Source organism: Gadus morhua, chromosome 6 (assembly GCF_902167405.1).
Source record: "Gadus morhua chromosome 6, gadMor3.0, whole genome shotgun sequence".
Lineage (NCBI taxonomy): Eukaryota > Metazoa > Chordata > Actinopteri > Gadiformes > Gadidae > Gadus > Gadus morhua.
The window spans coordinates 7,523,044-7,582,072 of NC_044053.1; the positions used below are offsets into that span (position 1 = coordinate 7,523,044).

General features: G+C 43.1%; 3 protein-coding genes and 1 pseudogene across 11 annotated transcripts in view; 3 read left to right on the top strand and 1 right to left on the bottom strand.

Annotated features, from left to right (window-relative positions):
* The window catches only part of niban2b (niban apoptosis regulator 2b), a 30,425-nt gene extending 18,452 nt beyond the window's left edge, over positions 1-11,973 (bottom strand). The window contains exons 1-4 of the mRNA XM_030359663.1: positions 11,635-11,973; positions 2,740-2,870; positions 1,164-1,292; positions 196-301 (exon numbers count right to left, since the gene is read on the bottom strand). Coding sequence (XP_030215523.1) covers positions 196-301; positions 1,164-1,292; positions 2,740-2,870; positions 11,635-11,689 — 421 coding nt within the window. The 5' untranslated portion in view covers positions 11,690-11,973. The remainder of the gene's footprint in view (positions 1-195; positions 302-1,163; positions 1,293-2,739; positions 2,871-11,634) is intronic.
* An 8,344-nt stretch (positions 11,974-20,317) lies between these two features.
* On the top strand, positions 20,318-22,154 carry LOC115546050 (zinc finger protein 160-like; annotated as a pseudogene).
* Positions 22,155-23,842: 1,688 nt separating this feature from the next.
* On the top strand, positions 23,843-36,764 carry LOC115546039 (uncharacterized). 7 transcript variants are annotated; one of them, XM_030359650.1, is made up of 8 exons: positions 23,846-24,225; positions 25,025-25,157; positions 25,747-26,007; positions 27,099-27,382; positions 28,495-28,569; positions 29,727-31,704; positions 32,075-32,233; positions 34,894-36,764. In XM_030359650.1, exons 1-8 carry the CDS (start codon positions 23,956-23,958, stop codon positions 34,914-34,916), a joined length of 3,183 nt encoding a protein of 1,060 aa, XP_030215510.1. In that variant the 5' UTR covers positions 23,846-23,955; the 3' UTR covers positions 34,917-36,764. The 7 variants fall into 7 exon arrangements, with proteins under 7 accessions (XP_030215512.1, XP_030215510.1, XP_030215513.1 ...); XM_030359649.1 differs by lacking the exon at positions 34,894-36,764 and adding an exon at positions 32,938-33,568 and having other exon boundaries at positions 23,848-24,225; positions 25,750-26,007; XM_030359647.1 differs by lacking the exon at positions 34,894-36,764 and adding an exon at positions 32,938-33,568 and having other exon boundaries at positions 23,849-24,225.
* A 514-nt stretch (positions 36,765-37,278) lies between these two features.
* On the top strand, positions 37,279-55,584 carry stxbp1b (syntaxin binding protein 1b). Of its 3 annotated transcripts, none has more exons than XM_030359681.1 (20): positions 37,279-37,442; positions 39,837-39,886; positions 40,013-40,094; positions 40,584-40,660; positions 41,283-41,361; positions 41,837-41,940; positions 43,125-43,273; positions 43,803-43,887; positions 44,369-44,499; positions 44,991-45,098; positions 45,303-45,363; positions 45,567-45,632; positions 46,200-46,280; positions 47,786-47,924; positions 48,236-48,345; positions 48,902-49,003; positions 50,544-50,629; positions 51,902-52,059; positions 53,332-53,460; positions 54,165-55,584. In XM_030359681.1, exons 1-19 carry the CDS (start codon positions 37,406-37,408, stop codon positions 53,448-53,450), a joined length of 1,824 nt encoding a protein of 607 aa, XP_030215541.1. In that variant the 5' UTR covers positions 37,279-37,405; the 3' UTR covers positions 53,451-53,460; positions 54,165-55,584. The 3 variants fall into 3 exon arrangements, with proteins under 3 accessions (XP_030215541.1, XP_030215543.1, XP_030215542.1); XM_030359682.1 differs by having other exon boundaries at positions 37,320-37,442; positions 53,332-53,451; XM_030359683.1 differs by lacking the exon at positions 53,332-53,460 and having other exon boundaries at positions 37,318-37,442.
* The last annotated feature ends 3,445 nt before the right edge of the window (positions 55,585-59,029 follow it).

Consider the following 59,029-nt stretch of genomic DNA (forward strand, 5'->3'; position numbering starts at 1 on the left):
TCCGCTCAAGAAGTGAAGAAAAGTTTTTTTGCTAATAATATTACTGCTTCCATTATTTGTAGACCTGCATGATACTGTACTCAAGCACACCTGAAGTGCCCCCCCAACCCAACCCAGGGACACCCATCTCGCCCGCCTTCTCTCAAAGGTCTCAGCATGTAGGCCGTTTCCCCCCCGCCCCTCCCAGGGTCTCACCTGGTAGGCTGTTGGCCACCAGCTCCAGGTACTGCTCCATGGAGGTCAGCACTTTGTATCCCGCACAGCTCAGGGTCCCCTTGGGTTGCAGGCCTCGGTCATGGGACTGGAAGAGAACAGAGACACAGCTAAACCAATCAGATAGAGAGGAGGGGAGAGGTCAGCCAATAAGAACATAGAGAGATGAGGGGAGAGTTCAGCCAATAAGAACAGAGAGATGTGAGGGGGGAGGTCAGCCAATAAGAACAGAGAGATGAGTGGAGAGTTCACCCAATCAGAATAGAGAGACAAGAGTCTGGACAGAGATTAACAAATCAGAAACAAGGATTCAGAGTTTTTAGTATACAGCTGTTTGGTGGGTCTTTGAGTAACCTACATTCTCAGACTTTAACTTTAAAAGAAAAGCCTCTTTTACAGCTTCATGACGTTGGATTTGAAATATGGATGGGAAATCATATTTATGACACATTAAGAGACAAACCATTAGAGACACGCTAAAGAGCTTCATACATGGTACTTTTCTGACCATCTAGTATGATTATAGACTTTTGTCACCTAGCGACCATATTGCTTAGCTGGGTTGGTAAACCTTTTAGAATCTGTGAGAACACCATGACAACTCAATGGGAATGTGTTCTATATGCTGGGAAAACGGAATGCAGAACTAAAAATAAACCATTAACCTGTCCTGGTTTCAAAAGATTCTAGAATGTGTACCCGCCCAACCAACCGAAATGCCCGCTAGGTGCATAAGGGCCAATGAATCTCAAATCACTATAACTTTGTTGAGACCGTACGGCTCTGTTGGGTATGCTTGCAAATGGTGGTCCCTTTATTGGCTGACTTTGGAAACATTTTACCACAAACAGGAATTTTTCACTCAGACAGCCGAAAAGCGGTCAAACAAGCCACATTGTGTTGATCCCATATGGAACACACTAAAAACACATGTTGTTGCGCTTCCTCACCGCCTTGCTGTCATAGTAGTTGATGCTGTAGGAGTCTGGGATGAAGAGGAAACGGTTCCTCCACTTCCTGTTCTCCTCCAGGTACTGGAACAATGCCCCAGAGAAGATACACCGGTTCTCCAGAGGAACCTGCACATGCAAAAGCACAGACATACACACACACACAATTAGAAAATAGTAGAGTGAGAAGTAAAAAAAATCTGGATTCACAACCAGTGGGTAAACCAAATACCTGAACCAACCCACCAGAACACTAGCTGCTAACATGCTATCCTGCTAGCATAGCTGTGACCTGGCAGGCTGTGTCCCTACACCCCTCTTAAAACATGATCATTATAAACAGCCCGTTGCTCCTCTGCACTGGGTGCAGCATTTTACGACACGGGGAGAGGGGTTGTGAATATCAGCAGAACCATTTCACATTTAAAGCCAACTGGGGAAAACCTGGAACCACATAAACACACCCAATAGAAGAATAAGTAAATAGAGAGGTAATTTCACCCTTTTCTACCCTCAACTGGTGTGCTTTTTTAGGGTTATGTGTAACCATGGCAGCAGGCAGCAGCTCTAGGGAAGACGGAGGGATGTTGTCCTAAAAGGCTAGGTTAGAATGGCGAAGGTGGGTTTAGCATATATTTTGCAGAAAATAAGATTGGGAATGTTAGGGGCATAATGCAGCTGCGGAAATATACCTCAGCAAACATTTTTTTTGTGAACTTCTTGCATCTCAAAGATTTTGGAACGAACTACAAGATGGGAGTGATTTGCTCAGTTTAATTTCTGCGATCTGAATTCAGATTTTCAGTTTCTATGGAGACCCCGCTGGCACAGACTAACGGAGCGTTCAGTGACCAAAGCGAAACTGCGTTGAGTATAAAACAAGTTTGTCCCTAAAGAAGATCTTCGGCTGAAAAATAGAATCTCCAGGAACTATTTTCTTTGTTAGATATGATATTCTGTAATATTTATTTCTGTTTGTGATATTACTTGGTCCTTCAAATTATTACTTTTATTACTTCCCTAAAGCAACTTGTGCTGCAGATTCAACATGAAAGGTGCTCTTTAATTACTTACAGCTTATAATTACAATGATAATAATAATCCTCATAATAATAATTAGTATAATTATAAATATTATGTCAGTAGCTGGCAAGAATCCTGCTTTGCTCCATCTAGGAGAGATCAAGCCAGGAATCTGTCTGTTTTTGGTCGAGGATGGAACAGTTTTGGAGTGAAGACCATCCACTAAGCCACGGTCCAAGTTCTTTCCCAGGGTTTCAAGGGTTAAGGGTTTCAAGGGATCTGTCAACATAGGTCATGACAGCCAACTATTCATTTGAACCCACGAGTTGATAAAATACTGTGTCGGTTTGGATTAAACTGAAACTTTCCCTTCTGTTGTTTCGTGCTATCTGGAATGTCAACCATTTGATTCCGTGGACACGGTCCAAACCGACTTAGCCTTTGGGACGATAAAGCAAACCTTATCTTACTGCTGGAGGAATGTAAAAGCGGCTGACGTGGTGCTCTCTCGAATCACATGACACAGACCAGAAGAAGAAAGCGGAGTGTTTACCTTGCGGTGGAGCAGCTGAGGCTGAGGTCCGCCCCCTCCCTCGACGTCGAAGCGCACCTTGTTGAAGAGCGCCACGCTGTACTGCTGTTCATAGAGAGCGTTGAACTGGCCCATCACCTCCCCTGTACGGGCTGGCCCAGAAACACACACACCACAACATCACAGTGAGAGCCGGTCTATATACACAACAAGGCGGCACTTTAGTCATGGTCTTAGACAGGGGATAGTCTAGCACAGTTGTTCTCTATTCATGTTCATTATTTATGTAAATTGTATTGTATTTGTATTTTTCTCCCAAAAATGTATTCTGCCGGTTTAGGGGGTACCCATCTGAAAAAAATGTCTTAGTGGGTATATACACTAGTAGAAAAAGTTTGAGAACCAGTTGGCTAGCGGTTAGGGTGGACAAGTGAACGCGATAAAGGTACTGGGGTGGAACTCTGAGAAGTATTCCCTAGCCCGACCGGCTCAACATGAATTATGGAGACACGCAGATCCATTTGGATTATAGTGTCCTCAAAATGAACAGAGCAAATACATCTACACTGGGAGGAAAAGTGAGTCATTGTCTTGAGCACTGACCAAAGTGTTGTTTCGCAAGCATTTCAGATTTGACTAAAAAAAACAACACAAAGCCTTTATTGTTGGAGCACATGCGCACCATTATAGAAGGAAACATCCATTGAGCTTAGATTGAGTTGAGTTTTGTTGGGTGGAGAAAATGTTTCCTGGTGGAAAGTCAAACATAACCCTTATTGAATGAGGAATTTCACACGCTTCTGTTAGAACCTTTTTTGTCCCTTCCCACCCCCTTACCTGTTTGTGAGAACTGACGTTATTCATCGAACACCCTTTAAAAACCTGCGCAACAGAAACCCCTCCCTAGCAGACGTCCTGACACGTTTTACAGCTCATTATGGGTGCTGACGGCACGGCCAGGAGAGAGTGAACAAATGCCCTCACCTCATGAAAGGGGACACACATTTCTCTTGTTTAAGTAGCTGTCGGAACAGAGGTTTCAGCACTACACTAATAATACCTCGACTGCAACATGACAGCCCACCAAAATTGGACGAAACACTAAAGTCAAACATTGATGGATGGATTCAGTCATTTAAGGTTACTTGCCCCAAGCACACCAAAGAAAAGTTGAAAAATGTAAGGTCCCTGAAGATAGTTCATCATATAACAGCGTAGAAGTTTGTCCATAAATATAAAAAAATGATATACAAAGCAAGGGTCAACCAAATGACTTTCTTGATCAAATTGTTGCTACGACATGCCACGAGTTTGTTTGGCACCTTTGAAAGCCAATCAGAAAGAGTTACTTACAAATAATACTTTCACATAAAATGTTGTTGTTGGATTTGTGTGTGTACTGTGTAGTGACTCCTCAAGTTCCAGAACAAATTGGCATGTTGTAATACATCTGCTAACCCACTGGTGTCACTGCAAATCAATCAGAATTTATAAACAATAATTTGTGATAAAACATGATTCAACTATGTAACAGCTCAAATGTGTCTGCTGATATCCAGCTGGGGTTTACGTGGGAAATATGCGGACGGACACGTGTTTGTAATTCCAGTTGGCGGGAGAGGAAGGAGGAGCGACGCAGCACTTGATCCCATCTGCTCGGCATCATGGGTAAAGACACGTTGCTTGTGGGCTTTGGACGGCACATAAGGAGATGGAGGCATCCTTTTTTAGTGGGGGTCAGGAAGGCGTGCGTAAAATGAGACTCGCAAACAAGCAACATTCTGGGAACTGGTGGAGAGGATTCGGTCAAGTCGTGTTCTGCGATCCTGAGTTGGTGACAGGTTGCTAAGTAAAGCCAGGTGTAGGGTAGTACTAAAGTACTACTCGTGAAGTACGAGCTTGTTGAGGAGACAGACCCTGGGCAATGCATGAAAGACCAGACCTCACAGCGATGATTAATTGATCCACAGAGGAAACCACAACGACACATTATTCCGCCGTGAAATTCCGATCCAACAAGTCACAGTTGAGAGGGTCAGCCAATCACGCCCACGTACTGAAGGGGTTGAAGTTCAACACAAACCAAACCTCTGGCACACTCAAATACACATCGTGGCCTCAGAAGAGTTGCTTCCAAACGATACCAGAGTCAAAGCAAACAGCACATTAGGGGCTTCATACTTGTCTTGCAGGCTTTGCTGTAAACTCGTCAGAAAGGCCACAGCAGACCTCTTTCCTGCTCTTTGGATCTTCAACTTGCCATAACAATACGCTATCTAAGATCAGTAATTCCCCATAAAATGACCACATGAAATAATGAATAGAATTTGTGAAGTCTAAATGTTACAAATTAGTTGTTGCCGATAAATTAATACCAGAAATAAAAAGATGTCTCTTCCATTTTAAATTCCCAATAAAAAGAATGGTTCTTAATGATAATATTAGTAAAAAGGAAAAACTTTGTGGTTTGGAGTACTTGAACCATACGGATTTGGCTATGGTGGTAGAGGAGACCGAGAAGGTTGGGAAACCCTAGATTTAGATCATAGAGCCCCTAGGAGGCATGCAGGGTATAAATGCTACTGCTACTCTCCCCCGACTATATGTCCTTAACCTGGTGCCAAATGCTACTTTCAGTGTAAGGTAAGGCGACATGTCCTCAAAGAAGCGGGTGCTACATGCTACTTTCAGTGGAAGGTAAGGCTACATGTCCTTATAGAACCAGGGGGAATGTGTTCTCTTGCCAGATGGCCCCTTGGAGAGGAAGTCTTAAGGAATGCGACCATTAGCGCTGGAACTGGGGGCGGGGCATGGGGCATGGGGAGTCAGAGAGAAAATTAAGGAGAAACTTTGCATAGTGTTTCACCCCCAGATACAACTCATGGTGGATGGAGCAAGAGGGTTGTTTCGGTTACACATTTACCCGTCACACAAACACAGTCAACACAACTGCTCATAATACAATCGATACTTTCCATTGACAATACTGTTTAGTCATTTAGCAGGGACTTTTATCTGAAGAGACTTGTAGTGAATTTCAGATAAATAGTTTGGAAACTATTGATTGAAATACGATGGAAAATTACCCTTTCAATGATGAAACCACCATGCATACTATTTTACAAAATTATATCTTTAATAAAATAATCGAATAAACCACTTAAACTTAATACAATACTAAGAGAAGACTGCCAAGTGATCCCTGAAATAAACTGCTTCGCAACCAACTGCCAAAAGGCCACTTTGAAGTGAAATCTAGTCTTCCTGGGTTTGCCTGATGGCATTGAATTTCCTGAGAACACATACACAGTTGATGCTTTAGCATCACATGATCCCTCTACAATTGTCTTTTTAACCAAGGCTGTTTAACTTGTAAATGAGAAATGTCCTGGTACTTCCCTTAATTAAAGATCATTAATAGATGGGAGGATTGATTCATTGCTTCCCACCTCTGCTTATTGAGCAGACTTCTGCATCTACGCTGGTAATTGGGTTTGAATAAAACAAACTGATTACTAAGCCTAGTTTGCTTTACTTCAGTAACAGTGGATCACTGAACCGTTCCATGTTATTTCTCTTTAGATAGCGCAGAGAGAACCATGGAAATCAGAACACGCTGCAACAGGTCACTGAAATGTAGAGATGCGCTGCAGGCAGGTTCTCACAGAGGGATATTATGGGATGGCCGTAGCACTGAGTGGATAGACGAGATAAAAACAACATGGCCAAAAACAATATTCAAAACAATATTTATTTTTTTGCTCTTAACAAGGAGTCTTTCTCCTGAGGAATAATGAGTGCACTTTGTAAAGGTGACACTGATACTGATACCGTCATGCTCAAGTGATACCGTCATACTCTAGCAACACAACAGTCTTTATACAGGACAACCAGATTTCTTCTGAGGGCCAGCCGTGCTACAGGACCAGAATAGAAAGGTTTGCGGGTTAAGGGGAAGGTAAAACCACTTTGTGTTCCAGAAGTGACGCGTCTCCGAGCCACACCAGACAATGTCATGCTCTATCTGTGTGACTGAGACGCGTGTCACACAGCGTCAGGCTCTCCTCATCGGCCTCTGACTACGACCTCCGACAACAACGGGCTTCTGCAAGTCTCATCGCTCAGCATCAACGTTAGACAACAGGCCGACTGTTGACCGTATCTAGAGGGAACGGAGGGAGGGAACCCGGATAGACCCGGGTTCCCTCCGGCCGCCCCGACCTCCATCCTTAAAGTCTTCAAGAGGTCCAAACTAATGACCCCGTTGGGACGTTCGTTTGGGCAAGCCCTTTCCTTGGCCATTCTACTAATTACTAGTCCCACTACAACTCTCAGTCTTGCATGACTTTTATGGGGTGGTTATTTTGTGATGTTCAGCTGTGTTTTTTGTTCCCCTGCGTGTCAGTCCTGGCCATAAGACCATGGCCTCTGCTGTGATGGACTTGGTAGAACAGGGAAGAAAACGATTCCTTAAGATTCCTTAATCGTTTGAATAATCGTGATTTCAGTCTTGACCAAAATAATCGTGATTATGATGTTTTGTATAATCGAGCCACCCTGCCCTCACCCTACATGGTCCCCCCACTTTCTTACAAACCTGACCCCCAACCAACAACACCATCCTGACGACCAACACCCCCCTTACCCCAGCACCACCCCGACCCACACCCAACAGCCCCGTTACCCCCAACACCACCCAAAGCACCCTGACCCCTTACCACCACCCAAAGCACCCTGACCCCTTAACACCACCCTGACCCCTTAACACCACCCTGACCCCTTACCACCACCCAAAACACCCTGACCCCTTAGTATTCACATTAATTCCCTTAACACCACCCAAAGCACCCTGACCCCTTAACACCACCCTGACCCCTTAACACTACCCAAAGCCTCCTGACCCCTTAACACCACCCTGACCCCTTAACACCACCCAAAGCCTCCTGACCCCTTAACACCACCCTGACCCCTTAACACCACCCAAAGCCTCCTGACCCCTTAACACCACCCTGACCCCTTAACACTACCCAAAGCCTCCTGACCCCTTAACACCACCCTGACCCCTTAACACGACCCTGACCCCTTAACACTACCCAAAGCCTCCTGACCCCTTAACACCACCCAACCAACCACAGCAACCTGACCCCTTTACACCACCCGACGACCCACAGCACCATGACCCCCAACACCACCCAACCAACATGACCCCCAACACCATCCAACCACCCTGAAACCCAACATCACCCTGACCCCCAACCACCATGACCCCCAACACCACCCAACCACCCTGAAACCCAACATCACCCTGACCCCCAACCACCATGACCCCAACACCACCCAACCAACATGACCCCCAACACCATCCAACCACCCTCAACCTCCCCCAACCAACCACAGCACCCTGACCACTCAATACCACAATAATCGATTGATTCAAATTCGATAAAAAGAAAAACTTATAATGAAAAAAAAAATGAGAAGAGTTATGTCAATAATAGTTCCATCCTACAGAGGGCGTAGAAGTGTATTGAACAAGTCGTTTTGCACCCACTATGTACTTAAAAAAAGAATGGCAGACCTTTAGCCTGAAAGTTAAACCACACAGAATATAAAATTGCACAAATTGTGGAACACAATTGTGGAACTTCAAGAAGGAAGTGTCACTTCCAGAAGGGGAGGGTCCAGAAGGGGAGGGTCCACAAGACTGCGGTTAATCCCTTCGGTTCATCTCAGGGAGAACAGACAGAGGATGCAGTCACACGCATAAATAATATTTTGTCCTTGATACATGCTCCGTCTATGTATGTTATACAAAGCCTTTGGAAGATTGAAGCACTGTACTTAAGGCCTGATCATGAGGTCATTATCATGAACATAGCTTCTTGTTTTTAAGGAGGGTTGGGTTTAGCCATTCTATGTCATCGAGCCTGTGCCAGAAACCAAAAACTGCAGGGAGCAGGACCTTGTTACCGGTTACAGTACAGAGATATTTAACAGAGGAAAACTCCTTCATTCAAATGGTGAAGCATTCAGAAGGGGATTGAAATTGCATTTCTACAGCGAGCGGACTACATAGTGACACATTGATTTGAGGATTTGCTTCAAGTTTACTACTGCTGGCCGAATTTGTCTCGAGTCTCCAGCATCTGATTGGTCAAAACAAATACGAAGCGATAGAAAGTGTATGGTCCCATTCTCCCGGATTTGAGCTTGTCTGTCATCAGTTTTAAGACATTAATCAAGAGACGAGGGTTAGTTAAAACAAAAAGAAGTACCCCTGATGGATCTTTAATAGGAATTCAACTTTTTTATAATAGATTTAAGATTCAAATAAAATTGTCAAACTCCAAAAGCTCCAAGCTCTCTGATTATGTCAGGACTAGCACTGACCCCTCAAACGTTTTAACTTCTTTAACAATAGACAAGGCCCTTTTAGACAAGTCATTTAAGGAATTTTATCAAATGTGCTTTTTACAACCAACCACAAGGGACACCTACCCTTAACAAGCTTATCTGTCTGTGTGGTAGACAGCAGAGATGATTTATAGTGGAGCATATTAAAGAAAAGCACATCCAATCAGAACAGAGCCAGCAAGGGTTAGGAATGTTCCAGAAATCTGGAATGAAGTGAATACTTAAGGCGGAATAACTAAATAATAAGAATGCTTTTATCTTAAATTGACAGTTCCAGATATAGATGTTGGACTCATCTTTCTTACCATATCTTCTCCGTCAGCATGTTTCAAACTCTGAATGTGCCTCAGTTCAACTAGAGCTAAACTAAGACGACATTATCATCAACTCGCCTTTCCTGTTCAGCAATGGCATGTGAAGCACCAAAATAAGGAATTAATGTGAATACCAAAGTGCAATCGCATATTCATATATGTGGTTATTCTTGATTTGGGGCCAGCCCTAAACCAAGCAGCATTAAGAACGCGCAGTGCGTGCGTGTGTGTGTGAGTATAGCCCTGCTTAGTCCATCTCTATCCCTGCTATAATGAATGCCCCGGTGTGTGGCCCTGCGTCGCCACAGCAACGGCGTCACCTGACAGACGCTGCCGTTCATTATGGGCTGCCGGGGATGGAAGCAGCAGCCTGAGTTTTCAGCCAGGGGAGCACCACGAGGTGACCGCAGACAGACACTAAACCTAAACCTCTAACGGCTAGAGTACTGAGAGACAGACAGAGGGGGAGAGGGGTTTCTAGGGGCTGGGGGTTTCTAGTTAGTGCCCCCCCCCCCCCCGGCGAAACCAACCAAAACATACCCCCGAAAGGAAGTTCCACTTGTTGATACACAGGTTCAGAAGATGTTCCCAACACCCTCTCATGTGAAAGCCTGAAATGCCGATGACCCGTTCTTCCTCAAGCATCTTACATAAACAGACTGTGTGTGTGTGTGTGTGTGTGTGTGTGTGTGTGTGTGTGTGTGTGTGTGTGTGTGTGTGTGTGTGTGTGTGTGTGTGTGTGTGTGTGTGTGTGTGTGTGTGTGTGTGTGTGTGTGTGTGACCACACTAGAATGTGGTTACCCACTTATTTAGACACGGCTGCTGCCTGGCTGGGTTCATAGTGGTGGTTGCATAGCCCTGACAGACTTATTACAAGTAACCGGCTGCACCTGATGACCTCATGCAAGGAGGCAGCAGCAGGCCGGTGTAACGTGTGACCTCATCTCTGGGAACAAAAGCTAATTCATCATTATCATCATCATCATCATCAACATCATCATCCTCAGTCGCTCTCCCACCATCACCTAACCCATTGTTCTTATCAAGGCAAAGTCCTTCACATGGCAGGAGATAAGCAAAAAAGAAAGTCTGCACACTCAAATCACAGAAACCTTCAATTACACAATTGTCTAATCTCAGAACATATCGAAAGCATGTCTATTCTACGGATTGGTCATTGTGTGGAGTACCGGCTCCAAGGGTGAGTCTGTATGGGGGGCTGTGGGTCAATGGGCTCGGCTTGGCTCTAAATCCAGGCTGCTCCAGAGAGAAGACAGGCTGGGGCGACGGCCCGGGGCTAGGCTCCTACCCACTTTCGAACTGACCTGAAACCTGCAGGGATACTCTCTTACCAGGGGCCAGGGCCACGCGTGCTTTTTCCATGCATTCCTCGGATTCCACATTTGATATGTGTCTCACTCCGAACTGGCCGCTCGTGGAATTTATAAATTACGATCACATATTGGCCTCACGTCGCTTTCTCTCCCCCATCTCCCCCTGGTCACTGTCTGGCGGGGTTTAAAACACAATGACCCAGTCCCAGAGTCCCAGACGATTGCCTTCTTAACTCATCTTGTGGAAATGTGAGGCGGGATGTTAACATCAGGATCAGATTGTACCCACAGTTGAGTTTCAGGGGTCGGAAAGAGGCATGGTGGCAATCCGCAACGGTATTATCAATAGCGGTGATTAGGGTTTTTAAATGCTTTTACCAATACATCCTACGTCCTATCACGATACATAAACACCACTGTTTAGCTAAACAGACCAACAGGATCGATAGACCATGTCGGGGAAGTGGGGATCGGTTCCATTGCTTAATGGCAACCATGATCAAATATATCAATTGACACTAGTAGGGCTGTTGTGTGTCCTTTTGTTGATAGTCCAGATGACAATTCATCAATAAACCTAATTAGTTCCATCTAGTGGGGAGGATTAAGGTAGGCATACTTGCAGCTTTGTATGACGTTGTGTAGCCTTAAAACGTAATGATTTTTTTTCTTGCAATGCAAAATACAAATACTAACCGTGTAATGAACCCATTAAAAATAAGGCATTCTAGCAGGCTACCTTATTGTGTGCAACCATGATAGAGGTTTTTTTTTAACGAAAGGGCACTGATTTCGTGGCAACCAATGTCTCCAGGTGAGCTGCCTGTCGCACAGGTGATGCCCCCCCCCCTCACCTGTGATGATCTCCCGCTTGCCCTCATCCAAGTGGCTCGATATGACGTCTCCCATTGTGAGGAAAGAAAAAACACACCCTGGTCCCCCCCAAAAAAATTATATTCCAATAAAAGCGGAGCAGTCTGAGAGAACCCAGAAGAACTCTTCTCAGTTACTTTCTCTGGCTGTCAGACCTCCGGGTGTCCCTCTCACCCTGACCTAGCCTAGCCCTAGAACATAACGCCAAGTGACGAATTGGAACGGGTGGCGAAATAAAGTCCGTAGGAGGCGGAGTGAGTAAGTAAGGAGCGGATAAAAGTTGGGGAAAGAGCTTCAAACTTGGGTTGTCTGCTGGTATGAGTCTGGCGAAACACACCCTCCTCCCTGTGAGTCACTCCCGGAAAGGTGGAGTTTCTGCCTAGCCACAGGAGAGGCAGGGGCCGACGACGACCCCTGGTGGCTAATATTATATTATGATATTTCATGACGTGAGATATATGATAAATTATATTATATTTTATATTATATTATGATATTATATTATCCTATATTATATTGTGTTTTATATTGATATACTATTTTATTATGGTATTGTATTATATTACTACACTATATACACGCAGATATTATGTTGTGTCATGTTGTCTTATATTATGTTGAGTTAAACTTATATTATGAAAAATAAACTCTTTATGTGGTGATGGTTCAACGTTAGCATACAAAACCTAGGCCTACTCTTATTGTAATTTGGAAAAACATGAGAAAAAAACAGAATGACTTCATCCAACAAACCTTCGGCCGAACAAAAAGTGTATAATGAGAACATTAACATCTTGCCGATGTCGGGGCAGCGTGTGCCTGCCAGACATAAAAATGTGTCGCCACGATGTTTAAGACCATTCAGAAAAGTCATGCCTTTTAAAAAGGTTGAGTAGTGTGAGAACAGTATACAGGCTTAATTTGTCCCCATAGAATTACAGGCTTCTGTCTGCGTTTTCAGTAACATAGTTCTGAGATATTGACCTTGAAAGTTCTTGGAATTCCTTTATATTCCATATAAAGTCCGAATGTGAACACAACTTCAAGAAACATCTCACTTGACCTTAATAAGCTGTCATTGAATAAGCATCGTAGGCCTAAGTCTAATTTGACAAAAATGTCAGATAGAACCTTGTCATTCTACGGGGACGAAATATCAACTGATATAAATGAAACCACATAAGGCGCGTAATAGACACCACATCAGGCGCGTCGCGGACGCGGGGGGACATGTCACCCGCACTATCCGTAGGCCTATCTTTATGGAGTTAGAATCATGCCAAAACCCCGCACACACGCAAAACGTGTTTTGCTCACGCACAACGATTCACACACACACACACACACACACACACACACACACACACACACACACACACACACACACACACACACACACACACACACACAAAACGTGTTTTACTCACGCACAATGATTCACACACACGCTCAGTGTGGTTTGCAAATACAAAACATCATTCACAAACTAATGCATTTTGCTTCAGAAACAAATACAGTATGTTTTACACATAGTACAAACCAAAATCTTTCCAGTACAAACTAAAATCCTTCAAGTACACAAAACAATTCTACAAGTACGGAACACTGAAAGCTGAGCGTGGATCGGAAGGCATTTGCGCGTGGATCAGCAAGGCGGAAAATTAGTGCCAAAAGTCACGTGACAAAGAAATGTCCTGTGATTCACACTACACAACAGCAGGTGGCGCTGTTGAGTCAGTTTAAGGCTGCCAGGACGATCTTTTTTTCTCCTCAAAATCTTTATTTGATGCCGGCCAACCGTGTGTGGATTCTATGGAAAGCCAAGAAGGCCACTAACTGGCCCTAGAATGGCGCGGTAAAAGTGATAAACCGCACGGAAACCGTACGGAAACCGTACGGAATCCGTGCGGTTTGGCAGGAACAGCGCCACCTGCTGTTGTGTAGTGTGCATCATAGGACATTTGTTTGACACGTGACTTTTGGCACTAATTTTCCGCCTTGCTGATCCACGCGCACATTTTAGTTTGTATGCTGTATTTGTTTTTGAAGCAAAATGCATTCGTTTGTGAACGATGTTTTGTATTTGCAAACCACACTGAGCGTGTGTGTGAATCGTTGTGCGTGAGCAAAACACGTTTTGCGTGTGTTCGGGGTTTTGGCATGATTCTAACTCCATATTATGTAACCTAATTACCCGTGTGGTTTGGGCATAACGCGCAATAAACCAATGAGAGTGCCATCTCCCGTCCCCTTTAAGAGCCATCAGCGCATTTTATCCTGACGAGTTGATGTTTTGACAGCGCGTTTGCAATCTCCGATGACACAGATGCATGAATGAATTTCAAACTTCAAATGGCTCAGTTTATGGCCAAATAATACGACCTAATTCACACATGGAATAGCGTTTTCTTCTACAACTTCCGAAATAGGCCTTCTGAGTCGTCATGTAAATTTCGGCAAGGAAAAGTTAAAGGTCCCATGGCATGCTACTTTATGGATGCTTTAATATAGATATTAGTGGGCCCCTAGCACAGTATTTGAAGTAGCCTAGTTCCCGAAATTCAGCCCTGGTGCAGAATTACAGGCACTACGAGCCAGTCGCACATTGAGCTTTCCCGAAAGCGCCGTTTCGGTGTCTGTAGCTTTAATGTAAATGAGGAGGAGAGAGGCGGGTCAAGGAGGAGGGTGGGGGTGTGGCCCTGAGCAGCGGCCACAGTTCCATGCGCTCTGTTTACAGTGGATGTATCGCAATGGCGAGGAGCACACAGCCTTTGTCTATGTTCTGTAATATTCTAGATCACTCCGGGTGCTCCGGCGGGAGTCCTGGAGCGCTATATCTGAATAATATCATATTATACATAGATATCTATATCATATAATATATACTATCACGGGTTCACGGCCAAAAGCTGTGTGCGCCTCCAGACGATATTATGTTCCACAAACGACTGCGTCGGGTTCTCTGGTTCTTTCACGTCCACATCAATCTGAAGCAGACTGAACCACGACATGGAGGAGAAAGGAATTGTTGCCCGCGATTGTTTCCAGCTTGAGCCCCTCTTCTCGCTGCCGAGGGACCAACGCCTCGGCAGCGGGCAGCGAGCAGCGCTTAGGCACAGCCGCCTCCTACAGTGGGCAGCGGGAAGCACCGAGGTGGTGTTCCCTCAGCAGCGGGCTGCCGGAAGCGGGGCTCAAGCTGGAGACATTCGCGGGCAACAATCACTTTCTCCTCAATTCGTGGTTCATGTTCTTCAGGGAGTCAAAACCAAAGTTCCTTTCCCCCAATTCCTTCTCAACCATGGCTGAGATAACTAACCCCATCTCATGGCTGAGATCACCCCAACTACAGTCTCGTTGTGGAAATACCAGAGACGAGAGTCCGACGTGTTAAGCGCCATAACATCAACAGCAGAACGGTTATCAAAATAACAAAGAAGTGTACGACACTTGCGTTACAGTCCTGGAGCTCTTTATCTAAATAATATCATATATATCGATATCTTATGATGCATATTATCACGGCCAAAAGCTGTGTCCGCCTGCAGACGATATTATGAATCACAAACGACTGCGTCGGGTTTCCCGACGTCTCTTGTCTTTCCACTTCTACATCGATCCGAAGTAGACTAAACCGCACGCTGCCCGCTGCCGGCTGCCCGCTGCCGGCTGCCTTCTGCCGGCGGCCGGGCGGTGGTGCTTCATGGCGGTTGTGGTGGTGCTTCATGGCGGTTGTGGTGGTGCTTCATGGCGGTTGTGGTGGTGCTTCATAGCGGTTGTGGTGGTGCTTCATGGCGGTTGTGGTGGTGCTTCATGGCGGTTGTGGTGGTGCTTCGTGGCGGTTGTGGTGGTGCTTCATGGCGGTTGTGGTGGTGCTTCATGGCGGTTGTGCCTCGTGACAGCAAGCGGCGGGCACCAGGACTCCGGAAGTTGACAACCGCGGGCAACAATCCCTTTCTCCTCCATGTCGCAGTTCATGTACTTCAGGGAGTCAAAGACACATTTTCTTTCCCCCAATTCCATCTCAACCGTGGCTGAGATAACCCCAACTAGTCTTGTTGTGGAAATACCAGAGACGTCAAAACCGACGTGTTATGCGCCATAACACCAACAGCAGAACAGTTATCCAAATAACAAAGAAGTGTACAACACTTTCCTAACAGTGTGTGTAATCACACACACACACACACACACCGAACGCAAGTTTTAGGGCTGGGGGATGAAAGACAGGCTATAGGGGAACTCCGAGCAGTGAAGCTGCTTGGTCCCCTATTGTTTCTGTAAAGTTATTTTTTTTTTCACATTCGGTAAAAGTCTTAATGCAGCCTATACCGTAAGTCGAAAACTTTTGAAACTTTCAGGTATGGTTATCAATAACCCCCAATACCCATAAACCCAAATTTGTGGTACTGCACCTAAAGGTGCCGCTATTGTGACAAATCATGAAATAGGCTTATTTCTCCTCACCAGATTATTCTTTCATCATATCAATCTCTAAAATCAGATGCATCTTTTTCACCCTGGTCTTCTGCAGATGCACTTATAATTATTTTTTTTACTTTTCTCACAAATTCATATTAAAGCTAAACATGATAAAAAGATTCACAGGCTACAAAAATAATCAAAAATCACAAATCGCCACATAAAATCTTTAGACCAAGCCTCACAAAAGTCATCGAACAGAACTTGTTTTATTTATTTCCATTTGAGAAATATTTGTCAATAAAGTTGGATCAGTTAGCCCATTTTTCTTATATGACCATTTTATTATGGTATAAAAAAACATACAACTATTATTAGGTGGATACCAATGCCCCCCACTACCCATTAACCCAAATTGTGGTACTGCATCCAAAGTATATGAACTAGCCTTATTTCTCCTTACTAGATTGACCTGGACTCAAAATTATTTCATCACATTAATCTATAAAATCAAATGCATCTTTTCACCATGGTCATGGTGTTCTAAAAATTATTACTTTTCCCACAATTTCATAGAAATGCCAAACGTCAACAGTCTCAACCCATTTGCCAATATAACAATTTTGTTATTGTATAACTACCATACGGCTATCATTAGGTGGATACCATTAACAGTGCAAATTTTCAGAACTGTAATATTTTAAGAAAGCCCTTAATTCTCTGGTGAAATGTGTGCTTGGAGTTTTCTTGATGTTGTGTGCTTATCAATCGACATTTTCCTCGGACAAGTAAGTCAACCAACGCTATATCATTGTGTTGCTTTGCTGCATATGGTTACCTTTTGTTACTCTTATAATTTGGCTGTAGCATCAGCTCTACAGCTAACAGCCCAGTAACCGTCGCTAAAATAAAGGTAGATGGCATAAGGTATTTGTGTTGATACACATATTTTAACGCGAAGACGTATGGCAGTAAATAAATATGACAGAGATAATTATGAAGGAAAAATGGTTAACAAAGAAGTTCCCTTACTGCCATACGTCTTGGCAGTCAGATTCTTGGAAACTAATGAGCTGGAATGTTGATTGCCTAATGAATTTCAGGTGCTGTGCAATGTTGTGTTTCTTAAATGAGTAGCATTGACAGAATGTCATGTTCAGCTTGTTGATAATGCTCTAATCAGGATTCGAATTCTCAACCTAATGCTGCTATCCATTTGGATGGTACGCTGGTACGAACGACCAGCTTCAGCGAGAACGTGACGTATTTCCCTTGCTCCAGCCTTCCAGTTTGCCATTTGTGTTTCTGTCGGGCCACGAGGGGGAGTAGTAGCAGGCTAGTCATCATTAGAAACATAGCCTCTTTAGCAAACCAGCTTCAAAACAAAACTTTACATTGAATTGCACGCAAAGCAAGACCGTGCAATGCATATATTGGTGACCGGATTAAAGCAGCAATGTACGGAAGCCGAGAACGGCCATCGATTATTTTATTTTTTTATGCACTGTTATCTCGTGATAACGACTTATTATCTCGTTATTTCGATATAACAAAGATCGTTTTCTCGTGATAACGAGATATTTTAAATGTCGAGGACTAATCTGAAAGCCATCTCTTACAGAAAGGCACAATGCAATTTCTGCCTGTGTTAGACCTTGGTTGAAGTAGGCATGATGCGTTGATCAATAATGTGATCTGCCATTTTCACCTCCCTGGGACACACCTGGATCAGACAGTGGAAGCTCTCGTAGGCTGAAATCAGCACGATCACATTAACCAGCGCCAAAAGTCTGTCTGTTATATCGAGATAACGAGATAATTAATTCGTTATCACGAGAAAACGACCTTTGTTATATCGAGAAAACGAGATAATTAATTCGTTATCACGAGAAAACGACCTTTGTTATATCGAGAAAACGAGATAATTAATTCGTTATCACGAGAAAACGACCTTAGTTATATCGAGAAAACGAGATAATAAGTCGTTATCACGAGATAACAGTGCATAAAAAAATAAATAATCGATGGCCGTTCTCGGCTTCCGTAGCAATGAAATCAAGTGTGTAAGAGGTTTTAAAAACAACATTAAAACGACCAACGTGGTACAAATAGAAAGAAAATACATCTCATCCCCCATTAACTATGGGCGCAGCCACCTTCTTTGCGAGTTGTACAGCTCTGCTCGCTCTACTTTGAAAGCGACGAGATACTACGACCAAAAGGGGGCGTGCCTCAGTGAAATGCCGCAAGAAAGCTGGGAGATTTGCGACTTTACCACCTGGAAGCACATACTGTAGGCACACAGCTATCCTTACAGACTATGCAGCTCCACTTTAAAAGTGAAGGTATGTACTTTTACCTTGAGTACTTTTTATTTCGATGTCGATTCTAGGGAGCATAGATTCTAGGCTGACGCTAGATTCTACCTGCCCTTAAAAGCCTGGTCCTCTTTTCAAAAGCAGTATGACCAGCGCCCTGATAAAACACAAGTAAAACTTGGGAGTTGCATTTCCAAGATGGAATCAGTCAAGAGCCCAGAAGGGTTTCTAGACGGACGCCACAGGAGCTGATTTATCATTCTCGAACAGCATGAATTAAAAATGTATAAAAGGTATCAGGGAAGCTTACAGGGAAGGACGCGTTGTTGCTTGTTATTGTCAAAATAGAATATTTGCAAATGTCATGTCGTTCTCGGATCATTTTGCGATGGTGTCCGTTCAGTGTCCTCAACCTAGTCACCAACCTGAGCTTTGAGTCTAGGAAGGAGGGGGCTGGAGAAGACATCCCTCTCCAAAACTGTGAATCTGTGTCTGCAGTATACATTTTAAGCGGTAATTCCTATGTTCCCCGGGTCCTATGTTCCCCGCTCTTGGAACATGGGACCCATTTTTTTAAAAAAAGTCCTATGTTCCCGGTTTTTCCCAAAAAGGATCCTATGTTCCCCTGTAGCCATACATACCGGGGAGCATAGGACCCTTTTTCTGAAAAGCGGGGAACATAGGACCCTTTTCTTTAAAAAGGGTCCTATGTTCCCCAGTCTCATACAAAGAGGGGAACATAGGACCCGGGGAACACAGTCACGCTCCCCATTTTAAACCCTCTGTCAATGTTACATACATGTAAATAGTTTCTGTCATGTGTACAAATACACACTTCCTCCTTGTATGCGAACAATGTATCAAAACAATTATTTTCTAATTTTTTTTCTCCTTCTGCAGAAGACGGTGATGCCTTTGGAGATGGCAGCACGCAGTGCGGCGCCACCTCGGAGAGTCTGCGTATGGACGCCCCTGGCCACTACCACATGTCCAATCACAACAGGGAGCTGAAAATCCTGAGCGTCTATGGAAAAGGGGAGGGCCCACTGGCAGTGGAAGGCCATGACACCCTCTTTATCGCATCAGAAATGGAGGCCCTGAACTCGCTCTCTGCGGACCACTGCGTGGCCACGAGCCTGGACCGCGGCGAGCCATTGGTCTGCCGCATGGAGCTGGGTGTGCAGGTTGGAAATCATCTTCTCATTCACCTTCCAAAAGAGAGGCTTCCTGTTACAACTCCAGCACACGTCACCCATAGAAAGCGCACACCTTTATGATTCAATGTGTCGTTGGTGGGGATTAACAACTATTCTGTGCAAATGAAAGTGTTGTCTTGTCTGTGTTTCCTTCCTTATGTGGAAAGCAGCAGCCCCCTGGCAACATTTCAATCAAGGTTGAAGAGGATATTGGTGGAGGCAAGTTGGTAATACACATTGCATCTATGCAGGCGAACGACCTGGATCAACTGAGAATGTACTAGTTTTTACCGGCGCTAAATAGCCTGGTCCTCTTTTGAAAAGCATCATGACCAGCGCCCTTCTAACACACGAGTCAAATTTGGTAGTTGCATTTCAAATATGGAGTCAAACAAGAGGGTTTCAAGACAGAGGCCACATGAGGTGGTTTATCATTCTCTAACATCAATGCATTCAACATGTATAAATGTTGGCTGATCAGCTTACAGGGAAGGACACGTTGTTGCTTTTTTATTATCAAAATAAAATAATTGCGCTTGTCTCGCATGCTTTCTTGTGCTCAGATCATTTTGCGCTGGTGTTCCTTCAGGGTCCTCCACCTGGTCACCCGCTTGAGCTTTGAGTCTAGGGAGGAGTTACATGCACATACATTTCAATAGTTTCTTTCACCTGTACAAATACACACTTCCTCCTTTTATGCAAATAATGTATCAAAACAATGACAATTTTTTTTCTCCCTCTGCAGAAGACGGCGCCGCCTCCGAGAGTCTGCATGTGGACGCCGCTGGCTCCTCCCACATGTCCGGTCACGGCGAGGAACTGAAGATCCTGAGCGTCTACGGAAAAGGGGAGGGCCCACTGGCGGTGGGTGGCCATGACACCCTCTTCACAGGGTCCGAAGCGGAGGCCCTGAGCTCGCTGTCTGCGGACCACAGTGTGGCCAAGAGCCTGGACTATGGTGAGCGGCTCATCAAGCTTGAGGAGCTGACTGGGCATCGGGGCGGCCGCAAGAGCCGGCCCTATGTCTTGTGTCAGAAGATTCTTCCCAACAACGCCAAGATGATCGACAACATGCGTCACCACACCGACGAGAAGCCGTACGGGTGTGACCAATGTGTGAAGGTCTTTGGAGACCACTCCAAACTAATGCTCCACATGAGGACTCACACCAGCGAGATGCCCTACAAGTGTGACCAATGCGCGAAGAGCTTCAAAGTCCACTCCAGCCTGAAGAGACACATGAGGACTCACACCGGGGAGAAGCCCTACAAGTGTGTCCAATGCGTGAAGTGCTATGCTGATCGCCACAAACTAATGCTCCACATGACGACTCACACCACCGACGGCGAGAAGCCCTTCAGGTGCGACCAATGCATGAAGTGCTTCGGATCTAGCCCCACCCTGAAGCGCCACATGAGGACTCACAACATCGAGATGTCCTACGAGATGCCCTACAAGTGTGACCAATGCTTGAAGAGCTTCGTAGACCGCTCCAGCCTAAAGATCCACATGATGACTCACACCGGCGAGAAGCCCTATAAGTGTGAACAATGCTTGAAGTACTTCAGAGGCCGCTGCAACCTAAAGGCCCACATGAGGACTCACACCGGGGAGAAGCCCTACAAGTGTCACCAATGCTTGAAGTGCTACAGAGAATACTCCACCCTAAAGAGCCACATGAGGACTCACACCGGGGAGAAGCCCTACAAGTGTGACCAATGCGGGAAGGGCTTCGGAGTCCGCTCCAAACTGACGATCCACATGAGGACTCACACCGGCGAGAAGCCCTACAAGTGTGACCAATGCGGGAAGTGCTTTGCAGCCCGCTGCAGACTAATGCTCCACATGACGACTCACACCGACGGCGAGAAGCCCTTCAAGGCCTTCAGGTGCGACCAATGCATGAAGCGCTTCGTATCTAGCACCACCCTGAAGCGCCACATGAAGACTCACAACATCGAGATGCCCTACAAGTGTGACCAATGCTTGAAGGGCTTTGTAGACCGCTCCAGCCGAAAGATCCACATGAGGACTCACACCGGGGAGAAGCCCTACAAGTGTCACCAATGCTTGAAGTGCTACAGAGAAAACTCCACCCTAAAGAGCCACATGAGGACTCACACCGGGGAGAAGCCCTACAAGTGTGACCAATGCGGGAAGTGCTACAGAGACCGCTCCACCCTAAAGAGCCACATGAGGACTCACACCGGGGAGAAGCCCTACTAGTGTGACCAATGCGTGAAGTGCTATGCAGACCGCTCCAGCCTAAAGATCCACATGACGACTCACACCGACGGCGAGAAGCCCTTCAGGTGCGACCAATGCATGAAGCGCTTCGGATATAGCACCACCCTGAAGCGCCACATGAGGACTCACACCGGCGAGAAGCTCACAATTGGGACCAATGCGTGTAGTGCTTCAGAGAGAGCTTCAAGCTGAAGACCCACAAGAGGACTCACACCGGGGAGAAGCCCTGTATGCATTTGCAGTGCAGAGCCAGCTGCATTGACCCAAGCAATTTGGGTGTGCACATTTTTTATCATGATTAAAGATGCTTTCCAACTTTGATTTGCTTTGTATATATTGTTAATAATAGATGTCTGTGTATGATGAATAATTACTTCCTTGACGGACGCACAATGTTGTTGGTCAAAAGCTTTTACTTAAAACAAACAATACCACAACAGTCGATTCACTTGCACAACTCAAGCCTCCTTCCAGTCTGGAACTCTGACCCCTTAAGGAGCACCGGAATGGTTGAGGCTCAATTCCTCTATGGGCCACAGCTGCAGACTATTACAGAACCAAGTGCAACGGACCACACATATTTCACCAAATTAAACTTCGGTATGATCCATGCAGCTAACAATATTCCCCATTTCATGTAATTCAAGGATAGACTACACTCCTAATGAGATTACATAATTCATATTTGTACATTCAGTTTAAAAAACAACCAGAGGTCAGGGATTCTCTGAGGATTTGCACACAATGTAGATAATCAACACATTTCTACCCAATTAACAATTGCCGGTAGATCCATTTATACATTTTATTGGTTTCTGATTGTGGCAGATGATTTAATTCACATTACAGAAATGATTCGCTTTAATTAATTTTCTAACATTGGCTTACATTGGAGATGACAGTAGTTGCAAATGCAAAGGCAAAATACATATAACAGCAACATTACCTTGTAATTATTACAGAGATTGAGGGAGAAATTGAGGTGGATTTCAAGAGCGATGAAAAGGACATGACAGGAGACACAGAGCAATCAAGAGGCCACTTTGCCAGGGGCAGGTGATTCAGGGGCAGGTGATCCAGGGCCAGCTGCTCATGTGCTGAACATCACCCTTTCCAGGATATAATTAAACAAACAAACTGTTATTTCTACTAGCTATCGCATCATAAAACCCGTCCGTAAATAAACCTAAATGATCCTAGTAATCCAACATAAATAACTAAATAAATAAAAGTTAGATTCACTACTGAACTTCGTAATTGTTGGTGTAGATACCTTCACATGGGGAAGTCGAGCTCACAAACCAGCAGGCAATCGGTCGTCTATCAAGATAAAAATATATATAATTACCCGCACTTGGAACTCGGCACAGAGATGGCGATCTCTCTGCTCCACTTCACCACTTTTTTTCAAGGCGAGGATAAAAGCATAGAAAGAGGTGAAAACCACTATAAGATGGGGCATGTGGAGAGTTTTAGTTATGTACCATCTCTGTGCCGAGTTCCAAGTGCGGGTGTGGTGACGTATATCATATGCGTCGAGAGCAGCGAAGAGCTGTAGTTCACAAAGTGGCCTCACATAAAACCTAAAATTATCAAACTTCTTCACGAAAGTTTTTAGTTTTCTTTGCCTGAAAAATTATCATCTAAATCCACAAACAACATGTGTAATCCAGGGCATATAAAGACTGGGACCAGAAAATAATTATTTTCTCTCCATTGACACCCATTCATATTTTTCGACCGGAAGAGGCGTGACTTCGCCACTCCATCCCTACGAGAGCTCCCCGCGCTACGGCCATCCGGAGGCGCAGAGCTTTTGGCCGTGATATTATATATACAAATATACATGACAAAAAGATAATTATGAGGCTTTGATTGATATCCACTAATTTTTTGCGGAGACACATTCCTTTTCCCCACTTGTATTGGAGTGAACGGCGATATCTACTTCTGGGCTCTATGAATCGAGGGACCCGTCCACAGCCCGCTTAAACAGCTGCAATACCAGGCTAGGCCGCTGAGCACTGGTGGATTGCGGAAGTATGCACTGTTCCCGGGGGCTTCGAATAAATGAGCTACGACCGTAGGAGCGCGACATTGTTTTTTCCTGGAGAGCCACATTATGGCTTGCAAACGAGCCAGGCATGACAGTTGCTCTGTGTTTGGATGTACAAATGAACACAAAAATCTATTTTTTGTTCCTTCAACCGAGCCTCTGAAGAACCAGTGGGTTAATTTTATTTTCTCTGGAAATGCGAGAGTCTGCGCCAAACATTTCACCGACGACTGCTTTCTCAACTTGGGCCAATACAGAACTGGACTTGCTAAGCGTCTAAAACTTAAGTCTAGATCAGTACCAACCCTCCTTGGCTCAGCCTCAAACCTCGGACAAGTAAGTCAACCAACGCTATATCCTTGTGTTGCTTTGCTGTATATGGTTACCTCTTGTTACCCTTTATAATTTGCCTGTAGCATTAGCTCTACAGCTAACAGCCCAGTTACTGTCGCTAATAACCCAGTTACTGTCGCTACTAGCCCAGTTACTGTCTCTAATGTAAAGGTAGATAGCATCAGGTATGCGTGTGAATACACACACTGTAACGCGAGGGTTGCAAACTTGTTATTTGGTTAACCCTTCTTACTGAGTGTGCACCTCTGCAAACCAGGGGGATCACAAGAGAATGTGCACAATTCAACAAAGGGGATACAGGCACTGATCTCTACTACTTCGATGCCAAGGAAATGTCCCGAATATTTAAGAATGTCTGCTCACCATACTACAAACGAATACCACTGTCTTTGACCAGCTACGTGACTGCAGTAGTTACTTTTACCGCGTTTTACTGATGAGATGATTATGGCCTGTTAACTCTTCCTAAATACATAGGCCCACTCACTAATTTCCTCTTCACGCCAGATTCAAATCAATGGGTTATTAGCAACGTTATGCAGAGCTTGATGTACTTGTATTGAGATGATTAGATGAACTTTTAAGATATATCAAATATGTTAAAAAATAAATGATGTAATATTATTTTATAATTTCATAGATCTAATATTAAGTATCCTTAATATTAATGGCTAATGTTATTCACTAAACGTGCTTATCTTCTATCTTCTTACATTTTGCACCTGGAATATATACAAAGTAATAAATTGAGTACTAAGTTGACCTTGTTGTCTCTACACAGGCCAGCACATCAAGTGATTACATTCAGCCGCTGATCTCAAGGGATATTGCCTGCCAGACAGACCACCTGGAAGCACATACTGTAGGCACACAGCTATCCTTACAGACTTTGCGGCCCCACTTAAACAGTGACGGTATGTACTTTCCACCTTGAGTACTTTTACTTTTGATGTAGTCGATTCTAGGGAGCATAGCTGATGCTAGATTCTACCTGCCCTTAAAGCCTGCTCCTCTTTTCAAAAGCATCATGACCAGCGCCCTGATAAAACACAAGTAAAACTTGGGAGTTGCATTTCAAAGATGGAATCAGAAGGGTTTCTAGACGGAATGCACATGACCTGATTCGTCATTCTCGAACATCATGAATTCAAAATGTATAAAAGGAAGCTGATCAACTTACAGGAAAGGACACGTTGTCTTTTGTTATTGTCATAGAATATTTGCTCTTGTCTCGCATCTCATGTTGTGCTCGGATTATTTTGCGCTGGTGTTCGTTCAGTGTCCTCCACCTAGTCTCCCATCCTAGCTTTGAGTCTAGGAAGAAGGGGGCTGGAGAATGCATCCCTCTCCGAATCTGTGTCTGCAGTACACATTTTAAAAACCCTCTTTGTCAATGTTACATACATTTAAATAGTTTGTCATGTGTGCAAAAACACACCACCTCCTTGTACGCAAACAATGTATCAAAACAATTACTTTCTGTAAAAAAATTTTCCTCTTCAGAAGACGGTGATGCCTTTGGAGATGGCAGCACGCAGTGCGGCGCCACCTCAGAGAGTCTGCGTATGGACGCCCCTGGCACCTACCACAGGGAGCTGAAGATCCTGAGCGTCTATGGAAAAGGGGAGGGCCCACTGGCGGTGGACGGCCATGACACCCTCTTTACCACGTCAGAAATGGAGGCCCTGAACTCGCTCTCTGCGGACCACTGCGTGGCCAAGAGCCTGGACCGCGGCGAGCGATTGGTCTGCCGCATGGAGCTGGGTATGCAGGTTGGAAATCATCTTCTCATTCACCATCCAAAAGAGAGGCTTCCTCTGTTACAACTCCAGCACACACCCATAGAAAGCGCACACCTTTATGATTCAATGTGTCGTTGGTGGGGATTAACAACTATTCTGTGTAAATGAAAGAATATGTCTTGTGTGTGTTTCCGTCTTTATGTGGAAAGCAGCAGCCCCCTGGCACCATTTCAATCAAGGTTGAAGAGGATATTAGTGGAGGCAAGTTGGATCAACTGAGAATGTACTCGTTTTTACCGGCGCTAAATAGCCTGGTCCTCTTTTGAAAAGCATCATGACCAGCGCCCTTCTAAAACACGAGTCAAATTTGGGAGTTTCATTTCAAAGATGGAATCAGCCAAGAGGGTTTCAAGACGGAGGCCACTTGAGCTGGTTTATCATTCTCAAACATCAATGAATTCAACATGTAGAAATGTTAGCTGATCAGCTTACAGGGAAGGACACGTTGTTGCTTTTTATTATCAAAATAAAATAATTGCGCTTGTCTAGCATGCTTTGTTGTGCTCAGATCATTTTGCGCTGGTGTTCCTTCAGGGTCCTCCACCTGGTCACCCACCCTAGCTTTGAGTCTAGGGAGGAGGGGGCTCGAGGAGACATCCCTTTCCAAGACTGTGAATCTGTGTCTGCAGTACACATTTTAAACCCTCTGTGTCAATGTTGCATACACATACATTTAAAGGGGACCTATCATACCACCAGGTGTGAGTGTGATTAGCCATTACAAGCCGTTTTCAAAATGTGCAGCATTGTGACATCACAGGTGGGCGTGTCCACCTAGATGTGTGACGGATAGATGAGCAACGTTTGCTGCAGTCCACTGGGTAGGCTGGTGGACTGATCTATCCAGCACACATCTAGGTGGACACGCCCACCTGTGATGTCACAATGCTGCACATTTTCAATCCTGCTTGTAATGGCTAATCACACTAACACCTGGTGGTATGATAGGTCCCCTTTAAATAGTTTCTTTCACCTGTACAAATACACAATTCCTCCTTTTATGCCAATAACGTATAAAAACAACTACTTTGTCATTTTTTTCTCCCTCTGCAGAAGACTGCGATGCCTTTGGAGACCGTAGCACGCAGCGCGGCGCTGCCTCGGAGAGTCTGCGTGTGGACACCGCTGGCTCCTCCCACATGTCCAGTCACAGCGAGGAACTGAAGATCCTGAGCTTCTACGGAAAAGGGGAGGGCCCACTGGCAGTGGGTGGCCATGACACCCCCTTCACAGCGTCCGAAGTGGAGACCCCGAGCTCACTGTTTGCGGACCACAGCGTGGCCACGGGCCTTCGGCGCAGTGAGCGTTTGGTCCGCCATAAGGAGCTGAGTGTCCAGGTTAAAAATCATCTTCTCATTCACCATCCAAAAGAGAGGCTTCCTCTGTTGCAACTCCAGTACACACCCTCAGAAATCCCACACCTTTATGATTCAGTCAACTTTTTTACACTGCCAAATATGCCGGCCCGTCTTATGCCCACCTTTTTCCCTGCATGGTCCGCACATTTATATTGACTGAGGTAATTTACCGGCTTGATATCGCACCCCAATCAACCCTCTCGGACCCTACACGTACCGTTTCATTTTCATGTAAATTCGATTAGACAGCTTTGCGGTTCCAGGGTAAGGACTTCGGTAGAGTTGTTGCTGCATTGTCTCCACAACAGAGACAACGCAGCGATATCCACATGGTTTGTTTTAACTGGGGGGACGGTGAAATCCGCGAGCTACTGACCATCATGGGAGAGAAGGTGATGGAAAGATGGTGCGATCTACGAGAAAGTACCAGGAGAACTTGCTTTTGTCGGGATAAAAAAATAAGTGGTCAGCAAAATAAAGAATATGTTGGCATTTTTGCACTTGTAAGGTGTTAATCGCGTTTGTAGCCTACACTCGGACATGAACCAGTTGATGCCAGGAAGTGATTTAGTTGCTGGAGGACAACTTTCTCAATGATTTTACTTATGAAGGGTAGATTTGATATTGGTCTGTAGTTGTTAATAATAGAGGCATCTAGGCTCCGGTTTTTTAAAAGGGGTTTAATAATGAGTAATTTTAGAGTATAACATTAAAGCATGCCATCCATGCCACGTTACTTTTGCCTGATCAGGGTGGTAGTCAACATTTTTGTTTGAAGTCGAGATATTGATGGCACGTCTGATGCCTTCAATTTTATCAGTATAAAAAGCTGCAAACTCGTTGCATATCTGTGTGGAATGGAGATCAGGTGGAATTTGTGTTGGGGGGGGTTGGTCAGTCTGTCAATAGTTGCATATAGGGTTTTTGCATTATTAGTATTGGTGAGAAAAATGTTTCCCTAGCACTTTTTAAGTCTAAATTGTAGGCACGTAGAGGCTAAATTAATGGAAACACGGCCATGATGCCTTTCACATGATGTTACATAGGGAACATCCTGACTTCAAGATGGTTATGTTTATCCTTTTTTATAGGGTCTTGATGAGGAAGTGCCTCAGAAGGGTTCTGAGCCAACATATTCCTCATCACTAAATGATGATATTGAAGAGGTAAGTCTTCATTAAAGAATGCTTTTTATTAGAATTTTGCAATGACTTAATAACTTACAAAAGTATACAGTGATGTTCAAATCAAGGTTTCCCCTTTCTCTTCATCTACCATAGTTTATTTTAAGTTATTGAAGGGCCAAATGTCCTCTAGAGGTACACTCCCGGTATCTTTGTATTGATTGTCCCTTTGGTTTAGCTGCTACAGATGGTCACTGAGAATAACCAGACTCTTGATGTTGTGAACGACCCGATAAAGACAAGTCAAGTGCGTCTATTTCACTAGGTTTAAAAGTAGGGCTGGGTATTGCCAGGTACCATTCATTCTTTAGGTCTTCATTAGATTTCGATTCGATATTGATCCAATTGCTTCAATATCGATTTAATAATACGTGCAGATTACAAAAATACCTAAATATTATTTAGAATTAACCATTTCAAAATGAATTAACCATTTCATTGTGCTTTAACTAGCAAAAAGGGAATACACCATTGTATAGTATTGCTCCTGCAGCATAAAAGTAATAATCATAACATGGACAAATGTAAAAGGGCATGTACATTTAGGCATACTCGCTTCTAGATTACAATGACTGAGTATACTTCTTTTTTTTTTTTTGATGGAAATAATCTATTTCCAAAAAGTTCTGAATTGTAATTGATTCGAGAACAAATAAATTGCAGTCCATGGATGAATCGATATTTTTACCCAGCCCTATTGAAAAGGTATGTTAGGTTGAAACATGTATAAGAATATTTGTATTTTCTGTAGCTTAATTTAGGTAAACAGACTAATGGGGGTCCTTTTTGGCTAGTTGACTGGCTATCGTGTAGCAACCATAGGTGTCTGCCACAAGAAGACTGAAAATAGACGGTACACACTGACCTGCTTTCTGAGTATTTTCTCTGGTTACAAGTGTTTGGTCTGTCATTGACATTACCATATATGTATGGGATAGGCCATATATATATTTTTTTTTAAATACGCACCACAAAGGCACCTTATTCCATTTCAGGTCTTCTGACATTCCACAACTGGACATGTATAGGCCATTTATATTTAAGATGTTTAAATCATGTTTTTTGAGTATTCATTTAAGGTTTGTTGAACTCTTACAAGTGTCCAGCACATAATATAATTTGCTTTCTCCTCATTTCAGGAGCAGTTTTCTGGAGATGAACTGCTTTCAGACCAGGACAGTGATCCAGAATCTGAAATTAGCCAAATATACGATGAGAAATACATACCTGAGTCAGATGAGGATGATGGCGAAGATCCAGATGCAAGCTTAGACTTCATGCCTCAGTCGAAAGTAAAACCAGTAATGCCTGATGTTGGAGCATCTAGATCAGACACCAGTGTCCAAGATGTGCCCATGGTTCCCAGTGCTGCTGTTGCATCTGAGTCAGGAGATTCAAACCAGTCAGAGGAAATGCCAGAAGCTGAAGCTGAACGACGCAAACAAGAAGTAACATTACAGAATACGACTATAAAAAATTACTGTTACGTTTGTGGTAAGCCACAGAGTAAAATCTCCCGTCACTTGAAATTGCACAGGAAACATGCTGAACTAGTTCATTTGTTTTCCCTCCCTGAAAAATCCAAGGAGCGCAAGATCCTATTAGAAAAAATTAGGAACAAGGGAAATTTTAAACATAATACGACAGTTTTACAGGCTGGAGAAGGACCACTGAAAGTGAAACGACAACCAAAGGCTAACATAATGGCAGAAAAGTTTATTCACTGCGTGTACTGTCGAGGTATGTACATTCGCAAGGAGCTTTGGAGACATGTCCGCAGATGCCCCTGTAAACCAGAAGGTTTGAATGAAGAACCTGGTAGAACCAAAGTACTTGGTCTGGCTGCAGCACAAGAGTCTGCATCCTGTCAGCAGATCTCATGTGGAGTGTGGAAGCTCCTTGGTGTCATGAAGCAGGATGAGGTTGCCATAATTGTGCGAAAGGACCTCTCAATTATTCAGTTTGCCCAATCACTTTACAACAAACATGGACAGGACCCCACAAAGTATGACTACATTCGTCAGAAGATCCGTGAAGTGGGCCGTTTTTTGTTGTGTCTGCACACAGAATTCTCCATACATACCATGGAGGAGGCTGTTAAACCTGCAAACTTCCAGAGAGTTATGCGAGCAGTAAAGAAAGTGTCCGGTTTTGACGAAGAGACACACTCATTCCTAACTCCAAGCCTTGCGCTGAAACTGGGACATTCGCTGCATAAAATCTGTGACATTATTCATTGTAGAGCACTCATGGCAGAAGATGAAGATCGGATCAGGTCCACTGACATTTTCAAGAAGTTGTACACTTCCAAGTGGTCGGAGTTGGTTTCACATGGTGCCCTGAACACACTGAGTGATCCCAAGTACCACAAGCCATCAACATTGCACTTCACCGAAGATGTCCAGATCTTTCATCGGTACCTTGACAAATCTGCAGAAGAAGCCTTTGGCAACTTGAAAGAGGTGGCCACCTCCCAGAACTATGCTCGACTTGCAAAAGTTACACTTGCACAAATCATTGTGTTTAATCGGAGACGTGCTGGGGAGGTTTCAAAAATGCTCCTCAAAAGTTTTCTTGAAAGGGACAACACAAAGCCTCATGAAGATGTTGCCATGGGGTTGTCAAAGACTGAACAGAGGCTCTGCAACTATTTCTGCCGTGTCGAAATGATGGAAAAAGGGGGCAGAAAGGTTGCAGTTCTGCTCACACCGAGCATGGTGGATGCTCTATCACTACTTGCAAGTAACAGAACTGAATCAGGTGTTTGTGCAACAAACCTCTTCCTTTTTGCAAGACCCAAAGCAATGAGCCACTACAGAGGACATGACTGTTTGCGTGTTCATGCAAGCCAGTGTGGCGCAAAGCACCCTGAGCACCTCAGGTCAACACAACTCAGGAAACATGTCGCCACACTGTCCCGAGTCCTCAACTTAAAAAACAATGAACTTGATCAGGTTGCAGATTTCTCGGGTCACGACATCCGTGTTCACCGTGATTTCTACAGATTACCAGTTCCCACAACACAACTGGCCAAGATTTCCAAACTGCTTCTATCAATGGAGAAAGGACATCTTTCCGGCATGCAGGGGAAATCCCTGGATGAGATTGAAATTGACGGTTTGTACAGAAATTAGTATAATTTGGGACATGTAGCGTTTATTTTTATAATGTGAAAGGCATCTAGACTTCCTATAGATTTTATTTTCATGTCTGCTGTTCAGAAACACAATAATCAAAAGCCCTAAGTAGTACTGGGTAGCATTGTGGGTAATCAAATTCATTGTGATAATATTATATTGTGTAATAAAATGACTGTCCAAGCAAACTAATCAAAAACAACAGAGCCCCTGATGTCCTGATATCCATTCCACTAGCTATACCACTTAAATAAAGCTCTTATATATTAAGAAAAATAATAATATTTATAGCCAATATGAAGTTCTTGTTTTAAAGTATTCAAGTGAGTTTTTCTAATTATTTTACCCAGATGAAATGGTTTTAAGTGATGCTGAGGCCAATGACGATGGGAGCAAATATGATAGCAGTGACACCGCAGACCTGCCGTCGGAGTGTGTGACTAGCGAGCCTGTGGAGACTGCATCGTGGTCTACAATCACAGAGCAGCTCCATGACACTAAATATATTGGTAGGTAATTTCACCTGAGTAATCTCACTTCTGGTTGTGTTCCGTTGATAAAAATCATCATGGTTTTTTCTGCCAGTATTGTCCTGATTACAAGGCACCATTATTGCTTTTTAAGTGCCATGTCCACTGACACCTCGGCCAGTCAAGGCAGCATCCCAGGCCTCCGGTCTCCAGGATGGAGGGAGAGGTTGGGTTGGCGGGTCTAAAACATGATCCTCAGTGAATCAATACATTTTCAAGCAGTGTTGATCATCAGCTTATGGCGTTAGGCTGTTGAGCAAGCAAGCAAACAGATCCGAAGGGTTAGGGTTGGAGGATGAAAAGACAAAGGACACAACAGATAGACTATACAGTGTTAAAAAAGAGAACATGGTGTACAAAAAAATATATATAGAAGAAAAAAGGTTGTACGATCCTTTCATGCACAGTTGCTATACTGTTTATCTAATGTGGATGTAAATGTAGTTACATTTAAACTGACCGAACAGCAAAGAGGTTGTCAACCATTTTTTAAAAGTGTGTAATTCAAGTGAGCAATCAACTGAAAACCTTATATAAAATAGTATTATGTTATAAATAATTGTCATCACAGAAACTGGTAAACCATTTCTTCTTGTCATTCCGTGGCAATGGTTGAACTCAAAACGAAAACTAAATATGTCGGCCAGTTTGTGTGTTTTATTTTCTACTTGCATATTTTCCAGGAAAAGATTCTGGCAAAGAACATGGGTCCAGAAGAGCTAAAAAGAAAGTGTGGTCCAAGGTTGAGGTGGCTGCAGTAATGCGGCATTTCAAAGATCCGATACGTAAAGGAATACCGGCTTCAATAAATGAGTGCCGTCACTGTAAGCAGGCAGAAGGTCCTGCATTGACACACAGAACACTCCAAAATATAAGGGACTTTGTGAGAAACCGTGGAATAGCTGCAAAGAGGCAGGCTCCTAAACCAACAGACACCGATCATTGATATTTTATTTACGTTTGATACATTTTTTTATTCTAGCAGGAAAGCAAAAAAAAAAGAAGAGTTTTGGCCCGTGTTATCTGACAAGATGTTTGGGGGTTAGAATCACTGTTTAATTGTATGTTTCTTTATCTACCTGCTTTGTTTTGTGGTTAAATATACTGTTGTGGAATAACTTTTGTACCGCAACCATATATTAATTTGGCTTTAAGTAAGATAATGAGACTTGATTTTAAGTTATTCAAAGTCATGGGACTTTATTTGTGACGGGTTGTTGGCCATCCACACCAAATTATTTTGATACTTTCATTTTTTGCTTTAGTATTTAAAGTATTTTTTGGGGAATAAAATGACTGTTCCAGTAATGCTGAGTGCTGTCATGTATGTGTATTCTATGTTATTTTGTACAGACTGAAAATCATGCAAACTGAATTTTTCATAAAACATAAGTAACCAACCTTTACCAACCGACCTATACTAGGGTCTATAGCGTATAACCGCGTTGTCTGATTAGTTTAATTCATTTTTCACAATTTTCCAGCTCTCGTTTTGAAGAATAATCACCGCGCCATTCGTTTCAATGGGAGTCGCAACGCTCTATACCAGGGGTTGGCAACTAAGTTTGGCCTCCGGCCATTTTTTTCCAGCCAGTAGGTGGTGGGCCAGAACATTATTAAAGGCTAGTTCAAGGAATTGATTAATGAAGTGTATCTGGAACTGCAACGCAGGCCCGTCAGCTGCTAGATGACCCTTAAAGGGACACTGTGTAATATGTTAGGGCATTTATTACCTCAAATCCATGTATTCATTCATAAATAAGTCCTCATTGGTGTAAAATTATCTCTGCCAAAAATCTCACTTATCCTCCTGAGCGAAGAATAATTAATATGTAGTTACATAGGACGGGTAAGCTTCATGGAGGCTTCCATGTTCTTCCGGTCTATGAACTGCTGAGGGAGACAAAAAGCACTACGTGGTACAGGAAATGCAAACGCGTTTTCACTCTGAGCCAGTGTGAATGATGACTGAAATAAGTCACTATCTTGCTCGAGGAGTAATTACTCATACATCATTAGCTTACACTAATGATTCAATGCAGTTTGAAAAGTGTTTGAAATAACGAACCTCATCACTCGAATGACTCGATGAGGTAGTATTGGATGTCATGACACAGCTTCTTGGCACATACTGCCCACCGTAGTTTTTGAACAAGCGAGCACTATTAGTTTGCGGCTTGGCTAGAGGCGTTGTTTCTGCACTGTGCAGAGACGACGCAGCGATATCATCATGAGCAGGTCTAACTGGAGAGGAAGTGAAATCTGCGAGGTGCTGATCATGTGAGAGAAGGTGATGCAGTCGTATTAAATTTTTTTAAATTTTTTCTTCATGGCAGACAGGTGTCAGGAATGCCGAGATCAGCTCTGACTCCCAATATAACTACAGTATTGGTAAAACATGTGACAGGTGACCCGGAATGTGTTTTTATGACCTCCCCACGTGGCAGTGCCTTCTCAGGTGGAGCCTTCGACCCTTGTCCACCCCAAGGGCGACAAGGAAAAGCATGATAAATAATTAGAAGTTAGAAAGAATGTGAAAATATAATTCAATAAACAAGTGTGTACAGAGTATACTGTATCCCTTTGTGCAAAGAGGAAATACCCTTACTTTCTCTCTGTCTTTGTTTTCCTCTATGCAGAAGACAGCAATGACAATAGATAGTCTGCATGTGAACGCCTCGGGTTTCTCCCACATGTCCAGTCACAACGGGGAGCTGAAGATCCAGAGCGTCTACGGAAAATGGAGGGCCCACAGGCAGTGGACGACCATGACAACCTCTTCACCACGTCAGAAGTGGAGGCCCGGAACTCGCTGTCTGTGGACCACAGCGTGGGGGGGCTGGCCCTATGTCTTGTGTCGCAAGGTTTTTCCCAACGATGCCAAAATGATCGTCAACATGCGTCACCACACTGACGAGAAGCCGTACGGGTGCGACCAATGCAAGATGCGCTTCAAACTGAAGGGCACCCTGAAGCGCCACAAGAGTACTCACTCCGAGAGGAAGCCCTAACAGACAGGAAGGCCACCTGAAGACGCACATGATGTCTCACTCCGGGGAGAAGTCCTACAGACGGGACCAATGCACAAAGCGCTTCAGACAGCAATGCGTCCCGACGCTCCCAGGAGGACTCATTCCTGGGAGATGCCCTACAAGTGTGACCAATGCAGAAAACGAGTCAGTGTGAGCTCCAGGCTGAAGACCCACATGAGGACTCACTAAGGGGAGAGGCCCTACAGGTGTGACCAATGCACAAAGAGCTTCAGAAAGAAAGGCACCCTAAAGAACCACATGAGGACTCACACCAGGGAGCTGCCCTACAGGTGTGACCAATGCATGAAGTGCTTAGGAGACAGCTCCAACCTGAAGATCCACATAAGGACTCACACCAGGGGGAAGCCCTACAGGTGCGACCAATGCATGAAGCACTTCGGATATAGCACCACCCTGAAGAGCCACATGAGGATTCACACCGGCGAGAAGCCCTACAAGTGCGACCAATGCGTGAAGTGCTTCAGAGAGAGCTGCAAGCTGAAGATCCACATGAGGACTCACACCGGCGAAGGCGAGAATACCTAAAGGTGCGACCAATGCACAAAGCGCTTCGGACAGAGCACCAAGCTGAAGATCCAGATGAGGACTCACACCGACAGGAAGCCCTACAGGTAGCTTCGAACGGAGCGCAAACCTGAAGACCCACATGAGCACTCACACCGGGGAGAAAACCTGCATATGTCTGCAGTGCAACGCCAGCTACAGCGACCCAAGCAATTTGGGTGTGCACATGCTCAAGCACATGGTCAATAGGGTGCTTTGACACGGGGCAACGTGACGCTTTGATTGACACCTCTATCCTGTATTCGTTGAAATTACTACTTTTTTTAGTTTTTTCTTTTTTTCATCCTGAAGATGTTTTCCAACTTTTGATTCGCTTTGTATTTATTGTTAATAATTGATGTATGTGAGATGAGGAAGAACTTATGTTTAGGACGCTATTGACGGCAAAATATTTGATTGAATTTAAGAGCTTGATCATGGGAAGATACAGGCAGCAAAGTTACCAGGCATACATTCAATGAGACGATGGGTGTACATGATTCTTATTGGAACCTTTCACATCGTGGGTAAACAAACAAAGGTGAGGGAATGTGACCATCATGGAGAGTTTAGGATGGCCAGGGGAGAGACCAAGTTAAATTGCAATACACTATGGATGCAGTGGACATGGATGCGAGACAGTTAAAGGCATCTACACAACACAGAAGTCAGTCGATTGGCCTCAGTATCAGACTTGGTGTCTACAGTTGCAATGCAAGTTATCTTAACACCTTTTCAATTAGAGAGTGCGAGAGGGATCTCTAGGTCCAAGGAGAATGTATAGAAATGTCTTTCAATTGACTAGTAATTATTATGTAAAGGGGGTTTTATATAATTTGTATATTATAGTTACGCTTGATATTACCATGACAGTCATTACGCTACCTTTGTTAATAAAAATTGCCTGCAAAGTTCACTTGTGAAATAGACTACAATTAAACCTGAATGCGCAGGAAATTCTGTAAAGCGATAGTGAACAGGTAAAAACAGTCGGAACAGTTCTTGACAAGTAATCACTAATGATCGCTATTCATCATACAATCATGATGATCATAGCATCATATGGACCTGCGTATTAACGAATAATGCAGTGTTTACTGCCCTCCTGTGGACAAAACGCATAAATGCAGCCAATCAGTCAGTTCTTTTTTTTCTTTCATTTCTTCCTTTGTTTTGTTTGTCTATTCCTATTTTTCTTTTTTTATATATTCCTTAATATCCCTCGGAAATAACGTGGCTGTCAGTCAGAGATGACTGTCGACTGAAAAGGGAAAAATAACCTGTAACATAGTTTCCTGTTAATCTCCATAAATTGACCACGCAACCAGATACATGGCCTCATTAACTTGGCCAAGTAGGCCTATCTGGTCACTATATTAAACCACAGTGACTGAACGCTTTCATGAAGGCTTTTGCTTCTAAGCGGTTTACTGGAGGAGTCCGTAAATCTGCGCGCTTTACGCATTTCCCGCCAGGCCTCAGGTAGGTCCCGCCCCCTACCAGTTGAAAGCCGGAGTTGGATTTAGGAGAGCACGGAGCGCAGAGACGCGTCACCATGGCACCCCTCGGACTCAAAGCACTTGTTTGTGACAGTAAGTGCGAAAATGTTTAATTTACTCTAGGTTGATTTGATCCTACGTAATAAATCGGAAAACTAAGGCCTACTCTACGTTACTCTTTGAAATGGTGTTGACTGCAGTTTCTCCCCAAAAGATTGCGCAAAAGGCGCGCATCAACCCTCCATTTACTTAACGGTCGCTCCTACCAAATCGCCTCACTCCAGAATTCCAGATTTTTTGGAAATTATCTTTGAATAGTGTCGATCAATTCACCTTTGAGCTTTTATTCTCTTCATAATACAGGTAGTTTTGTGTCAGAGTGCGGAGTCCTGTTTCTGCGTAAATCCTTACGCTCTAATCTGTGTCTGTGAGGATTAAAGTACTCCAGTTCCTCTTGTGCGATGGCGCTGTGTTAGCCTGCTCTATGGAGTCGACCGGACTACTAAACAACAAGGATTGACTGACAGGCTACTTGTTAAATTTCCGATGATGCTCATGTTGCTCAACATTGGCACGAAGCGTTATTGTGCATCAGAACGGTTCTTAGCACCAGGCGCTATAGTGTATGTTGTCTCCAGCTGGTGATGTCTATTGTCACGCACAATGTAAACATTCCATGGATGACCATCAGGCTAAACTCCCAGCCGACACAATGTCCTATATATGGTGGCCAGATGGAGCAAGTGATAACTTGCCAGATATTGTTTAAACTCCAGTGCCCTATTTTTGTTCAAAGGTAAATTGTATCTGTTCATGTATAGATCTAACAATTCGATCACAATTTTGTTTGTGCCATTGTACAATAGGCCTACTTATCCAAAGTGATGGTGGTGCTAGTTGTGGTGGTGTAAATGATGGTGTTGATACTGTCAGTGGCGGTGTAACACAAAAAAGTAACAACGTGTGTATATATAAAGGCAGTCACTGTGAAGTTATTTGACATTTCGCAATCAAGCCATATGCATATCTACGCATTAAAAAATATTCCAGTTTGTGTGGCGCACATGCTTGATGGATATCGTCTGTCTCCTGAAGCACCAGCCTGGCTGGATGTAACCACGTCCGGCGGGGGCGTTGCCTCTGTCCTGTCCTGTCTTTGTCCAGCTCTCACCTAATCCTCTAGTAATGAGATCCACAGAGCCATCCACTGTTTCCATGATGAAACCCCATGGCTTCATTTTCTTATCATTTATTATCTATTGAATACACTGATTTCAGAAACGTGTCGTAGGGGGCATCTTTCTCAAAGTAGATGCGACTGGTATGTGGACATTGGGGGATCAAACCCAGTACCTGAAAAAGTAAATAGTTTAAGTGCATAGTTTCTATCTACATGTGGCTTCAGTGCGCAACATGTCACACTGTTTTTTATGCTAGCCAATAGCCATACAAGTCTGAGCTTATGCTGGCCACGTGTGTGACCTGCTGTGTTATCAGATGTGTGTGTGTGTGTGTGTGTGTGTGTGTGTGTGTGTGTGTGTGTGTGTGTGTGTGTGTGTGTGTGTGTGTGTGTGTGTGTGTGTGTGTGTGTGTGTGTGTCTGAGTGTGTGTGTGTGTGGGTATGTGTGGTTCTATGTATGTTAGTATGTGATCAGATATGTGTGTGTGATGTAGTTCTGTGTGTTTGTATTAGTTAGTATGTGATCAGATATTTATTTTTGATGGTGTGTATGTGTTTGTATGTGGGTGTTACTATGTGATCGGAAATGTGTGTGTGTGTATTTTGTGTGTGCGTGTGGGACATCCCATCGACTGACATAGAAAGATCTGGAATAACGGAGCGTCTGGATAAGAGGATTGGGAAGAGATTATAGCCAGTGATTGCTATGGTGCTCTCTCTCTCTCTCTCTCTCTCTCTCTCTCTCTCTCTCTCTCTCTCTCTCTCTCTCTCTCTCTCTCTCTCTCTCTCTCTCTCTCTCTCTCTCTCTCTCTCTCTCTCTCTCTCTCTCTCTCTCTCTCTCTCTCTCTCTCTCTCTCTCTCTCTCTCTCAACAAACATAAACAGGCAAAAACACGTCACACACACACAGGGAAGTAAACACTGCCAGGCATAAGGGTTATATTCCCTGTATAGCTAAAATGGTAGAGCAAGGCATTAACCCTGCCAGAGTTAGGGCTTATATTCCCTGTCCGGTTCAATTGGTAGAACAAGGCATCCACAATGGGTTAGGTGTTATATTCCATCTGTAGCTCAATTGCTATAGCAGGGCATTTACACTACCAGGGTTAAGGGTTATATTATCTGTGTAGCTCAACTGGTAGAGCAAGGCATTCATTATGACCACAAGGGTTAGGTGTTCAATTCCCACTAGTCCTCATAAATTCCTCAATCAGATGCCATGCTGTAATGCTGTTTTGTAGGCTTTGTCTAAATCGATCTTTGGATGGTTGAAATATATTGACTGCATGTCTATACTTTTCTCTGCAGAGATCATGAATGATGTGATCAGGAAGGCCAGAGAGAAGGGGAAATGGAAGGTACACACCATTCTCTCTCTCTTCATACTCAGTCCTTAATAGATCGAAAGGCATGCATTTGGCATTGGTCAAACCTAATTCAATGGGTGTTTGTGTGGGGGGGGTGTTTCCATGCTAACAATGTAGGTGTTGGTGGTGGACAAGCTGAGTATGAGGATGATCTCGTCCTGCTGCAAGATGACCGACATCATGTCCGAGGGCATCACCAGTAAGAAGCCCAATGACCTAGTATTTTCCCATCTTACCCTGTTCAATAAAGTTCAGATCACATTCCAATTCAGTTCAGTTCAGTTCAGTTAACTTTCCAATTTATTCCAATCGAGTTAAATTAAATTCACATTCACTAAACAATTAAACTAAATTCAATTTATTTATTCTCAAAATCCTTCCACCCGTGGTTTAGGGTGATGAAATCTCTCTGTGCTTCCTATTCATAGAATACATCACAGAGTGTGTATCTGTCATGCTCCCTAGTCATAGGATACATCACCAAGTAATAATAATAATAATAATAATAATAAATGAAATTTATATAGCGCTTAATATGGTACTCTAAGACGCTTGTTTATCTGTGTTTATCAAGTGTTTATCTGTTGTCCTTCCTAGTCATAGGATACATCACCAAGTGTTTATCTGTTGTCCTTCCTAGTCGTAGGAGACATCAGCAAGTGTTTATCTCTCTTGTTGTGTTCCCTAGTCGTAGAAGATATCACCAAGAAGAGAGAGCCTCTTCCCAGCATGGAGGCTCTCTACCTCATCACACCCTCAGACGAGGTGAGAATGATTTGTGAACTGATGTTTCATAAAAAACAAACAATATTTTCAAAGCACAGTGGAAGAATGCCTTAATTTCAGATGATTATGTTCATATAAAAACATCAGATTATGGAAAATTAATGTTACTATTAACTATTATTTAATCCTTATTAGTAAGTGGTATAAGCGGAATAAACCACTACATGCATTTAACTCTGTAAGATTACAGTCATACAGGTTTCCGATGGCGCGTACATTACAGTCATACAGGTTTCAGATTGAGCGTATATTACAGTCATACAGGTTTCAGATGGAGCATATATTAGTCATACAGTCTTAAGATGTAGCGTATGTAAGAGTCGCACATGTTTAAGATGGAGGGTATATTACGTCATAAAGGTTTCAGATGGAGCGTATATTACTGTCATAAAGGTTTTAGATGGAGCGTATAATACTTTCATGCAGGTGAAGCATGTATAAATTATATATATATATATACTGCTATATATATATATATATATATATATATATATATAGCAGTTAAACAGGTTTTAGATGGATTGTATAAGACAGTCGTAATGGTTTCAGACAGTTGATATCACTGTTCTGAACTCACCTCTCTGTGTTGTGTGCCTCCCAGTCAGTAGATGTTCTGATCGAAGACTTCAGAGACCCCAGGAACCCGCAGTACCGAGCGGCCCACGTCTTCTTCACCGACAGTAGGTCACCAAGCGTCCAAACGCCATCACCTTTAGTCACATACATAAAGGTTGATTTCAAGTGGGAAATGGTTTTTAATATACGATTGTTTCAAATATGACTCTTTTATAAATGTATTGTTGCATTAATGCTGGTACTTTAACATTTAGAAGTGTAGCGCACTGTTTTTATATTCCATGTGCGAACTTTTAATTTACAGATGAGAACAGTTTGTAGAGATATCGGAGGATTACTCCAAAATATTTGTGTGTCTCCACCTTAAGTACAATTTGAGATACAAGCTAAATTGTATTTAAACATTTGTCAAGTATATATTTGAATGAATGCTTGATCGAACTGTGATTCATCCACCAGAGCTTTAAACTTTGGGTACAAACGACTGCTATGTTGCATTCAACATCCCAAATATGCCAGGCTGTAAGTTAACAACAGTGTTTCTGATCTCTGATTAACTCTGGCACATTGCTCCCACAGCTATCCCAGACACACTGTTCGGCCTGCTGACCAAATCCCGCGCCTCCAAGGCCATGAAGGCCCTGACAGAGATCCACGTCTCCTTCCTTCCCTATGAGTCTCAGGTAGGTCGCACTTACACTTATCTTGGCTCCAGCAGTCCTACTGCTTCCTTCTAAGAGCAGGCTCAGAGCCCATCCCGGAAACCAAAAACTTCAAGGGGCAGAGTTATGTTTTTTCTTCCTGTTCCAACCCTTCACCCTACAAGTATCAAGTAGGACCCTAACTCTTGAACCTCTCCCTAATCCTCACCCTAAGCCTTACCCCTGTCACCCTAACCTTCTCCCACATAATCACCCGAACCCTCTTGCCCTCAACCTTAACCTACTCCTTATACTACCTTACCACCCTCTGCGGTACAAAGAAACAAAGGAGTTATATTCTTTGTTTCAATGTTATTGAATATAATTCCAGTTTGTCTTTGTATGTGTGCGCGTGTGTACTAATTCCTAATTTCTCAGGGATTGTTGTATTATGGTGACAGACCATAATAAACAATATTTAACTTGAGCGAAGGAAGGGAAGGGCCTTGAATATTCCTGATCATCTTCTCATCTCCAATCCTCAACTACTTCCCTGTCCCCCTGTCTGTTAAATCCCTAATGAGTGAGGGGTGTGGGGGGATGTAGCCTTCCGGATCTGCCTCTAATCCGCTAATCCGCGTAGCGTAGCTCTCACTCGCTTTACCAATCAGGTTCAAGGTGTCATAATGAAGGGGATAGTTTTGTTTTGACGGCTTTCACAACAGATGACCTCTTCTGTGTGTGTGTGTGTGTGTCTAAAAGTGTCAATCATATTCTGCATGTGTAGGAAGCGTGATAATAAAACTAACTAACTTTGGGTGTGGGTGTGCATCAATGTGTGGGTGGGTGGGTGCGCTCGTGCACTTGTGCATGTATGTGTAGGGCTGCTCGATTATGGGAAAAAATCATAATCACGATTATTTTGGTCAATATTGAAATCATGATTATTCAAACGATTATTTTTGAGTTTGAAAACATGATGTATTTATTTTGCATGCCTCTCCTAAAAACACTTTTTAACTGAGAACTTAAAAAATACACAAAATGGTAAAAAATAAAATGTTCAAATCTAAAATAATGTACACATATTATCCAGCTGTTCTGCCCTTTCTATAAAACATAGAAAAAGAAAAATTTAATAAATCGATTATATTAGTTTTTTGATCGTTTGACGCTGAAATCGAGATCGACATTTGATTAATCGCCCAGCCCTAATGTGTGTGCAGGTGTTCTCTCTGGACAGGGTGGATGCGTTCCAGGACTTCTACAGCCCCTACAAGGCAGACGTGAAGAACAACATGCTGGAGAGATGTGCGGAGCAGATCGCGACCCTGTGCGCTACGCTGAAGGAGTACCCGGGCATACGTTATCGAGGGTAGGTCCCAGTACACAGACACCTGGATCTATGTGTTGTGTTGTATGTTGTGTGCATGCTGTGGGGTTTGTGGGGGAAGTATGTGGTTTGTTGTTATATTGTGTGCATTGTGTTGAGTTTTGTGTTTGTTGTATGTGTGTGCTTTATATGTATGTGTGTTAAGTGTGGGTGTGTTATATGTATGTGGCTTGTGCGCATGTCTGTGTGAATGTCTGTTGTGTGCATGTTGTGTTGCATGTGGTTAGTGCGCTGTGTTTGGAGTGTTGTGTTGTTGAAGTCTCACTCTCCCGTTAGTACGGCTAAATAAGACGTTTTGGTTGTCTTTTCTGTTATCTCCTATTTCAACCATTTGACATTTGTAAATGTGTTACTATGGTGATTAAATACTGCCTGGGCAGAAGAATGTAATGTAGCAGCTACGGTCAGAAAAGCTTTTATAGCACATTGAATTCTGTGCTGCTATTACACATTAACAGCTGTGAAATATAAATATCATGCATGCAATATATAAAGACTGTGTGCTTAACAGGGAGTATAAAGACTGCGCTACACTGGCCCAGATGCTTCAGGATAAACTGGACGGATACAAAGCAGACGACCCCACCCTGGGCGAGGTACGTAGATACCATACGTTAGCTTCCACGCATCAACCCCGCCCCCCCCCCCCCCCCCCCCCCCCCCAGCGGAGCAATGAATGCCAAGTCAAGGACAAGATGCCAACTTCCCCAACCTGACCTGTCCAAATGACATGTATATTACAAATACATGTATACATCACCGAGTTTTTTACTGTGATGACCTTGTAGCACTAGACACTTTTCAGCTCCATGCTCATTTTCAGGGTTGATGCGCTGTAACAGCTGGAACACAGAATTGAACACTTGAATTATAAAATGATACACATAATAAAAATGGCCTTTTGTGAAATTTGAAATATGTTCACCAAAGGGAGAACCAATAAATAAATAACCTAGCAGTGTCTGTGTGTGTGTGTGTGTGTGTGTGTGTGTGTGTGTGTGTGTGTGTGTGTGTGTGTGTGTGTGTGTGTGTGTGTGTGTGTGTGTGTGTGTGTGTGTGTGTGACGTGTCTCTCCAGGGTCCGGACAAGTCTCGTAGCCAGCTACTGATCTTGGACAGGGGGTTTGACCCGGTCTCCCCCGTCCTCCACGAGCTCACCCTGCAGGCCATGGGCTATGACCTGCTGGGCATTGAAAACGACGTCTACAAGTAAACACACACACACACAAAACACGCACACACACACACACACACACACAGTGAACACGATAAACACACAAGCCCTAAAGAAACAAACACTGAAATATAACGAAACAGATGCTTTCCCTTTTGGATGTGCGTTGGTCAGTACCAACATTTTTGGACAACATAACTGAATCGTCATACAAGTACTCTATGAAATGTCTTCTCACAAAGACCAAAGGGCTGTATTGCTATTGTTTACATTTGAGGCAAGCGCGTCCACTGGAAATGTTCTGAGGCAGAACCGGCACCACGAAGGGATTCTGAAAAATGTGATTGGTAAAGGAAGCTCTGAGGGCAGGATGGATGATTACGATGGTTAGATCACCTCTCTATACCCAGGTATCAGATGCTCTCTCTCTGCTCTATGTGAAGCTCTCTCGCCTCAGGTATGAGACGGTCTTTCTCTCTCTCTCTCTCTCTCTCTCTCACCTCTAAGTGAACCTCTCTCTCCCCAGGTATGAGACCAGTGGGATGGGGGAGGTGAGGACCAAGGAGGTTCTGCTCGACGAGGACGACGACCTGTGGCAGAGTCTGAGACACAAACACATCGCAGAGGTCTCCACGTGAGTCACACACACAACCTTACTGATTTGAATTCTCCGTCTATCTTGCCTTTATTCTCCAGTCTCCTCTCGTCTCTCTCATTTATTTTCCCCCTCGCAGCCTCTCCTCTTGACTTTCTCCTTCATTTATCTGCCTCGTGTCCACCCATATCCCTCCCTCATTATCTTTCGCTCATTATCTCCCTGTCTCTCTGCCCTCCCCAGGGCCGTGACCCGCTCCCTCAAGGAGTTCTCAGCCAGCAAGAAGCTGAGCACAGGAGAGAAGGTGGGAGATCGTGGGGGCGGTGGGCGGTTGGGGGGAGAGCCACTAACCATCACATTTAATGAGCGTTCCGTCAGCCACTGCTTTGAGCTGGGAAACGCTGCCGTAATAATCAATGGGTTGTGGGTGATGAAATGAGGGCTTTTCCGGTGTTAGGCCTGGTTTGGTCTTCTAGTCAGCTTACCATGTCTCCTGCTCTCCTCCAGACCACCATGAAGGAGCTGGCCCAGATGTTGAAGGCAATGCCCCAGTATCAGAAGGAACTGAGCAAGGTGAGGAGGAGGAGGAGGAGGAGGAGGTGACACCCTGTTTCACGTGGTTCTTATTCCATGTACTTCTACACTACTTTACTATTCTATTCTATTCCATTCTATTCTCAATACATCACAACAAATAACTTGGAAAATCATATTTGGCAATAAGTTCCATTCTACCCTACTTTACTTAAATCTCTGACTTTACTGTTATGCCCCCACTCTACTTTACTGTACTCTATTGTACTCTAATCTTTTCCACTTTACGGCTCTATCCAACTTTAACCTATTTTATTCTACCCTAACCTACTCTAGTCTATTACGCTTTAATGTTCTACCCACTGTATGCTTATCTATTTCATATTTTTTGTATTCCATATTACTCTCCTAAAATATATTGCACTATTCTCTACTTGTTTTATTTCTTTCATATACCATCCAGATTAACTTTTTTCCCATCAGAATATAGCGAGTGTATATTTCCATAGACAACATATATTTGTACATGTATAGGAACATGTGGTGCATACAGTGTTTTGGTTGCTCACTGCGTGTGTGTGTTTGTGTGTATTCTGTGATCTGCAGTACTCTACCCACCTGCACCTGGCTGAAGACTGCATGAACCGCTACCAAGGAACAGTGGACAAGCTGTGTCGCGTAGAACAGGTAGGGAGTGGACAAGCTTCGAAGAACATGTGAGGAGTGGACACGCCGTGTGGAATAGTGATGATTTAAGGGACTACTCTGGTCCTTGATTCTTATTGGCTGGAGGCGATGGTAAAATACAATCTCAACACAAACCTGTGAGCGCTTAACAATACATTTTTAGAATGAATGTGTCGGCATTCTCAAAGTATGCTATTGTGATGTTGCTTGGCAACCTTTTAGCTTTTTTGAGGAACTGTATTGCTTGTTGGGAGAATTATACTTGGTTTTCAATAAGTGATGGATTTTATTTTGTGTGTCTAAATTATGTGAAATGTTACTAGGCAGCAAAACATTTTTAAACGGCTTTTTATAAAAAGGCATTTTTGTTTTATAAAAACAAAAAGCCACTACAGGCCATGATTCACAGCAATTTCAGGACAGCTATGGGGCTTTGAAACCTGAGCCAACATGGTCATCATTAGTCACTGCTTGACGGTGTGTCGCTGATGTGAGGAATTACTGCAGCTAGCGGGGTGGGCTAAGGTGAGACACAGACCTACAAAAATGTAAAAAGGAAAACCGTGGCAAGATTAATGTCTGGGATCTAATTAATGACTGCTGCTGTCTTTCGTTTCTTCTTCTTAAGCCGTGAATTTGAATAGTCTGGACATGGGTGAATATATCTGCAGGAATCTATGTAGAAATGGATAAGTGAAAGAGGATTGGAAAACTAATCGTCAAATTGATTGAAAAAATGTAGCATGAAAGACATCATTCAGTCGTCAAAACTTAAATCTTTAAAGAAAAAGGATACTATTTTTCAGAGTAAGAAAGGAGCTTTAGGTTCTAACAAACGTTAACATTATGCAACTAAATCTGTTTAGAAATGGCACAATATGTGGGCCAGAGGCAGGGAAGGGATTATTGTACGCCGTATGGACTTTCTCAGGGTCAAAAAGCATAACAAAGCAGCTCTCTGACTGGGTTTCTCTGACACAGAAATATAAAACAATGCTTACATCTCAGAGCTCTATGATGATGATGATGATGATGATGATGGGATGATGAGTATTTTTTCTATCTTGATGGCGAAGGTGAGGATGATGGTAATGATGATGATGATGAGGATGATGATGAGTATTCTTCCATCTTGATGAGGCTGAGTATTATTCCATTGTGGAGGTGGTGTCGATGATGATGACGATGACAATGATGAAGATGATGATGACGACAATGAGGTTGATGATAAGGCTCGGTATTAATCCATCATGACGGTGGTACTGTCGATGATGATGATGCTGATGATGACGATGACGATAATGATGATAAGGCTGAGTAGTGTTCCATCATTGGTGGTACTGTCGATGATGATAATGATGACGATGGCGATAATGATGATAAGGCTGAGTAGTGTTCCATCATGATGAAAGGTGGTGTCGATGATGATGATGATGATGATGATGATGATGATGACGACCACAACGATGTGGATGATGAGGCTGAGTATTATTCCGCCTCCCCAGGATCTGGCGATGGGCACAGACGCAGAGGGGGAGAAGATCAAAGACCCCATGCGTGCCATTGTGCCAGTGCTGCTGGACGCCAACGTCTCCGTCTCGGACAAGATCCGCATCATCCTGCTCTACATCTTCCTCAAGAACGGTGAGCAGTGGACGCACGCAGACAGGGACCTGCGCTCCTGTGCCATTGGGACAGAGTTGTGATACAATTCACACGTTTTGTCTCACAAGTGTTAATGAGGACATTCTCTCTGGAATTCTCCCATTGTGTTATTTTTGTGAATGTATTATTCTTTTTTTACATAATGTAATAGTACAGAGAGTTGTAAATGCAATCTCAATGCGTTCGAGCACTGAGCATGGTTGTGTGTGTGTGTGTGTGTGTGTGTGTGTGTGTGTGTGTGTGTGTGTGTGTGTGTGTGTGTGTGTGTGTGTGTGTGTGTGTGTGATCAGGTGTCAGTGAGGAGAACCTGTGTAAGCTCCTCCAGCACGCCAACATCCCCCCAGAAGACAGTGACATCATCTCTAACATGGCTCATCTGGGTATGCCCATCATCGCTGAGGTGAGGCCCCGCCCACAAGAGTACATTCCACAACAATATCACATGTGATGACACACATGACCACACATTAGGGCTGCTCGATTAGGGGAAAAAATCACGAATATTTTGGTCAACATTGAAATAACGATTATGTTTGAGTTTGAAAACATGTTGCATTTTTTCAGCATGTCTCTGCCAAAAAAACTTTGGAACTGAGAACTTTCGCCTTAAAAAAATACACAAAATGGTCAAAAAGAAAATGTTCCAATCTAAAAAAATATAAAGATATGTATCCAGCTGTTCTGCCCTTTCTATAAAAGATTTAAAAAAAAACTGGATTATGTTAATTTTGTGATGGTTTGACGCTAAAATCGAAATCGCGATCAAAATTCGATTAATCGCCCAGCCCCACCATACATTCATCCTGTGTTTCGATATATATCCACTGAAGGAAGATACGTTATGATGTTGATTCATTGCTCAGCCATAATTACACACAGAACTCTTTCATGGAGTCGATTTTACTGTAACGCTGTTGAGTTCATCGTGGAATAAGGTAGACCGCTTTCTTTCTCAGGGAGTCCCCAAGAAGACCAAGAAACCCGACCGCAAGGAGAGGGTCAGCGAGCAGACGTACCAGCTGTCCCGCTGGACCCCGCTCATCAAGGACATCATGGAGGTACAATCATCGGTCCCAACTGTTGCAACCCAACTATTTTATCATCAATCACTGTGCCAACTCTCTTCTCCAACTCTTTATCCCTTACTGCATATCGATCACTCAGTCTCAACTATCTGTTCTAACTCTCTTCTCCAACTCTTTATCCCTTACTGCATATTGATCCTTCAGTCTCAACTATCTGTTCTAACTCTCTGGCCAAACTCTTTATCCCTTACTGCATATCGATCACTCAGTCTCAACTATCTGTTCTAACTCTCTTCTCCAACTCTTTATCCCTTACTGCATATCGATCACTCAGTCTCAACTATCTGTTCTAACTCTCTTCTCCAACTCTTTATCCCTTACTGCATATTGATCCTTCAGTCTCAACTATCTGTTCTAACTCTCTGGCCAAACTCTTTATCCCTTACTGCATATCCATCACTCAGTCTCAACTATCTATTCTAACTCTCTTCTCAAACTCTTTATCCCTTACTGCATATCGATCACTCGGTCTCAACTATCTATTCTAACTCTCTTCTCAAACTCTTTATCCCTTACTGCATATCGATCACTCAGTCTCAACTATCTGTTCTAACTCTCTTCTCCAGCTCTTTATCCCTTACTGCATATTGATCCTTCAGTCTCAACTATCTGTTCTAACTCTCTGGCCAAACTCTTTATCCCTTGCTGCATATCGATCACTCAGTCTCAACTATCTATTCTAACTTTCTGGCCAAACTCTTTATCCCTTACTGCATAACAATCAATCTGTCTCAATTATCCATCCCTAACTCTCTGTATAATCTCTCTGTCTCAATTATGTATCCATAACTCTCTGTTCAATCTCTGTCTCAATTATCCATCCATTATTCTCTGTTCACACTCTTTATCCCTATCGACATATCAATCACTCTGTCTCCCTATCTATCCATAACACTCTATCCCTACTTTCTATCACTAACTCTCTGTCCCTAAACCTCTATCATGAATGGCAATCTTAAGTATAACAAATTTAAAGAAATGTGTTGCCAGAAATGTATAACTTTACTCAAAGTAGCTAGAAAAGAAAAACTAATTTAAATTAGTTGACAAATTTGATTTAGCATGTGTTGTTAATGCGATATTAATCTGTAGTTACTGAGTCAAACTAGTCACTGTAGTATTAGTGTGTAGATACAGAGGTAAAACTAGTCACTGTAGTATTATGTATATACAGAGGTAAAACTAGTCACTGTAGTATTAGTCTGTAGATAGGTAAAACTAGTCACTGTAGTATTAGTGTGTAGATACAGAGGTAAAACTAGTCACTGTAGTATTAGTCTGTAGATAGGTAAAACTAGTCACTGTAGTATTAGTGTGTAGATATTGAGGTAAAGCTAGTCACTGTAGTATTAGTCTGTAGATAGGTAAAACTAGTCACTGTAGTATTAGTCTGTAGATAGGTAAAACTAGTCACTGTAGTATTAGTGTGTAGATATTGAGGTAAAGCTAGTCACTGTAGCATTAGGCTGTAAATACTGAACCACCTGTTGAGTGTCACTGTGTGTCTGTGCAGGATGCCATAGAGGATAAACTGGACCCAAAGCTTTACCCCTACATCTCCCAGCGCCAGGTCTCGTCCAAGTCCAGCGCTCCCTCCAGGTACTAAGATCTTCAGAGGCCCCTTAGGCACTCCTTTAACAGAACTTTAGACGGAAGGAACTTCAGTAGAGCTGTTCAGAGACAGAAGGAACTTCAGCATGACTGTTCAGAGACAGAAGGAACTTTAACGTAACTGTTCAGAGACAGAAGGAACTTTAACATAGCTGTTCAGAGACAGAAGGAACTTCAGCATGACTGTTCAGAGACAGAAGGAACTTTAACGTAACTGTTCAGAGACAGAAGGAACTTTAACATAGCTGTTCAGAGACAGAAGGAACTTCAGCATGACTGTTCAGAGACAGAAGGAACTTTAACGTAACTGTTCAGAGACAGAAGGAACTTTAACATAGCTGTTCAGAGACAGAAGGAACTTCAGCATGACTGTTCAGAGACAGAAGGAACTTTAACATAGCTGTTCAGAGACAGAAGGAACTTTAACATAACTGTTCAGAGACAGAAGGAACTTTAACATAAGTGTTCAGAGACAGAAGGAACTTTAACGTAACTGTTCAGAGACAGAAGGAACTTTAACATAACTGTTCAGAGACAGAAGGAACTTTAACGTAACTGTTCAGAGACAGAAGGAACTTTAACATAAGTGTTCAGAGACAGAAGGAACTTTAACATGACTGTTCAGAGACAGAAGGAACTTTAACATAACTGTTCAGAGACAGAGGGAACTTTAACATAACTGTTCAGAGACATAAGGAACTTTAACATAACTGTTCAGAGACAGAAGGAACTTCAGCATGACTGTTCAGAGACAGAAGGAACTTTAACATAGCTGTTCAGAGACAGAAGGAACTTTAACATAACTGTTCAGAGACAGAAGGAACTTTAACATAACTGTTCAGAGACAGAAGGAACTTTAACATGACTGTTCAGAGACAGAAGGAACTTTAACATAACTTTTCAGAGACAGAGGGAACTTTAACATAACTGTTCAGAGACATAAGGAACTTTAACATAACTGTTCAGAGACAGAAGGAACTTTAACATAACTGTTCAGAGACAGAAGGAACTTTAACATAACTGTGGAGAAACTTGTGAAACTTTACTTTTTTGGTTTAAAAATCAGTTCGGATGGACTGAGTCGGACCAAGTCTACCGAATTGTAGGCCTGAAAGCCCCCTAACAATACAGTGAGTTCATACCTTATCAACGTGGGTGGGCCCAGGGGGAATAGAACCCCTCGCCGTGGCAGTGTTTAGCGCCACGCTCTACCAGTGGAGACCTTCACATTCATTATGCTTTGCCTCTCCACCCCAACAGCAGTGCTCGCTATGGAAACTGGCACAAGAACAAGGGCCCCACTGAGATGAAGACGGGCCCCAGGGTGTTGGTGTTCATCATCGGGGGCGTGACCTACAGCGAGATGCGCTGCGTCTATGAGGTCACCCAGGCAAACGGCAAATGGGAGGCCATCATCGGTGAGTCCCACCCCATCGTCAGTAGACAGTGAAGACGGGTCATTATAGAGACAGAATAGAGACAGGTCAATAGGGAGCTGGTAGGGGTTTGATAGTGAATACACAGACGGGTCATTTAGGAGCAGGTAGGGGTTAGACAGTGAATATAGAGACAGGTCATTAAGGAGCTGGTAGGGGTTAGACAGTGAATATAGAGACAGGTCATTAAGGAGCTGGTAGGGGTTAGACAGTGAATATAGAGACAGGTCATTAAGGAGCTGGTAGGGGTTAGACAGTGAATATAGAGACAGGTCATTAAGGAGCTGGTATGGGTTAGACAGTGAATATAGAGACAGGTCAATAAGTAGCTGGTAGGGGTTTGACAGTGAATTCACAGACGGGTCATTTAGGAGCAGGTAGGGGTTAGACAGTGAATCCAGATACATATAATTAAGAAGGAGGTAGGGGTTAGGGGGCTTCTTGCTTAAGGATTCCTACAGGAAGACTGCCGACATTGGGGATTGAACCAAGAACATGTTGGCTTGGAGTCTAACAACCAAGGAACTACGGTCTCCTGTCTCCAGTTGGATTAACTTGTTTTCTTGTCCATTTCAATATGTTTCCCAAGCTATCTTTACATTTATAATATTTCCCTGAAAAATGGTTCACCACAACAAGTGGGTTAATATCAATAGCATCAGTAGGGACCAGAGAGGTAGTTTGACACTGAAGTGAGTTATTTGTATAGAAAGGGGACCTTGTTTTCTCTTCTGATGATTCATCCATTGTTAGACTTAATATATGTCCCTTCTGAATCATATTAACCCCCTTGTGGTCCCTCAGCAGAGACAACAGTATGTAACTGTGGAGAGAGAGAGAGAGAGAGAGAGAGAGAGAGAGAGAGAGAGAGAGAGAGAGAGAGAGAGAGAGAGAGAGAGAGAGAGAGAGAGAGAGAGAGAGAGAGAGAGAGAATGAGTCAGTATGTCCTCAGTACACGGGCAGGAAATGAAATAATGTATTTTATGTTGAACTGTCAAGCCCCATCTACCCATCCATCTACTGTATCCATATATTACCTTCAATTTAATGTATCTCTATATGTCCATACAAACATGCATCCAATATCTTTTCTATGCGTCACATACTAAAATAAAACCTCAACACCACAAACTAGTTCTGGCAGACCTCCTGGTCGAGAGACATTTGCTTTGTGCCGTTGGTAACGTCTGAAAGAGAGAGAGAGAGAGAGAGAGTGAGAGAGTTCAACACAGTCGACTATCTCCGATACTTTAGGCGCCACCCACATCCTCACCCCCACCAAGTACCTTAAAGAACTACAGCACCCAGACTTCATGGACCCCAACGCGCCACCTGAGGGCGCAGAAGGCCCCGCCGACCCCCCCGCAGAATGAGGTCACGGAAGTAAATACGGAGACCGCCGTTTGTGATTCATCACCACGACCACCTCCTCCTCTTCCTCCACCCCTCGTACTGTAAACCCACCTTCCTCTAGCTCACCTCCCACGGATTAAACTACAATTATAATTAAATAAAACCTTTTTAATTTTTGCCATCAACCGTTATATTATATGTTTGTGTTTTGACTCCTCCCCTTTAATTCACACGAGCCCTGCGTTTGTATATCCGTTGTGTATATTTATTTTATCCCTGTTTGTGTATCTGTTGTGTATAACATTGTCTGTATATCGTTTGCATATGTTTGTGTCTTTTTGCATATTTAATCCCTGTCTGTGTATCTGTTGTGTATAACATTCCCACTTTCCCTCTGTTTATCTGTTTGGTTATAGTGTTGATTGGGACATGAATCCGACATATCACATTGTTACTGTAGCTAAGACTGTTATTGTCTACATCAGCCAACAGATGGCATATTTGGACTTTACCACGATTCAGTATTCATGATCAGCCATAACCATGACAACTCAATGGAAATGCGTTCGAAATGTCAAATGGAATGCTTAATATAAATAATACGTGGAGTTTTCATGGTTTCCAAAGATCCTTGAATGTTTCCCCACCCAACAAACCGACATGGCTCAGTGAATAAGGTTGACGTTGTCTCTGCCACTTTATCTCACATCACACCTGTCGTTTTTTACCTTCAGGATCAACTGGAATAATCAACCCGCCCCGCTTTATGAACGCCCTGAGAACCCTGGACAAAACAGAGGAAGAGAAGAAGAGCTAAGACGACCGTTGTAACGCTAACCTTAACAAGCTAATCATTTAGCAGACATACACATTACTCAAAGAAGCATCATGATACTGTGGCATGTAAAGAAAATCCATAAACAACCAGTTTCAGTCGTATCTGTCACTTAGTTATATACTTTCAGTTTGTGTATGTTTGTGTAGACCTCTACTCTGATACTAACTTTTTAACTTTAAATTTACTGGAAGAGATTGAATTATTGTTAAAAATCAGGCATATTGCAGTGCAGTGGCTTGGATTATTTATTTATTATTATTTAATTAAGGCCTACATTGTTTTTTTAAAGAATGAATGCATTTTTTAATAAATGTTTAAGACTGCAAAATGACACAAAAAAAAGTAGGGGAAATCTATCTTAACTAATGCAAATGAATGCTAATGATATTTTAATAGTATAAGTCAGTACTACATACAATTTCTTTTATTTATGATCAGCGACTTCCTTATAGTATAGACTTCTTCAAGCATTTCTCATATATTCTGGGACAATAAATGTTCTCCTTTTCTAACGGAGCATGCCGATTTAATGGTCGATTTGTGTTTTACATGTTTGCCGTATTGTGTAAATGTATGCTATAAGGTGAGATCCAGCGTCCGAAATACCAATATGAAGTAACCCTAAATACAAATGGAAATTGGAATATAAAGTAAATTATGCCATCATGTAATTTACCTTAATAGTAGTATTATACTAGTATTTGTTATTTTGTCTTTGTACATGTGCACTGTCCAATTATTCATATAACTTGTTTAGATGTTAAGTTTTCCCTTGAAAGATTATTTTTGTGTCCGAGAAAAACAAACCATTCTCATGTGTGTGTGACTGTGTGTGTGTTGTTATTATTTTAGGCCTAAATCATGACTAAAGTATATTACTAAAACACGCTAAATGAAACCCATGCTGAGAGACCAACCAAGGACCGTGCATTATGTACACGTTGAGTTATTAAAGTGGCATCTGAGTTATTAAAGTAGCCTCTGTTACTCTTGCTTACGTTGATGGCTCCCTTGTTGCTCTCTGAAGAGGTCGGAGGGGTTTAAACTGATGGATGAGGTTTTTGGGAAGAAACTTTCCTTCGACTCAGCTTAAAGTGATCTCAGATGGTTTCAACACGTCAACACATTAGGCAGCATATTAATGTAGTGTCCCCTTGGCTCTTTTGTGCCTGGAGTGATTTAATTTATATTTTTTTTATTTAAAGATGCTATCTTTTGATAATCTTGTAATTTAAAAATAATCTGGAGATATCTAGTTAATGCTGATCGATGCTAATTTCAATAATGTTGTCAATAAAATCCCATCCTATAATTGATATATTCTACCTGTACCTCTCTTGGTATGCAAAGATCTTACTGTCAACACACCCAAAGCCCCTCCCACTCACGGCCCCAGACACCCAAAGCCCCTCCCACTCACGGCCCCAGACACCCAAAGTCCCTCCCACTCACGCCCCAGACACCCAAAAACCCTCCCACTCCTGCCCCAGACACCCAAAAACCCTCCCACTCACGCCCAACACACCCAAAGCCCCTCCCACTCACGGCCCCAGACACCCAAAGCCCCTCCCACTCACGCCCCCCAGCGAGCCCAGCCTGGCCATCAGGACTACCATGAGTTCCCCCTGGTGCCAGATCTAATGTAAATCAGGACAGCCCAGTGTCTAGCAGCGGCGTGCGATGGTTTGATAACCCAAACTGTCAAGCCGAACACAGCATCAAAGTGGTTTAACGAGCTGAATACGAGGCCAGGATTGTCTGTCACACGCATGCATGCAGAACGCGATTGAAACACATCTCGACATGATAGGTAGCACATCATCAGAACAACGGTGCATGAAAACGGCGATGGAAGAAAAAGGAAGGGTGAAGGAGAGATGTGTTCTACATCTCTCCTTCACCCGTGTGTGTCAGACACTACTCGGGCCAATGTTATTGCAGTGTTGTTGAAAGGCCTATATTCTTTATTGTAGGTTTTGGTTGAAGGGCTTTCAAGCTTTTGATGGGGTAGTTAGTGGATCATTCAGCTGAATAAGAGGTGCTCTTGCTTTGTTCTTTGAATAGGGGGAGAGAGAAATATGTTGGGCTATTGGTGCTTACTTTCTGAAGGTGGAGAGAGTAGCATTGCTAGTGCCACAGTCGCAATCAGACATGAACAAGAGATACCAAACAGAGCAATCTGCAGGTACATTGTAATATTTTTTTACATTTATATTAGAAAAATGTTAAATGTGTTAAAAATGTTTTTTTATACGTTTAAACATTTTTTTTTTTTTTCATAACAGTACTTGTTACTAAGCAGTTTCATGGCTTTTTTGTTCGATTCAAATGCACAAAAATTCCCCCAAAATGCAGGAAAATAAACATTTGAATATTTCATTTTCCTGCTGGGGGGCCGATACCCCGAATTAAAAACTGGACTGACTAGGGCTATGTTTCGCTCTATATTTCCCGGCCTGAATGTTGTTCCCGGTCCGGCCCTTCAGCGGTGCTACGCTGGTTAGCCTCAAGCATTTTGCAGCCAGTTAGAGGACAGAACAAGTTATTATTTCTTATTTTTACTTATTTCTAGAAGTTTCCCTCCTGGGAGGGTCTCAAGCTTGCACATTGCGCCTTTAAATATTTGTCCCCTAGCACTTGTTTTGTCTAATGCGGTCCTGATGCTGCATGTGGGTTACTGAATTCAAAGGATTTATAGATATTTTTATGAAATATCAATGGGGAATAAAAGGCACTGAGAGAATACATGAAAGTAAAAATGATGTAATACCCTTGTGAAACCACAGGGAGAGCCACTGCTACACACAACGTATAGGGCTGGGAACACTGTTTATGGTGTAGTGTTGTAGTGTGTATACTGTATAAGTGGAGCTGAAGGAGTCCAATTTATTTTATTGTGTAACGGTGACCTACAATTAAAGTGAATGTACAATATTTTAAGCCGGAAATAAAATATGTTTATCGTTAACAATTTATACTTTTAATCCCAAATTCTCTTACCTAAATTGTAATCGTCTATTTTCAGCTTGGAAGAGATGCAAATGTGGTTACTGTTGAGTACAGCCCCAGTCCAGCATAGCACAGTTAAAACACATTCAGAGTAAAACTTAGAGACATCTAATACAATAGGGTTAATCTAAATCAACCAGTAAAGTAAAATAAAGAAACTAAATAGCCTTCCAAAACACTTGGGAACCAAAAAAAGAGGAAAAAACACTCAAACTAATTGATTTGAAATATGTAAAATTGATAAATGACACTCATCAACAGGGGGAACATTTTAGCAAGTCTCATTTTATTTTTGGATTTCCTGATGAATTTTCACCCACACTTCTCTCTCCCTGTCACCCTGTGGCAGAGCACTGCCCACGTGGAAGCTAAAATACTGGACTGTATTTCCCTGGAACACTGCACTCCTCACTGCCCACGGATTCATCAGTCTCACTGCACATTAGCATGGTGCTAGGCTCACCTGCGCATTTTACCTGCCGCTTTGATCTGGACCGCGTGGGCGACTGGATGGAGTTGGAGCACAGCTTTTTTATTATTATATATTTTTGTACATATGGCATACAAGCAACTCTCTAAAATCGGCAAAAACTGTTTGAGAGAGAAACTAATCTATGCAATGGAATTCACATAAGGTTCTGTAGGATACTATATTATAGAGGAATATATATATAGAGAACTCTTATCATACTATACCATTCCAGCATTACAAAAGATGGCATTTGGATCGGTTTTTAACTATCTACACATTTTACAATAGTGATTGGATATTGATTGATTATATCATTCCATGTATTAGTTGAGTCTCTGTTGTTGTTCTGCAGTCCATGCATTCAACATCCATCAGTACTTCCAAAACCATGACGATCAATTAACCAATCCGATCGACCCAACCGTTCAGCCATCGATTGTATATACTCTGCTGATAATATAGCGACAAAAATATAGACTTCTATCGTATCACGTGTTTCCAGTGCAAATAAATACTTTTAAATATACGTTTCTTCGGTCACGGGTATGTGTTGTGAATCTCCTTCCCACTTATTGTTGAAGCTGCATAGGATGACTTTGGCACGTCAACAGTTCTGTTTTGCTGAATTACAAATCCCAGACAGGCTCAAGGAGTTCATGCGTGGTTGCTCGTAGCGATGGCTTGATGTCCTCCTATTTGTCAAACCTCATGGGCCACAGATGACTCAGTGTTTCTCTCCGCAGAAGCACAGCTTGTTCCGTCAGAACCGGTTAGGTTATAAAATGTAAACCACATCCCTTCCTGGTGGGTAGGATGACTGTCCATCTGTGTACTACCCGGAAGGCCCACAAACAATGAATCCACAGAGTGGTATCAACTTATGTTGAGCATTTCTTTCTGGGCCTGGGAAGGCCAGTCCCAAAACAGCTCTACAAAATTGATAGAACCCAGATAATATTTTCTTCACAGTTTGTTACTACAATAAATGCCAGAAAGGGACAATCTAACAGATACCCAATGGTTGATGATCGTATTCTTTCTTTCTTTCTTTGACAAATTGACAATTCTCTGCCAAAAGTTGGACAAATATTATACATTTGGTGTTTAAGGCGGAGCAATGAGCATGCTTCAGTTTTGGCAACATTAATATTCCTTTTAGATGACAGTTTGATATGCTTAACATTATTTCTGAACATAGTTCATCATTGGATCTTGGTAGTGTTCATTTTATAGTCAAAGCCTGCCCAGGTGGAGCAAGCTGAGGACGACACAGTTGTTTT

Excerpts from the sequence above, each read along its gene's own strand:
- stxbp1b (XM_030359681.1), top strand. The coding sequence starts at position 37,406 with ATGGCACCCCTCGGACTCAAAGCACTTGTTTGTGACA. Across the intron at positions 37,443-39,836 it reads CAAAGCACTTGTTTGTGACA|AGATCATGAATGATGTGATC; the intron begins GTAAGTGCGAAA and ends TTTTCTCTGCAG. Across the intron at positions 46,281-47,785 it reads AGCTGTGTCGCGTAGAACAG|GATCTGGCGATGGGCACAGA; the intron begins GTAGGGAGTGGA and ends CCGCCTCCCCAG.
- LOC115546039 (XM_030359647.1), top strand. The coding sequence starts at position 23,956 with ATGGCTTGCAAACGAGCCAGGCATGACAGTTGCTCTGTGTTTGGATGT. Across the intron at positions 31,705-32,074 it reads GGATGAGATTGAAATTGACG|ATGAAATGGTTTTAAGTGAT; the intron begins GTTTGTACAGAA and ends TATTTTACCCAG. Across the intron at positions 32,234-32,937 it reads CCATGACACTAAATATATTG|GAAAAGATTCTGGCAAAGAA; the intron begins GTAGGTAATTTC and ends CATATTTTCCAG.